This window comes from Suncus etruscus, chromosome 5 (genome assembly GCF_024139225.1).
Source record: "Suncus etruscus isolate mSunEtr1 chromosome 5, mSunEtr1.pri.cur, whole genome shotgun sequence".
Classification (NCBI taxonomy): Eukaryota; Metazoa; Chordata; class Mammalia; order Eulipotyphla; family Soricidae; genus Suncus; species Suncus etruscus.
Genome location: NC_064852.1, coordinates 72,586,800 through 72,658,888, shown reverse-complemented (window position 1 = coordinate 72,658,888; position 72,089 = coordinate 72,586,800). Strand labels below are relative to the sequence as shown.

General features: G+C 39.9%; 1 protein-coding gene across 1 annotated transcript; it reads left to right on the top strand.

The window, feature by feature from the left end:
- The first annotated feature begins 36,596 nt into the window (after nucleotides 1–36,596).
- Nucleotides 36,597–44,949, top strand: NR4A2 (nuclear receptor subfamily 4 group A member 2). Its single transcript, XM_049773113.1, has 8 exons — nucleotides 36,597–36,826; nucleotides 38,602–38,722; nucleotides 39,196–40,064; nucleotides 40,868–40,997; nucleotides 41,356–41,519; nucleotides 42,420–42,622; nucleotides 43,070–43,248; nucleotides 43,381–44,949. The coding sequence occupies exons 3-8, from the start codon at nucleotides 39,201–39,203 to the stop codon at nucleotides 43,635–43,637; spliced, it is 1,797 nt and encodes a 598-aa protein (XP_049629070.1). The 5' UTR covers nucleotides 36,597–36,826; nucleotides 38,602–38,722; nucleotides 39,196–39,200; the 3' UTR covers nucleotides 43,638–44,949.
- The last annotated feature ends 27,140 nt before the right edge of the window (nucleotides 44,950–72,089 follow it).

Below are 72,089 nucleotides of genomic sequence, written 5' to 3'. Positions count from 1 at the left end.
TCTTGGAGTCAACCTGACTAAAGATGTGAAGGATCTATACAAAGAAAACTACAAAACACTGCTCCAAGAAATAAGAGAGGACACGCGGAAATGGAAACACATACCATGCTCATGGATTGGCAGGATCAACATCATTAAAATGGCAATACTTCCAAAAGCATTGTACAGATTTAACGCGATTCCTCTAAAGATACCCATGACATTTTTCAAAGAAGTGGATCAAATACTTCTGAAATTCATCTGGAACAACAAACAACCTCGAATAGCTAAAGCACTCCTTGGGAAAAGGAATATGGGAGGCATTACTTTCCCCAATTTTAAGTTGTATTACAAAGCAACAGTTATAAAAACAGCATGGTATTGGAATAAAAACAGACCCTCAGATCAGTGGAATAGGCTTGAGTACTCAGAGAAGGTTCCTCAGACATATAACCACCTTGTTTTTGATAAAGGAGCAAGAAATCCTAAATGGAGCAGGGAAAGCCTATTCAACAAGTGGTGTTGGCACAACTGGTTAGCCACTTGCAAAAAAGCGAACTCAGACCCACAGCTAACACCATGTACAAAGGTAAAATCCAAATGGATTAAAGACCTTGATATCAGAACTGAAACTATAAGGTATATAGAACAACACGTAGGTGAAACACTCCAGGACATTGAGACTAAAGGCATCTTTAAGGAGGAGACAACACTTTCCAAGCAAGTGGAAGCAGAGATAAACAGATGGGACTATATTAAGCTGAAAAGCTTCTGCATCTCAAAGGAAATAGTGCCCAGAATACAAAGGCCACCCACTGAGTGGGAGAAATTATTCACCCAATACACATCAGATAAAGGGCTAATATCCAAAATTTACAAGGTACTGACAGAACTATACAAGAAAAAAACAACTAACCCCATCAAAAAATGGGGAGAAGTAATGAACAGACACTTTGAAAAAGAAGAAAGGCAAATGGCCAAAAGGCACATGAAAAGATGTTCAACATCACTAATCGTCAGGGAGATGCAAATCAAAACTACTATGAGGTACCACCTCACGCCACTGAGATTGGCACACATCACAAAAAAGGAAAACAAGCAGTGCTGGCGGGGATGTGGAGAGAAAGGAACTCTTTTTCACTGCTGGTGGGAATGCCGTCTAGTACAACCTTTATGGAAAGCGATATGGAGATTCCTTCACAAACTGGAAATTGAGCTTCCATACGATCCAGCTATACCACTCCTAGGAATATACCCAAGAAACACAAAAATACAATACAAAAATCCCTTCCTTACTCCGATATTCATTGCAGCGCTATTTACAATAGCCAGACTCTGGAAACAACCAAGATGCCCTTCAACAGATGAGTGGCTGAAGAAACTGTGGTACATATACACAATGGAATACTATGCAGCCATCAGGAGAGATGAAGTCATGAAATTTTCCAATACATGGATGTACATGGAATCTATTATGCTGAGTGAAGTAAGTCAGAGGGAGAGAGAAAGACGCAGAATGGTTTCACTCATCTATGGGCTTTAAGAAAAATGAAGGACATTTTTAACAGTATCTCAGAGACAAGAGAGATGAGGGCTGGTAGGTGCAGCTCAGGACATGCAGCTCATCACATAGAGTGATGAGTGCAGTTGCAGAGATGACTACACTGAAAACTATCATAGAATGTGAATGAATGAGGGAAGTGGAAAGCCTGTCTCGAGTACAGGTGTAGGGGGGTGGGGAGGAGGGAGATCTGGGAAATTGGTGGTGGGAATGTTGCACCGATGAGGGGGGGTGCTCTTTACATGACTGTAATCATACAACTATAATCATGTTTGTAATCACGGTGTTTAAATAAAGATTAAAAATAAATAAATAAAAAAAATTTTATATGCAGAGATCTGAGGAAACAAAGCCTTACATACATGTGCTTAATTGGGTATATATGTATATATAAACACATATGTTTATATGTGTTATTTTTGAGATTAAGAAATCTAAGCATTTAAAATACTTAAATTATGTAACAGTTATATGTCTTATAATAGCAGCTCAGATTTTTGAATCTTAAAATTATCCAACTCTATATTTATCATTTATATATATATTTTTTTATTTTTATTTTTATTTATTTCTCATAGCAAACTCATGAGGTGGATGTGGTATTCCATTTTGAAGATCAGTAAATATGAATAATAGTATATGGATGAGTTGGGTTTCAAAACTAGATACATTTGATTGCAAATCCCTTGCTTGATCTTAATCTCTATTTCATTATGGTTCTGAAACACACATTTTGAGCTGGGTAGAATTAGTTAGTATAAGTCAGCTATTGTAAGATATGGATTTTTGCCACTCCCAACAGACAGAAAGATATGACATTTCAACTGCTGCCAATAGGTCTTCAAGAATTTCTCTTAAAAATGCAAATCTATGCTCATAAAAAGAATACCATATTTTAAAAAGTAAACAGAACCAGAGTGAAAGTATAGTGGGTAGGGAACTGACCTTGCCTGCAACTGACCTGGGCATGATCCTCTGCATTACATATGTCCCCTGAGTCCCACCAGGAATGACCCTGAGCACAGCTGGGTATGACCCTAAAATAAAAACAAAGCAAAAAAAAAAAAAAAAAAAAACAACTTCCAAGCTCTTTGTACTCTTGTAGGATCTTAAATGGATAGGATAACAGACAAATAATTTAAGATTAAGTTTGTGGATTAATAAGGGAGTAAGTAACAAGACAGAACAGGGAGTGTTAGCAAGTGCTATATCTGTTAAGAGAAAGCTAAAAGAATTCAATATGTTGGTAGAAGGTCCTAAGTGTGGAACAAATAAAAGAACAGCTAAGACAAGATTTTATAGCTACATAAATTAAAATAAAGCCAATAAAAACATTTAATAGTATACCATCAGTAATAAAATTGATTTTATTCATTCAAGAAAGCGTAGTTGCTTCTAGCAATGACAGCTAAACTGTCTATTGTCAAAGCTTGAGACCAAGGAAATATTTATTTTTTGTTTCTGCATCTATTTGCTCCACTGTTCTTTATATAAAATTATAAATTTTCCCATGATCACTTGTAACATGATTCTGAATTAGTTTTAATCCTAAAACAGAGATGCTAATAGAATTGACTGTTAATTAGTTCTATTGCTCCTTTTCATTACAATCACTTTCGTAGGTTAGTATAAGACTTGTCGATATATGACTCATTCACAAATCTTAACTGCAATTTTAGTTAAATACTTAGTTACCACCATCATAAGGCTAATAATTATGAAGATGATGATGATTATGATAATAATATGCTGGAGTGGGTTTAGGGTTAGAAATGTGATTCTAAAAATTGTATCTTCATGATCTGCGTTTGTCCTACATCAATAATTTTACATCAGATTTGCTCAAGTTACAAATCAAAAATAGATTTTTCTGTCAGCAAAGATCAGCCTTGTATCTGAAAATCAAGCACAGCTTGTACATCATCATTAACCATAAAGGCTCTGAAATCAGAACTTAGCTGCCAATTTTGTTGATGATGCATAAGATGAAATCAAGTACAGCTGGCTCTTCTGTCCTATGCTAACTCTGCAGTACTGACATTAGTGAAAAATCTGTTTGTTTTTTGTTTCAGGAAATTAAATAGCTATGACTAAAATGAAGCAGAGGGAACAGATATATCTGGGTAATAAACAGGTGCCATCTTTATTTTTAAGTTTTTTTTCTTGCAAATTCACTTCCTTTACTGCAACCCTACTTTAAATTGATCAATCTCAATGCCCTCAAGAAAAGAAATAGATATCACTTCAAAAGACCACCTGTGATAGTTGTAGTTTTCTTTTCAAATAAATGGGGCAAATTAAAATTACCTACATTTAAAGTTTTTCATAAGTAAATGTAATTTTCTCAATGGTTATGTCTTCAAATAGTATCTTTATAAAATAGAATTATGGGCTGGAGTGATAGCAGAGCAGTAGGGCATTTGCCTTGAATATGGCTGACCCAGGACAGACCCAGGTTCAATCCCTGGCATCCCATATGCCCCTCCCCCCAACCCTGCCAGGAGCTATTTCTGAGCACATAGCCAGGAGTAACCCCTGAGTCCACTGGGTGTGACCCAACCCCCAAATAAATTTTTAAAAATAGACTTATTGAGGTCTGAGAAATAATGCGAGGGTTAAGATGCTTGGCTTGCAAAGCTATATGTATCTCTGGTTTGATCCCCTTTATTATATATGATCTCCCAGGAACCTTTCCTAAACACAGAGCCAGGATAGCCCTGAGCATCTCAGGTGTGACCTAAGATTCCCCCTTCTAAAAATCAATTTAGGGACCGGAGAGATAACACAGTGGTAGGGCATTTGCCTTGCATGCGGCCAACCCAGGAGGGGCCCGGTTCGATTCCGATCATCCTATATGGTCCCCAGCCTGCCAGGGGCGATTTCTGAGTGCAGAGTCTGGAGTAACCCCTGAGCGCCACTGCGTTTGGCCCAGAAACCTATCAATAAATCAATAAAATAAAGTTTAAAAAATCAATTTATTTGCTAATGTATCACTACATTTTTCAAGATGAATACTTTATATAATTTGGGGGGGGCACACAGAGGTTTCTCCTGGTTCTGCGCTCAGAAATTGCTCCTGGCAGATTTGGGCGACCATATGGGATGCCAGGGATTGAACCAGGGTCCCTCCTGTGTAGGCAGTATGCCAGACAAATGCCTACCACTGTGCTATCTCTCATGTCCCTAAATTGATTTTTAGAAGGGGGAATCTTAGGTCACACTTGAGATGCCTTACTGCTGTGCTACCACTTCAGCTCCAATTTATATGATTTTGATGCAAACTTTTTGGTGACAAATAAATGAATTGTGAATCGCTTTTTTATAAGGAAATAAAAATATTTTGATAAGTCAATATTAATGACATAAAATTAAGTTTCTAAATGTATTTGAAGTTTAGTGAATCCAGGAGATTCTATTTTTCTTTTTCAAACAAGCCTAAGTATGTTTTATCAATTTGGGGTTAATGTAAAAATTGAACACAGGGTCTGGAATGATAGGGTAAGGTGCTTGCTTGTCTGGCAAGAGGCCATCCCAGGTACTATCATCAGCACCTCTAAGCCAGGAGTGATTCCTGAGTGCAGAGCCAGCAGTAAACCCTGAGCACATTCAGATGTGGCTCCAAAATCAAAAACAAAAAGCAAAAGCAGAAACCAAAAAGAATCAAACACAGATCCATTAACTGTCAACACTTCATGAAATACTGTGAAATCAGCCTTAAAGGCAAATAATAGACACAAAGTAGAAATGAGGAGAAGTGATAAAAGCAATGAATTTTTGAAAGTTAGAAAGGATGTGGAAAAATATAATAGCTCATCACACTCCAGAGAGTGGAGTAATGGGAGAAGCTGAGTCGTAGTCCCTCTAAAAAACAGAATCCTCCAAAAAAATTATGAAATAGTAGCACTAGAAAAAATTTAAATTGAAAGTGATGGAAAAGACAATTAAGGTTGAAGGGAGAGTGAAAATAAGCTAAGTAGCAGTTATCTTCTGAGATCTCCTCCCCAAGTCCAAGTCAATGAGAGACTCTCCTCACTTTGGTTTATAGTTTTTGTGTAGGACTGACGTAGATTAGTTGATGATCAGGACACTGGCAGCCAGATCCTAACAGCCAACATGCATATATGATTATATAGTAATACATGTGTGTACATTTGTTCATATGCCTATGTCTGTATATATATACATATATATATATCAGTATACTACTTTCAGTCCCTATAATTAGTATCCTATAGTTTAAAAAAATAAGAAAATACTATACAAGTGAAACTTTAGAGACTTTTGAGAAATAAATATAAAGGTATAAATTTAAAATGTGATATACCTATACGATGTGTTTATTGCAGCATTATTTTCACTAGACAACATATAAAACCAACTCAAATATTCATTGAAGGAAGACTAGATAAGCAAGATATGGTATTTTATACAGTAGTCTATTATTTAGTCTTTAAAAGAAGTCTTCAACGAAAAGTCTTTAAATGAAACCTGACATATAAAGTGGCACAATAAATTTTGAGGGCACTGTATCCAATGTAAGAATCCAAATTCAAAAGGACAGTTAGAGCATAATGCCAATAATATCTGGTACCTATAATTACTAAAGTAGAATAAATAGAATATAGAGTAGTTGTTGCTGGGTACTTGGGGGGGGGGAAGGAGTAGGAATTAGTGCTAACTGAGTACAGGAATTCAGTTTGGGAACTTGAAAAATTTCTGTATATGACTGGTGGTGATTGCAGAGGAGTGGAATAAATTAAAATCACTAAAATGTAAATCTAAGATGAATTAAAATGGTTAATTGAAAAAACTACAGGAAAAATGGTTAATTGGATTTTGTCACCATAAATATAATTGCATTGAATAAAAGTAATATGGTTACATAATACAATATTGTTAATACTTATGACTTACAAAGTTATTATACCATCGCCACCACCAAAATGCCAAAGACTCTCCACCACTACCCCTATATCACTTTTTGTGCTCTCTGTCTTATGACCTTCTTCCTCACCGCTACTTGATAAAACTTCTGTAGTCCAAGTCCAAGTATTTGTTATTATCGGGCATTATTATCATTAGATTTGTGTAGGGCAAGCATATTACCCTTTGTATTTCATATCCAAGGCCATGTATTTGTTTTGCTGTTCTGCTTTTCAGAAAAAGGAGCTGGAGATATAATACCAATAGTAGGGCACTTACCTTGCATGCACTCAACTCCATTTCAATATCAGCATTATATATAATCCCCCAGTACCCCCAAGAGTAGTACCTGAAGCACTGATCCAGGAATAATACATGATCTCAGAGCCAATTGAAAGCCCTGAGCACCACCAGATGAAAGAAAGAAAAGGAAAAGAAAGAAGAAAGAAAACAAGAAAAAGAAAGGAAGGAAGGAAAAGAAATAAAGGAAGGAAGGATAGATGGAAGGAAGGAAGAAAAAGAAAGAAAGAAAGAAAGAAAGAAAGAAAGAAAGAAAGAAAGAAAGAAAGAAAGAAAGAAAGAAAGAAAGAAAGAAAGAAAGAAAGAAAAAGGAAAAAAGAAAGGAAAGGAAAGGAAAGAAAGAAATGGAAAGAAAGAAGGAAAGAATGGAAAAAAGGATGGAAGGAAAAGGAGGAACAGAAGGAAGGAAGGAAAGAAGGAAGGAGGAAAGAAAAGAAAAAGAAGAAAAGGAAGAAGAGAAAAAGAAGGGAATAAGGAAGGAAATCATTAGTAACATAACTTAATTTTCAAGTAAAAAGATCTTTCCACGTTTTTAATATAGTGATGGATGTATATAGTGTGATATAACACAATGGTATATCAGTGGTCAATTTTAGAATATTGGGAACAAAAAGAAAAAGATAACAATTTCAGAAAGGATAAAACTGGGCCAGAAATATGAGAGCTCAAAAATTTTTACCTAAAAGTCATTCTTGCTCAGACTGGGCTATTATAAGATATTTTTGAGAAAGAGAAAGCGAAAGAGACATATAGAGAATGGGAATAGGAGGAAGCAGGGGAATGGGAACATCGCTAAGTATAGAAGAATTACATTGGCAACTAGAAAAGGTCAGGTTGGGGGAGGGGTGTCAATAAAAAAGAAAGGGGCAGAAAATTCTGTATAAGTAAATCTTAGATAGGATTACTGGGCAGCTATTGTTAACCAGGCAAACAGGAAAAACTTGAGGTTGGATCTTCATAGACAGTTTTTGTCTGAGAAGAGTGCAACACTTTTTATTCATAGCCTTTCTCACTTCCATATAGACCTATGAGGGAAAATTCAGGGATAAGCACTTTAAATGATGATAGTGTGTGAGGAATAAGAATATATTCTATATTACTATGGTATAATTCAATACTTTCAGTCATTTTATCAAGACTCTTGATCCCTTTAGCCTGCTATAAGGAGGAAATACAAGTCTGTGCCATAAATTTAACTCTATAATGCATATTCTTGCAAATATGTGTGCATGTTTATAAAATACCTAAACTTATTTATAAGAAGTTGGAGTGTGTGTGTGTGTGTGTGTGTGTGTGTGTGTGTGTATGTGTGAAAGAAAGTGATTGTATGTTGAAAGTATAAGAATATAAGAGAGGCCAGAGAGATAGTATGGAGGTAAGGCGTTTGCCTTGCATGCAGAAGGATGGTGCTTTGAATCCTGGCATCCCATATAGTCCCCTGTGCCTGCCAGCAGCTATTTCTGAGCATAGAGCCAGGAGTAACCCCTAAGCGCTGCCGGGTGTGAAACCCCCCCCCCCAAAAAAAAAGAATATAAGATAGAATTATTTTTTTCAAAGTTGTCTTTTGGCTTACTTTGAAATTTTACATTTTGTTTGTTTTTGGGCCATACTCATGATGCTTAGGGGTTACTTCTTCTCTGTGCTTAGAAATTTCTCCTGACAGGCTCAGGAAAACAATGTGGGATTTTGGAGATTGAACCCAGGTCAAGCACTTGCAAGACAAATGCTTATCCACTATCTCTCCAGCCCTGAATTTTTAAATCTTAAAAAGTATTCTTTTTGTAAAGGAATACTTAATCATAAGCAAAATGATGGGAGGTGAGTAAAACCTTTGTGCTACTAAAATATTGGAAGCAATTTAAATGTTTATTTACTTAGTGCTAATGGAATAAATGGTACATAGTTCTGCTGTAAAAATATCTGCAATCAGAAAAATAACTAAAACCTATTTATACATGAATATAAAATTATTTTCTTTTTTTGGGGGGGCATACCCAAAAAGAAACGCTCAGAGGTTACTCCTGGCTATTTGCTCAGAAATCGCTCCTGGCTCAGGGAACCATATGGGGCATTGGAGGTTGAACTGTGGTCAGTCCTAAATCAGCCACGTGCAAAGCAAACACCCTATTGCTGTGCTAGTGCTCCAGCCCTAAAATTATTTCTTAAATTAATTGTTAAAGGAAAATGTATATGATATATATTTAAATAAGTGTGTTCACATTTCTTCATTTCTTTTCTGTTCATTTTTTAAGATATGTTTTTTAAGATTTTTTAAGATATGTAGATAATCTCTGGGAGAAAAATACAAGCATATTTTTACATTAGTTTAGCCTGGACAACAAATAGAGAACAACATGTGACAGAAATTATTCTCTGAATATGCTTTTATACTTTTTGAGTTTTGAGATATTTGAATATTAATTCTTCAAAAGTAGAATTATATTAGAAGCTATCCCACTTAAAAGGCGAGATATTTTTTAAGAGACTACATTATTTTCTTTTTTTCTCTATCATAGAGCCAGTATGAGACTTTTTATCTAATAATAACACTCTGGTTGTAGTTCTTCAATACTTAAGAAATAAAATCTGTTACTCCTGCTGGGATTAGAACAGTTGTCAGCATACGTGGGCAGCAGTGGATGAAGAAATTTTGAGTTTAAGGCATATTAACTAAATACTAAAATTGAATGTATTAAAACAACAATGCTAATATAAGAGAAATAATTAATGTATCAGTGATAAGTCTAAATACATCAGTGATGTACTTCTCTCTAATCCAGATGAGGATATGACTCTGTATGTCAGCTTTATGCCATATACCTCTATTAAAATAGGCCACAGACAGGAAAAGGGAGGGATATTATGAACTCCAGACTGGATTTCAAAGCCATATCTGCTTTATCTATCAATATTTAGACATACTAGAGTAGACAAAGATGTATTATCTGGGTTTTTCTTCTCTTCTTTATATTTATAATCCATTAGGCATATTATAGATTTTGGTATGGACATAACTTTCTCAAAATTTATAAAAACCCTTTTATTGTTTTGTTCATTTGTTTTGTTTTGTTTTTTGTTTTTTTTTTTTTTTTGGTTTTTGGTTTTTGGGCCACACCCGTTTGACACTCAGGGGTTACTCTCCTGGCTATGCGCTCAGAAGTCGCTCCTGGCTTGGGGGACCATATGGGACACCGGGGGATCGAACCGCGGTCCGTCCTAGGCTAGCGCTGGAAAGGCAGACACCTTACCTTCAGCGCCACCGCCCGGCCCCTTGTTTTGTTTTTTAACCATAATCCATGATACTTGGGTTAATCCTGGCTTTGTACTCAGAAATCCCTCCTGGGACCATTTGGGATGCCAGAGATTGAACTCAAGCCAGCCAAATGCAAGGCAAATGCTCTACCCATTGTGCTATTACTCTGGCCTCCAAATGTATAAAATTCTGTTAAAAAAAAATGGCTGGAGAAGCTGGATCAATAGTACAGTAGGTAGGGCTTCTTCTTGAATGTTGCTAACCTGAATTCTATTCCTGGCATCTCTTGAACCACTTAGCCCTTTGAGAGTGACCCTTGAGCACAGAGCTAGGTAAGCCCTGATCACTGCCAAGTGTTGCACCTTCACCCCCAAATCTAATGAGCAAGAAAGCTAGAACAGATATATGCTTGCCTTATATTTCACTGACCACATTTTGATTCCCAGAATCATATAGGGTCCCCTGAGCAGGAGTGTCAGGAGTGCTCCCTGAGAACAGAACCAGGAGTAAGCACTGTGCACTTCAAGTGTGAATAAAATCTAAACAAACAAACAAACAAACAAAAAAACAGAAAATAACTAGTAGCTACAGGGACTGGGAGATATCACAGTAGCTAAGGCACACACTTGGCATGTATTTGGCTTAGTTTCAACTCCTTGTACAACTTGTTCCCCCCTCATCATTAGGCCCAACCTTGAACCTCAATATCCTGCTCTAGCACCACTAGCTAGTCCCAGAATGGCTAGGTGGCTTGGGTATCTTTGGTATTGCAAGGCCTTCAGTATCATATCCTCAGTCTTGCTCTGAATTTGAATTGGTCAAGATTAGTTGTGGAGTCTCTGGATCTCCTGAGCATTGCTTGTTATATACATCTCACACACAAAACAAAAAAACAAAAACAACATATTTAGGTCTCTGTATGTAGTAAAGCCCCTGTTGTAACATACCAATGAAGATAGATATAAAGACTCTTCCCCAAGAAATAGCAATTTCTTTTCACACACACGACTTTTATCTATATATATTCCATATTACTTACTCTTTCCACCCAGATATATCTAAGACCAGAAATATTTTAGTATATGTGCTGCCGAAGCGAGCAGAAGACCAGAAATATTTGATGGAATTAAAAAGCTATTAAATACATTTATCCTACAAGTCTTCCAGTCACTATGTGAACATTTACTTTCCCAATTTTACAGATTTCCTAGGACAACACTGCTTCTGTCTCTGAGCTGCCATCTGTCTCAGATCTGAAAACCTGGGTAGTTTTAAATGGGAAAATGTTTAAGACAAATCCTCAAAGTCTGGCAAAATGACTTTAGTGGCACTTTTCAACGAAACAACAACTGATTTTAAGTATCCAGTGAAAACTGCAAATTTCTATATAAATTCCAGAGGACCATAAACAGACAGCATAGGAGGTATTAGTGGAGCCTGGAGAAGTTCATGGACTTGTGTTCTTTAGGATGATAACCAAGAATTATAGTGTGGAGTAGAATCACACCCAACAGGAAAAGCAATGCAGAATAGTATACAATATTGGTGGCTATTGTTCAAATTCTGGTGAAAATAATTTTTACTTTATTTTATCTTTTGGTTTTTGGGCCACACCCGGTGACACTCAGGGGTTACTCCTGGCTAGGTGCTAAGAAATTGCTCCTGGCTTGGGGGACCATATGGTACCTCGAGGATTAAACTGAGGTCCATGGTGGGCCAGCTGCGTGGAAAGCAAATGTCCTACCACTGTGCTATCATTCCATCTTTATTTAAGCACCTTGATTACAAACATGATTGTAGTGGGTTTCAGTCATACAAAGAACAATCGCCCTTCACCAGTCCAAAATTCCCATCAACAATGCCCCCAATCTCCCCCACTCCCCCCACCTAAATTCCAGACAGGCATTCTACTTCTCTTACTCATTGACATTGTCACCATAGTTGTCAGTGAAGTTATTTCTCTAACTGCACTCATTACTCTTTGTGGTGAGCATTCTATCATGAGCCAGTCCTTCTAGTCCTCATCTCTATTGTCTCTGGGCATTATAACAATAATGTCTTTTATTTTTTATTAAAACTCATAAATGAGTGAGACTATTCTGAGTCTATCTCTCTCCCTCTGACTTATTTCATGCAGCATAATAGATTACATGTACATGTATGTATAGGAAAATTTCATGACTTCATCTCTCCTGACAGCTGCATAATATTTCATCATGTACTGTACCACAGTTTCTTTAGCCATTCATCTTTTGAAGGGCATCTTTGTTGTTTCCAAAGTCTGGTTATTGTAAATAGTGCTGCAATAAATATAGGTGTGAGGAAAGAATATTTGAATTGTATTTTTGTATGCCTACGGTATATCCCAGGAGTGGTATAGCTGAATCATATGGGAGCTCAATTTTCAGTATTTTGAAGAATCTCCATATTGTTTTCCATAAAGGCTGGACTAGATGCAGTCCCACCAGCAGTGAATGAGAGTTCCTTTCTCTCCACATCCCTGCCAGCCACTGATTGTTGTTATTCTTTGTGATGTGTGCCAATCTCTGTGGCATGAGATAGTATCTCATAGTTGTTTTGATTTGCATCTCCCTGATGTTTAGTGATGTGGAGCATTTTTCATATGTCTTTTGGCCATTTGCATTTCTTCTTTAACAAAGGGTCTGTTCATTTCTTCTCCCCATATTTTTATGGGATTAGATTTTTTTCTTGTTAAGTTCTGTCAGTACCTTGTATATTTTCGATATTAGCCCCTATCTGATGGGTTTTGGGTGAATAATTCGCCCATTCTGTGGATAGCTTTTGTGTCCTAGGCAGTATTTCCTTTGAGGTGTAGCAGCTTCTCAGCTTAAATAGTTCCAACTGTTTATCTCTGCTTTCACTTTTTTGGAGAGTGTTGTTTTCTCCTTGAAGATGCCTTTTGTCTCAATGTCATGGAGTCTTTTACCTACATGTTGTTTTATATACCTTATGGTTTGGGGTCTGATATCAAGGTTTTTAATCCATTTGGATTTGACCTTTGTGCTTGGTGTTAGATGGAGGTCTGAGTTCACTTTTTTTGCAAGTGGCTGACAAGTTGTACCAACACTACCTATTGAAGAGGCTTTCCTTGCTCTATTTTGCATTTCTTGCCCATGTAAAATCATTAAAAAAATAAAGAAGAAAAAATTGCCAGTATTTTGGGGCATGCACATCTGTCATGCTCAGGAATTTCTCCTAGATCTGCAGTCAAAAATTAATCTTGCTGGTGTTCAGAGAACCATATAAAATACTAGGGATGAAATGTGGGTGGAAAGTGTGCAAGAAAGTGGCCTACCAGCTGTACTATTGATCTGGTCCCAAGTTAGCAAGTATTTTGGGGGAGGGGAAAAGGAAAGAAATGAGGATGTAATGTTTTACGTTAGAAGGAACAAAGAACGGACAAAGATTTCTTCTAATCCACGACTGTTCCTGAGTCATCTGCTAATCCGTAAACTTTCAGGAACCTTGATTCCTTTTAACTCCTTTCTTCACAGGCTACTACTTGTTTCCTTGCTACTTACCAGAAGTGGCGACCACAACAACATGGACCATGGGAGGCACAAAGAACTAAACATAAAACTTCCCCCATATGGTTTTTTTTTTTATTATCCAATACCCTCCCTCATAATCATATCTGTTAATAACAACTGCAGATTAGAAACAGAGGACGAAAATTAGAACATAAAGGACAGGGACTGGAGAGATAGCACAGTGATAGGGCATTTGCCTTGCATGCAGCTGACCTAGCACAGATCACTGTTTGATCTCCGGTGTCCCATATGGTCCCCTGAGCCAGGAGTGATTTCTGAGTGCATAGCCAGGTACGGCCCCAAAACAAAAACAAAAACAAAAACAAAAAAGAACATAAAGTAATTCAAAGAATTTGAAAACTTTAGCCTTTTTTTTACAGAGCTTAATTTAACCATATTTATTCCAATTCATATTTTGATGACTAGAGAGTATTTGACTCAAGTTCCCAGTCAGAAATTACACCATTGTTTACCTTTCTCCAAGAAAGCAGTTTTGCTCACATTTCAGGAACAAATCCCTTTACGACCTTATTCCCAAACCCTGGTAGCTTTATCTCATGGAATCTTGCATTCTTTTGAGAAAGAGGTTCCATTATCCTTTTTAGCACAATCTGAATGATATTATTTGAAGAAATACTTTTCCCAAAGTCTGAATAAGGCAGTTTAAAAGATTATTGTGGAACTTGAGTGATAGCACAACAGTAAGACATTTGCCTTGCATGTAGACCATCCGGGACAGACCTGGGTTCGATCCATGGCATCAAATGGTCTCCTGAGCCAGCCAGAGCAATTTCTGAGTGCAGAGCTAGAAGTAACCCCTAAGTACTACTGGGTATGGCCCCAAAATAAAAACAGCCCCCCTCAAAAATAAAAGAATATTGCACAAGGTTACTAATAGCACAGGCCCTGTAGAACTTACATTTCTTTTTGCATAAAAGTAGGTATGATTTGCTAACTCATTCTTCTTGTCCAACCATTGGCTCCTATATATAGATATCTCTCAAGGGCAAATAATTATCAAACACAATTCACATTAAGGAAAAGAAATATTTTTGCTGCTATAAATAACACCATCTGTGCCAAGTCTACCCTAAATGGAGATAACTGACTACATTTTAATGCAAAGTTATGTGGATCCCACTTTGTTCATTCTACTGCTTCTCATCATGCCCTTATTCCTATAGCTATATAAGAAACAGGATGCATTACAGTAACCTTTTCAAATGACAGCAACTCCCTTCCTACACAGAGATGTTAGACTCATGGAATTATTAAAGAGTATGGATATGAATGTCTATGTGTGTGTGTTTATATAAAGTGGGCGGAGGGTAGTTTTTCCAGTTATAATTAGATTGGTTCTTTAAGTATCTGAATTAATTTGCTATTTGAACCATTTTGCCTCTTGACTATTATAAAATACTGTGATTACACATATCATGTTGGAAAAAGGACAGACACAGAAATAAAATACTTAAAGTAGAATATAAAGAAAGCTTTACATTAAAAGAGGAAAAATAATAGTCAAATGGAAAGGAGAATTCTTAAACTATTTAATATATTGTAAGCTTATTTTAGGAGAGAAAACCCCAAGAATGAGAGTGTGTAAATATTGAAAGTTTTACATTTTATACTTAGAATTTATTTACAATATTATGGCTTTTGTGATAAAACTGTTATCACAAGGATTAGATGAACTCTAAAGTCCCAGCTATAAAATGGCTTACTTTCTGCTACCACATTCATTTACTCCACAGATTCAATCATTTTCACTACTCATAAATAGTTCTAGATACCTCAATATTCCACTTCCTGAAAGTCTAGTCCGGGAACTTATTATAAAAGAAGAGCTAGAGAAATAAACCAGAGAAGGATGTATAGAGTGTGACATAGGTGACCATTTTGAGAGTATGTTGGTAGAATACGAGGAACTAAACATTGCCTGTGTCAGGTAAACATTGTCAGATTCTAGTACCTGTGGCTTTTTTAAACCAACCTCTTTCCCTTTTTATTGTGGTTGTGTGATAAGGGGTTACACACATAACTAAATGCGACACTCAAGCATTTAATCAAAGTATACTCCTTCAGTTATGATACCTCACATGTATTTCATGGTGTTGCATTTCTTGGAGGTCATTGTCTCTCTAAGGCACTTGTGTTCTGCTCATAGCTCTCTCTCACTGGGTGGGAGAATAACTGTAATATACTTCCCAGGGGTCACTTTTCCTAGTCCTGGTGCACAACATCATTTGTTGCTGTTTGCAATGGTCAGAAATGGGTGCATTATTTTATGATACAAACAACTAACTGTTCTTGATGTGGCCAGACAATGTAAGTGGTATCTCTCTATACTTGTAGCAACTCTCATTACCTGCATTCTGTATCACTTCACTATCATTTCAGGCCCTCATCTGTATCTTGGATGGTAGAGAATATCATAAATTCATTTTAGCCTCAGTAAAAAAAAAAAGTGGAAAGGTACAAATACATGAAATATCATTAACAGCTTGGGGAAGTTAAAGTGTGCTGTAATAAAGAGATGGAGTGCTGGAGAGATAACCCATAGGGCTGAATTCATGATTCTCATGCAGGAGACATGAGGTTGATTCCCGACACCATATGAACTCTTAAAAACCACGAGTGAGGGGCTGGAGAGATAGCATGGAGGTAAGGCGTTTGCCTCTCATGCAAAAGGTCATCGGTTCGAATCCCGGCGTCCCATATGGTCCCCCGTGCTCGCCAGGAGCGACTTCTGAGCATGGAGCCAGGAGTAACTCCTGAGCACTGCCGGGTGAGACCCAAAAACCAAAAAAAAAAAAAAAAAAAAAAAAAAAAAAAAAACCACGAGTGACCTCTGAGTCCAGAACCAAGTCATGTGCAAGATGTATTATTTGAAACCAAAGGCTGCTTTATTTCATATTTCTGTGATGACTAAATTCTGTTGAAGTGATAGAAAGAAGGGTTTGGTATCTCCATGGCAAGAAATCTCATCCTCCCTTTGGATTTGACCACAAATAGCTACTTCCATTTGTTGTTGACCGACTGCTCCTTATACTGTCCAGTGTCAGTAGCATAATAAACTTGTATTACATGAATATGTATCAGGGCTGTCATCAATTAAACACTGAATTTAACAAATCCTGTCCTGGTGTTAAGCTCTTACATATATATGAGTATCAGCTAAATGATTTATTCATATCACTTGAGAATCTAGTGATAAGATCCTAGAATTGTTTCATTCAGACCCAAATTGTTGGATCCCCCTTTTGATGCTGTTCCTGATTGCCTGGCAGATGGAATCCCCCATAGAACCACTGCTCCAGGGATGCTTCTTTTTTTTTTTTTCCAAGACCAGACATTTAAATTTTTCTCCAAAGCTCCTTCCTGATCTTTTATAGTTCCAACTGGTGGAATTTTCAGGTTTTATTTACATTTTAAATTTTTTAATTTTATTGAAACAATTGTGATCTGCTGAGTCCTTCATAGTTGAATTTCAGATATATAATGATTAAGGGCCCTTAGTCCCACCGCCAGTGTCAACCTCCCTCCACCAATAGATGCAGAGTGCATCCTATCCAACCATTCTTTGCCCCCTAGCCTGCCAATATAGCAGGACCCTTTAAATTTAGATTGTTAAAGTTTTAGGTTCCTTGGTTCTATAATCATCGACTTTGGCTTGAATATTTAATTCTGTTCTTATTTATTTCCCTGCCAATGCATCTGAGACCACTTGGCCTCTGGCCCCCAGCGTTCTTTATTCCTTTCCTCATAGTTTTATAGAAAAATGTGGGAATATGTAGTAAAATAAAGTAATCCGTGTCTCAAGGTTCTGTGAAAAAGGCAGGAGCCCCTATTTAAAAGATAAAAGATAAATAAAATTACAATAAATGAAAGGTGTGTGTGGCAGTTTTTTTGTTTTATTTTGCTTTTTTGTTTTTGTTTTGCATATGCACAGCAAAATATGAAAAAAATAGAAATAAAAAACCTTTGGCCTAAAAACAGGGGAGACCCTAACCATGAAGTATTCTGGCATAAGACCAATTACAGACTCTGGGCATACTAAGTTGTCTAACCTCAAAGGTTTTCTCTGTGGTCCAAGTAAAAACTCTTCACAATCACAGTTGTTGTAGTCAGGTTTCTGTAGTTAAAGATCCTGAATTTTGTATAGATCCTATGTCGAAGTCATGGTGACATGGAGGATCTTCTGGTTTCATCTCACCAGCAGGTGGTAATGCAGAGAACCCTGTACTGAAAGCAGGTTGTTGCTGTTCCCAAGTTATCAGGATATCATATGAACCCACTGTGGAGTAAGTCGATGCCATGGCAGCATTAGGGCCTTCCCTGGTAGAAGTCCATATCTGATGGTGGTGTAGAAAGCCGTTCTGGCCCATAGATGGGATCCAAGGTTCAGGGGTGAATGGACAATATCCAATCTTCTGAAGCCTAAGCCAAGTCACTATGACAAGTGTTTAGGGAGTAAGGCTCCACTGGAATATAAAATTTATGTGTTCCCATAAGATAAGAACTTTTTTGCACATGTAAGATTTCCCCATTTTAATCTGCCTATAAAAAAGGAATAATTCCACATGGTTCTACTGTGCATATGGGGGTAAAAATAGCAAGATAGGGCCTGGCGGTGGCGCTAAAGGTAAGGTGCCTGCCTTGCCTGCGCTAACCTTGGACGGACCGCGGTTCGATCCCCCGGTGTCCCATATGGTCCCCCAAGCCAGGAGCAACTTCTGAGCACATAGCCAGGAGTAACCCCTGAGCATTCCTGGGTGTGGCCCAAAAACCAAAAAAAAAAAAAAAAAAAAAATAGCAAGATAAATAATCCCAATAATTTGGTTCTAACATGAACTCAGAACACTAGAGAAACTTATCTACTAGAATTTCTTACTCAATATATCCAAAAAGAGGAATGGGGAAAATGGCTGGAAACACAATTAAAAAAATATTCGAAGGAGATATACATGTCCTCTTTAAATCTTTTGAAATAGTCCTGTGGGGTGGGGGGATAAAATCGGGAGCACAGCTTTAGTCTGCAACATGGTCTTGTGGAGTCTGAAAAATGGCTCCCAGAAGTCACATATCAGGAAATGTCCTTGAGCTGGGATTTCTCAGAAACCGAACCTGGTAGCGAGCAATAGTCCACAGTGAAGGAAAGTGGGGGATAAGAGGCCGCTGAGAGCAAAACAGCAACAGTGGCTGTGCCAGTTTCTTCTTGGACTGAGGCATTGTGGGTTGAGAATCTGTCTTTTCCCTTTTGGAGCTGGTTGGCAGCTGGCTGGGGTGGGGGTAATGTTCTGGTTCCTGAGGAGTTAAGAACTGAGGGTAAAAAGGGTTATATGGGGGGTTATAGATCAGGGGCGAGAGATTGAGGGGTTAGAAAAGGGTTTGTGAGGTAGTAAGCAGAATAGGAAAGGAGGGGTTATATATAACAAGAAACACTCAAGGCCAGAAGGCAGTGGTGGGATATAGTGACAAAACTCAATGAAATAAATACTTTTCGAAGGAAGAAGTTCTTATTGTCACTCTAAATTATATATTAAAGTAATTTCTAGAAGCTGGAGTACTTTTGACAAAAGCCGAGACTTTTGACTTGCATGATTCCAGGTTCAATTCCTGGCATCCTATACTGTCTCTGAGCCAGTCGGAATAATTTCTGAGTGCAGAGTCAAAGTAATTTCTGTGCACCATCAGGTGTGCCCCCAAAACAAGAGAAAACAATCTAGAAAATAAGATTAAATAATTAAGTGTTTTTTAAATGCCTATATTCCAATAAAGCTTTTTTTGTTTAAAAAAAAAAACCTTTACTTAAGCACGATGATTATAAACATGTTTATAGCTGGGTTTCAGTTGTAGAAAAGAATACTCCCCTTCACTAGTGCAACCGTCCCACTACCAATGCCCCCCCATCTCCCTTCTCCCCCCCCCACCTGTATTCCAGACAGACATTCTACTTCTCTCACTCACTACCATTGTTATGATAGTTGTAGTGTAGTTATTTCTCTAACTGCACTCACCACTCTTTGTGGTAAACTTCATATCATGGGCCGGTCATTTTAGCCCTTATCTCTATTGTCTATGTGTATCATTACAATAATGTCTTTTAGATTTCCTAAATCCCATTAATGAGAAACCCTTGGCTTCTCCCCCCCCCCCCACCCCCACGCATAAAAATGGCCTGGATTTTCCACCAAGCTTCATATCTATGGCATTCTCAGGAAGGGGAGGAAAGGAGAGGAGAGAAGGGGAGAGGAGGGAAGGGGAAGGGAGGGGTATTGGAGGGGAGGAGAAGGGGAGGAGGGAAGGGGAGCAGGGGATAGGGAAATGGGGAAGAGAGGAGGAGTGAGAGGGGAGGGGAGGGTTATAGGAGGGGAGGAGAAAAGATGGAGGAAAGGGGAGGAGGGGATAGGGAAATAGGGAGAGGGGAAAAGGGGAGAAGGAAAGAGGGGAGAGGGGAGGAGGGGAGAGGGATAGAGGGGAAATGGGAGAAGGGGAGAAAGAAAGAGGGGAGAGGGGAGGAGGGGAGAGGGATAGAGGGGAGATGGGAGGAGGGGAGAAGGAAAGAGGGGAGAGGGGAGGAAGCTAAAGGGAAAGAAAAGAGGGGAAGTGAAGAGGGGAGAGGGGAGAAAGGAGGGAAGGGGGAAGAAGGGAGAGGGGGGAGGGGAGGAGAGGAGAGGGGAGGAGGGTAGAGGAGAAGAGAGAGGAGGAGGGGAGGGGAGGAGGAGAGGGGAGAGGAGAGGGAAGGGGAGAAGAGGAGATATGAGAGGAGGGGAGGGAGACAGAAAGAGGGAGAGGGAGAGGGGAGGGAGGGAGGGAGAGAGAGAGAGAGAGAGAGAGAGAGAGAGAGAGAGAGAGAGAGAGAGAACTTCAGCAACCCAACACCACACCCTACACACTCCAAATGAAACAGTCCAGCTCCCAGACTTAATCTTATCAAACTGCCAAACCAACAAGTTTGTTTCAGATTTATAAATCCTGAACTGCATGGCCTAAAGAATCACAACATTTCACAGTAATGTTGGCCCAGTAGTATTATAAGAAATCTTATGGGAAAATTACATAGTAATCTACCAAGCTCAGTGAGCCTAAACAGTAACACAGAAGATTCAACTAGCACCAATCACTGGCCAGTAAATCCTTAGATATGGACTTTATTAACACCATGGAGAAATAGAACAATAATTTCAATTTGACCCTTGTAGATCTAAGTTTTGATCATTCCATTTGCCTTTATGTTGTAAAAAGCAATGTGAAGTAAATTTATTTGTATCTTCATGGAGATAGGCTATTGTGGTGAGTGGGAGATTGTGACACTGGTGAGGGGGAACATCACTGGTGGTAGCATTGGTGTTTGAACTTTTATTGCCTGAAATGATTCTATTATGAACTTGGTAAATGATAGGGTTATAATATAATTAGATGGGAAAGAAGAAAACACTCTGGCCTTTTTAATATACTAGTTCTTCAATTTCTTGCTCGTAATTTTCTTGTATCAAACCTAACAAAGGCAGAGCCAGAGAAATAGCATGGAGGTAGGGCATTTACCTTGCATGCAGAAGGACAGTGGTTTGAATCCCGGCATCCCATAAGGTCCCCCCGAGCCTACCAGGAGTGATTTCTGAGCATAGAGCCAGGAGTAACTCCTGAGTGCTACCGGGTGTGACTTCCAAAACAAAAACAAGCAAGCAAACAAACAAACAAACAAACAAAAAAGTCACAAAGGTAAGAAAGTTTACAGAATCAACTCCCCAAAGAAATAGGCTAGAGAACTGGAAGAAGCAGCAGCAATGAATTAAAGCAGTATTTCTCAACCAGGCATCATATAGCAACTTATGGGCCCCAGACATTATAAAGGGGCTAGAGTTAAAATTATGTAAATGAAGAAGTTATAAAATGAGACTAGTGGACAATCAGTTTGACTCTTAGTAGATTCACTGTTAGTACAATCTGGTTTCATATTACAATTTATACTGAAGAGCAAAACTGTAATTACCAAAATCAAAATCTGTGTAATTTGAGAATGAACCATTATAATTGGGGACAAATGATTAAAGTCAGGAACACCTGACTTTGATATGATTAGGTTTATATTTGTAAACAGATAAGTGTATGTTTCATGTTCATATACATTACATATATATAGTTGTTTAAATTTTTTTAGGCTATTCCTTGTGCTCAGTGCTTACTTTTAGCTCTTTGTTCATGGATTACTCCTGACAGTGTTTGGGGGGACCAAATGGATGCATAGGCCTCATGCAAAACCAATGCCCTGGGGCCGGGCAGTGGCGCAAGAGGTAAGGTGCCTGCCTTGCCTGCGCTAGCCTTGGACGGACCGCGGTTTGATCCCCCGGTGTCCCATATGGTCCCCCAAGCCAGGAGCAACTTCTGAGCGCATAGCCAGGAGTAACCCCTGAGCGTCAACAGGTGTGGCTCAAAAACCAAAAAAAAAAAAAAAAAAAAAACCCCAAAAAACCCAATGCCCTATCTGCTATATATATCTCAGCAGTCCTTGGCTATTAATATTTTGAAATGAAGTTGGAAGTCTCATTAATTTTTCTTTTAATTAACCTTATTTTTTAAGAACATTGCCTGCCTTAATTTCTTGTCCTCTTAAGTGCAGAAAAAGCCCCTAGCTCTACAATCTGGACCCCGATCTTTTCCTTACATTTGGGATATTAAGAATTCGGTTTTTTTGTTTGTTTGTTTAGTTTTTGGTGAGTCTTATACTGATCCACTGGAAGGTGAATAAAATTTTATTATACTATAATTTCAAAAATATTTTCCAAAATGAATTTATCACCAAAACTATAGAACACAGGGCCTGGCAAATATTTATGCTCTTTCCTTAGAAGCCTCAACCTGGCTAGCCCCTCTCTAAATACAGATTGGCATTAAATGAGTAATAAGGCAGGAGTGCACAGTAGTTTCTTTAATAAATTTTTCAATACTCTGTCTGTAGAAGAATCTTCAAAGGATTTAACCTCAGGTGGACAGAAACTTTGGAAATATTGAAAAATGTCTCATTCTAAAATAATAACTATATTTGAAAATTTATAACAAGCTTTATGCTATCACAAAGATCTAAATAAAAGATTTTCCATATTTTTGTAACCTATTTGCATCTTTCAGTAAATTGCTTTGTCTTTTTCCTTCAGTTCTGAGGGAAATGGTTGTTTCACTTAAAAATGTTATTATTGAAGTAACATTCTATATTTTTTTCTTTTTAACTTTTTTTTTGGGGGGGGTCACACCTAGCAGTGCTCAGGCATTATTTCTGGCTCTACGCTCAGAAATTGTTCATAGCAGGCTCAGGGGACCAAATTGGATGCCGGGATTCAAACTACAGTTCTTCTGCATGCAAGGCAAATGCCCTACCTCCCTGCTATCTCTACAGCCCCACATTCTATATTTTTTAAAGGTATTAGGGATAAACATTCTACATGAAATTGGTTACAGAATGTATACAAGCTTATTTTGTTACAACTACTAGGGTAGGGATAAGGAAGGATGGAACTGATCACACTCAAATGCAAGCAAATCAAATACAGCAAGGAAGATCTTATTTTAAGGTATGTGAGAAGATGGAAGTGACAAGAAATTTGAAATAAAATGCCTCTTTATAAGCTTCAGAAGAAGTTTAAGAGGAGATTAAATTAGAGATACCAAACATTTCATTGGAAAGAGAGACAGATGTGCTTTGGGAACCGGGAAAACACTGGTTAACTTTTAGTTGTGATCACACTTCGGTGGTGTCTAAGTGAAGCAAATGTTTTGGCTCTAAATTTGTTTCTGCTGCTTTTATGTTTTCTGTCTTCACCAACCTGGACTAGAGAATATAGAGATTCTAACTTTAAGGCAGGGATCAATCAGACCGTTGCCAGTCCCAGAAACCATTTAGTGTCTTTTATTTTTTATTTGGGAGCCACACCTGAAGATGCTCTGGAATCACTCTCTGACAGTGGACAGGGCACCATATGAAATGACAAGACATTGAACACGGGTCAGCCACATGAAAGGCAAACACCCTACTCACTGCAACCACTCAGGTCCCACAATTTAGTGTCTTGCAACAGAAAAAACACCATACTAAGGACCACACAAAAATTGGGGGCAAGGGCCCGGAGAGATAGCACAGTGGTGTTTGCCTTGCAAGCAGCCAATCCAGGACCTAAGGTGGTTGGTTCAAATCCCCATGTCCCATATGGTCCCCTGTGCCTGTCAGGCGCTATTTCTGAGCAGACAGCCAGGAGTAACCCCTGAGCACCACCGGGTGTGGCCCAAAAACAAAAACAAAAACAAAAAAAAAATTGTTTCAATGGTGTGATGGGATTTATTATTTCACTAAAATGGTACAAATATATTTTCTTTTTTAAAGAACTGCAAAATAAAAATAAAACATTATAAAAAAAAACATTATTAGGAGAGCTATTCTACATTGTACCCAGGAGACACTTCTTTATTTATTTTCTTTTTGTTTGTTTTTATGTCACACCTGTTGGTGTTCAACACTTATTCCTGGCTCTGTGTTCAGAAACTACTCCTGGCAGGCCTCAGGGGACCATATGGGATACTAGGGATTGAATCTGTATGCAAGGCAAACTCCTATCAGCTGTACTATCTCTCTGAGGGTCATTTTATTTTTTTTTAATAATATCTTTAAGCACCATGATTACATGTTTGTAGCTGGGTCTCACTTGTAATAAAGAACACCCCACATCAACAGTGCAACATTCCCACCACCAATGCCCCCATCTTATTCCTCCCCACCCCCTGCCTGCATTCCAGACAGGCATTCTACTTCTCTCACTCACTACTATTATCATGAAAGTTATTAGTGTAGTTATTTCTCTAACTGCACTCACTCCTCTTAGTGGTAAGCGTCATTTATATTGTGGGCAGGTCCTTCCAGCCCTCATCTGTCTCTATTGTCTCTGGGTATTATTACAATAATGTCTTTTTTTTTTAATCCCATAGATGAGTGAGACTATTCTGTGTCTATCTCTCTCCTGACTTATTTCACTCAGCATAATAGTTTCCATGTTCATCCATGTATAGGAAAATTTCATGATTTCATTTTTCCTGATGGCTGCATAGTATTCCAGTTTCTTTAGCCATTCATCTGTGAGACACTTCTATCTGAACATAGAATGTTCTTCAACATCCTAGAATATTAGTGACAATAGTATATCAGAAACCATCACTTCCTTATTTTGAAGGTGAGACAAAGAGTCTGTCAATGCTGTATGGTGGCACATACAATGAACACCATTAGAACCCAACTTTCTTAACTCCACTTCATTACACCATTGTGTCTTATGATCCAAGAAACATATCTTCAGTCCCTTTAACACATTCATTTTGTCAGTTCACCACTTTACTTACCATGTCCAGAAATCACAAATTCACATATCAGTAAACTTGAGAGCTCAAGTATTTGGAGACTGTTTTTTCCAAATACTCTCTACCTGTCCACTAACCAAAAGAGGGTCTAGAAAGGGGTCTCAAACTCAATTTACCTGGGGGCCGCAGGAGGCAAAGTCGGGGTGATCCTTGAGTGCAAAGTCAATAGTAAGCCTTGAACATTGCGGGGTGTGACCCAAACAACTAAAACAAAACAAACAAAAAAAGATTCCTCTGGGGCAGGGCCACAAAATGTTGTACGGAGGGCCGTTTGCGGCCCGCGGGCCCCGAATTTGAGACCCCTAAGAGAGTTGGTGAAATGTGGAAACTTAGTTCAAAAAGTTTAACACACCTTTTTATTTTTACCTCTAGAAAAGGTTTCTTTTATACCATCCTGAAGAAAAAAGTCCATCAGGAACACCGAAAGATGGTAGGCCAGGCTAATTTTAATGTGCAGGGGGTCTAGATGTTAAGGGGGAGTTGGTGAACTATGGAAACTTAGTGCAAAAAAAGTTTCCACACAGATTTTTCTTTTAACCTCTAGAAAAGATTTCTTTTACACCATCTTGAAGGGAAAGTCCATCGGGAACACTGAAAGATGGTACACCAGGCTACTTTTAATGTGCTACGGCCAAGGGGGTGATGCTGTCTTTGTCAACACCAGGGATGCCCTGAACTCTGTGGAGTTGAGAATAACGGTCTTGGGCCTCCCCCCTCATCCCAAGCTATGATTACTTTCTTTGCACAAGTTTAGTTTTCTGTGACCCCTCCCTCCAAAAAAATCTAAAGAACGTAGTAGCACTGAAAAAAAAGAAATGTAGGTCCCAAGTGAGCTTAAGCGCTTCGCCACGGGCCAGTTCCACGCCCGGACCCTGAGGATGGGAGTTTGGGGCTTTGTTTGGCCTTGAGGACTTCCTAGCGCGAGCATTAGGAACCCGGGGCCCTGGAGCGAGGCTGCGGGCGGGCGTCGAAGTGAGGCTGCAGAAGTGCCTGCCTAGGCAACCCCAGCCGGGGTTGGGGGGCCCCTACGAGGCATTCCGGGCGCCAGGCCCCGCCCCCTTCCGCCGCGTCCGTTCGGGCGGGATCCGAGCGAGGGGCTCCCCGAGGGAGGGCGGGACGGAGGGCGCCCTGGCCCCGGGGCCGGGAGACGCGGGCTGGCGGGCTCGGCCGAGCCGGGGCTTCCAGGAGCGCTCGGAGCCGGGGAGCGAGGCCCGGGCGGTCCCATTGTTCCCGGGGCCCCCGCCCGGCAGCGTCCCTGGGCAGCGGCCCTCGGGCCCGCGGCGAGGCGGGTCGGGTTATTTATAGAGCGGGCGGCGCGCGTCACGGAGCGCCCGGCCCGGCTGACGCGCTTGGCCGCGGGGCCGAGTCCGCAGGCCGGGGCTGCGCGCGTCGGCGACAATGGGCTTCTGTGTGCGTTGCAGCTGCCGCCGCCGCCGCCGCCGCCGCTGGGGGCCCCGGGGAGGGGGTCCGGGGAGGGCGGCCCGCCGACCCCCCGGGACGATCACCAGCCTCGCTGGCCCACCCCGGCCCCTTCCCGCCTCCTTTTTGCATTGTTGAAGATGTTGTCCCTTAAGTTCCTCCGGCCTCCCACCATCCCCCTTCCAGCGCGCCCTCCTGCGGGAGCTAAATTAAGGGGGGGGGGGCGAACACTTTGTTTATGTTTTGTTTTGTTATTGTTTTGACGCGCCCCCCACCCCGGGAAGCGGGATCCGCACCAGGCGCGCCCAGCCGGGTTCGAGGTGACGGAGCAGGGGCCGGGAGCGCCGGGCAGGTAACGTACTAACTCAGGAGCCCAGAGCTGTGGGGGGGGGGTGGAGGGTGGGAGTGGGCTTTGTTTGGGGGACCCGAGGTGAAGGGCTGAAGCGGGCGGGCGGGCTGGACTGCACAGCCCAGCCCATCCGGGGACTCGGGCACACACAGCCCCTTCCTCACCCCTACACCCCGCCTTCAGCTCAGTCTGCGCGCTGGAAGCCAATCTGGGGGTGCAGCGCCAAGAGCGAAAGAGAAACTTCTTCTCCTTGACGGACTGATTGACGGACTGGCTGAGGCTCCTCCCCCAGGCCCCAGAGAATAGCCCCTCCCCCTTTTGTCCCTCCCTCCTTTCCCCCCCACTCCATCCCAGGGTCTCCCCACTTTTTCCTCAGACTTTTAAAGTCCTTCCTTCCAGCCTCCCAGCCCACCCCACTTCACCCCACCTCACCTCACCTCACCCGGGTCTGTCCTCCTCTTGCTCCCCCTGTTTAGTAGGAGGAGGGGCTGGAGAGTATCAGGGCCTTTCCTGGGTTCAGCTCTGAGCCACCCCCATTCTGCTGTGTCCCCCCCCCCCCCCCCCCAGATCTCGGGATGCTCTGCTCCTGGGCCCCTCGCAGTTAGTTGTCAAGTGGCAGGCCAAGCTTGAGAACTTGCTGCACCTTCTAGGAAATGGCAATCGATTTGTACGGGCTGCAGTTTCGCTAATTGGGAGTTCAAGATTAAACTTTAATAAAGCATTTGTGTCGTCTCGTCTAATTGTGAAAGCTGCTTCCATCCGTCCTGGTAGATTAGCGAGAGACTTCCAAGTCGGAAGTTAATGGCGCTAAACTAGATTTTTTTTTTTTCTTCTTCCCCTCCAAGTAACAATTCCGTCAGCCCGTCGTCGGCGCAGCTGGATTTCCGTGAGGTACAGATGTTGCTAATGGCAGCTTAAGCACGGATGGGCAGATAGCATACGGAATGCAACATGTTGCCATATGGTTCCTTTAGCCTTTCACCTCCAGGGATATCAATCACATATATTCTGGGAGGAACTTAATGACTCTCTGAACGGGCAAAATGAATTACCTGGTACAATTTATATCCCTTGACCCTGATACGTTCTAACAACAGGAAGATAACGTCCTCGTTTCTGTGGTATAAAATGAACTACATTTCCGATTCCATTATAGCAATTTGTAGTTTGAGGGGGTCTGTCAAATTATTTTGAATATGAGATCTTCCGGCTTTGCGGAATTTCCCCCAAACCTCCAACATCCTTTGGATGATTCAAACTTTGTTCAAAGTTTAGCAGAACTATTTATTGTCTTGGGTATTGCCATCAGCAGACCAAAGGCAAATCGATGAAGGTTTTTAGAAATGGAAAGTATGATGTTCAGATTTACTTAAGAGCAATCTTCAGGATCACCATACTTTTGAAACCCAGAACACTAAAGTATTTGAAGGAAAAACTCTTCTGCCATAGTGCCAGTAATGCTTCTAATTTCATGTAGTAGCCTGAAAGTCTGTTTTGTTTTGAAATTTGTTATTCTTTAAGGTCAAGAAAGTACCTGTAGTAAGCAATATATACTAATTTATAGTATAAGGAGAACTACCTCAGCAAATCAATTTCTGTACTCTCTTTAACTTGAATCCTGCGTGTGGTAGTATTGGTGGTTGGTTTTCTTTCTATAAGTGTCAGTGACCGAATACTGAAGTCACTGTTTAGGCCCTAGTGGAATGATTCTGTAATATTTCTCAAGTCCTATTTTTAAATATCCTGGTGAGTAATAAAATGTTTAATTGCCTCTAATTTGAGTTTATAAACATGGTTGTCTTTTACTGTATCCTTTCTTTTCCTCAATAACGTAGAGAGGCAATACTGAAAAACAAGACATAAGGACTTATATGATATTTTACTCGTTGATATCTGAAAGCTATAGGTATACAAAGAAAATAGTTTTCACGGATATGTAAACTATATTAATACACGTGAGTTGATAGTCCAGCAAAACACAAAAAAATTTTTAAAAGTTTTTACTGTCAAGTTTCCAAAAGCTAACATTTGATTGCTCATGTGCTTTCAAAATCATTTTGAAATTCTAAGATGTTTTTCTTTTGCCTTTTGTAATGGCTATGATTTTTTATTTACCTAGTGTTTAGGTTGGCTGGTGTGATAATTATATAAGATCTGCTGTGTATGTATACAGCAAAGAAAGAATCTTTCAGAGAACAAATTAACTTATCTGATATGGCATCCTTTTTTGAAGGGTTGTATTTAGCCATCTCTTAATGGCTGAGATTTCATTTCTCTCTTTTCATTTCTCTCTAGAAAATGTACTCAATGAGTTTTAACCTTGATCAGTAGTGAGCTCGTCAATAATCGCTCCATCTCCTTAACTTCTGAATTGGCAGTGAGTGTACTCTTTAATCAGTCACACAGAACTGGCCTTATAAAGCTGTTATTGTCATGGACAGATATTACAGCCTTTTGTTAGGCCTCACGATTATTAACGTGTTCCTCCTTCAAAAGCCGGGCCAAAAGGCCTGCTGTGCCTCAATTCAGAATTCAAGCCCATTAGTAAATAAAATTCTAAGCAGCACACTTGGCTTTTATTCCTTAAGTTAGAGCATAACATATTTCATGAATAATTTACAGCCCTTTTGTTAGAAACTATATTTTGGGTTTATATATACACATAGATGTATATGATAACAAAACTAAGACATGCATCTTGCATCATGACTTTTATTTTAAGAGAAGATTTGATGGATGCTCATTGTTACTCTGAATGAGGTGGCTGGCTGCCAAGGAGATCCCTATGGTAGAAAAGTACTAGCATTGTTATTGTCTGCTAGGGAATCACTTTCTATTTTTCTAGCCCTCAACTGCACTTTCCACTTTTAATAATGCTCTTCCATATTGCTACTCTGAGAATTTAGTGTGGTTATGAAAACTTTAGAAAATGTGTTTGTATTGGCCAAGATGATTTTTACCAGTGTTTCTGATTTCCTGCTGGTTTATAGGTTTTATTTTGAGCTGACATGTATTATTTTAACTGAAAGTGAGGAAATACTGCTAGGAAAACATACTTTCCCTGTTTCCCATGTCATTTTAATTCTGATGTAATCCTGGTTCCTTTCCTTTTTTAAACTCATGAACGTATTTTGAAATATTTGAGATAGAGCAGAGTTAGGTGTTTCTGAAGGTAATAATGGGGGCAAGTTATGGATAGTCACTAGGCCTCTACTAGAACAACTCATTCCAGTGAGTGGGGGTAGGGAGGAGAGCCAGCAGAAAAGAGAAGTTCCCTCTGCATTGCCCTATTTGCTTTTCAAATTTAAAATCTACATTGCTGTATTGGAAACTTGGTTCTCTCTTTTATAGCATTTCCTTTTTAAAGAATTTTTTAAAAACTGTCGATTTGTAAATATTTAACCAGCCAAGTAGGAAACAGCCTTTTATTCTCAGCTATATGCAGCTTTGTTTTTATCTGGGTTAGCATGAGTGCCATGTAAATACCACATAAAAATTTGACTTAGTTTTTCTTACTTTGACTGAAGATTGACAGGGGTTTCTTTAATTAATCTTGTTCTCTTTCATGTCTGTATTCAGATATTGAAACACAGTATTTTTATACATTTATAAGATTGTGTTTGCATTTATTTAATTTATGTTTCTTTTTTTAAAGCTTGTAGCCTTGAATGTTTGTTCTACTTTTTTTCTCACATCATTACTCTGGTACTGCTTGATGTAACTTGATTAGCTCCCTCCCCAGTCATGATTGGTAATTAAAATAGGCATTAAAATTAGTCACTTAGCAATTTTGCTGTTCAATTGGCAATTAAATTACTTAATTGCAATTAAAGTCCTAATTTTAATTGGCAAAATGATAGATGTAGATTTAAGATAATATGTATAAATACTTTAATAAGTGTCTATATAAGGATTACTTAATTACTCAACTTCAAGTTTATGCTGTTAAGTTTAGAACTTTTAAGTGAGCAATGAAATTTATATTACATCTATTCAAAGGATATGGTAATTAGATTTATTACTTATCACTGTAAGGGCCCTTGCAATAAGTTACTTTTGTCGTGTTAAAATTATAGTTTTGATAATTGCAGAATTATAATGGAGAAAAGGACGTATTTTTGGTATAATGTATTAATACACATCTTTATTTGAAAAATTGAATTGTGAGATTGCTATTCATTAGCTAGTCTGAAGGGAAAAAGTGGTTTTATCTTTTTAGTCATGGGAAAAAGTGTGTGTGTGTGTGTGTGTGTGTGTGTGTGTACATACCTCTGTATTATGACAAATACCAGATAAGGCATTTTATCTACTTTTAAAATGTATTTAAATTTTATGATTATTAGTTACATTTAGGTTTTCTTGTGTCTGATATTTTCTTGGCATAGAACAACTTTCAGAATCTTCAAAATGCTTTTTAAGACTGTATATTTTAAATGACTCTCATCAATTGAATTTAGCAATACAATCTAAAGTCAGACGTTCCCTTCTTACTTTAATTAAAAGAAATTCTTACATATGAATATATTAGTGCCTATCAGGAATGAGAGGAGGGGCATTTGGAGAGTTATTGTTTAATGGGAATAGAGTTTTAGTTTTCTAAATAAAGAGCTAAAATGTAGTGGAAATGAACACAGCTCACTGTGTGATTGTATTTAACACTGTTGAACTGCACACTTATAAATGATTAAGATGGGAAATTGGTGGGAAATTAAGATGGGAAATGTATTTTACCACAATAAAAATTTATTGGTTAGTTTGAAAGCAAATATTTTGGAGTTTAGTTACTCAGAGTCAGGACTAAAGAAAAGATGAGGGATTTTTATTATGCAGTGTACTTTTTGAGTGGCATGAGGTTTTACCATATGTTCAGTTTTATAATTTTAATTTACATGTAGCTGTTTCTAGAAAAAATATTGTGCCATTTTCTTCTGCGTATCTTACACATTTCTAGAATTGAGTTTTGAATTGAAATAATCTTGAAAGTCTTTATGTGAAGTGACTTGAGTGAAAACTTGACTGAGTAACAATAAGTAAAAACCAACTCTATCTACAGTGTGTATTATGAGCTAAGTGTTTTTTCTTCTCTAAGTCTCCTATAAAAAATAACTGACTGATTAATATACTAGTAATGCAAATGACTTGGAAAAGCAAAACAGGAAATCCCTCAATATGAAAACATCACTTTGTATTTTTAGAAATAGATTTGTTCTCAAAGTGAAAATTTCTTTCTTCTATCATTATTGTAAAACTTCCTGCTGAAGGGGGAAAAAAATGCCATAAGTGTAAATTTATCCATTTGTAATTTTATATATAAAACTATATACTTAGTTTTCTGTTATATAATTTTATTTTGAAATATTTTTACGTTACCTTGACCCTTAAAGAATGTCAGATGTCTCTTCACAATCTGTTTTGTAAGGACTGCTCTGAGTTCATTTTGGGAGAATAGAGAAATAAATTCCTAACGGCCCTTTTTCCATGCATTAAGGTAGAAAATCCTATGGGATTACACTCATGTTTGCCTTCTATATTATACCAAAAGCTCAATTTTATTAAGTATGATCTGCTTAGCCATGCATAAAATAAAATATTTTAGATGTTGAGTTTGTTATTTATATTGTTTTTATAAAAAATGTTTTTATTCTATTCTGTGTGATGTTAATATTAGAGATGACTTATGAACACTACTATTCCTAAGTATTTTTTCTAATAGTATATAGAGATAATAATAATTTTGTCTCTCTCTTTTTTTTTTGGTTTCAGTAGGAACTACTTATGGATAGCACCAATTTTTATTACCATTTATTTTAAGTTATTAAGAAAACGGACCTTCCTTTTGGGACAACTTTAAACATTTATATTTAATTTAAAGTTATAGCTCATTGGGTGCCCAAAAATTATTTCATTTTAATTGAGTTACAAAATAGTTTATTTGATCTATTTATGTTCAAGAATCTTGAAAGAAGGTGTGCAGTCATATAAATACAAAATTTTGGTTTCTTTTAGCCTAAAGCATCTTTTTAACGTGTTCTAAAAGGTTGTTCAATTCTTCATTTTGATTCCATTATATGTGTAATTAAACCTCTGTGCACACAAGCATTCTTTTATGTACTAGCAAATATACCCACAGGAATCCTCTTCTAAACTATAATTTATTTAAACATGTAATCATAGGATTTTAAAACATGCTTTCATTTTTCCAAACTATATGCCAATTGAACTGCTTCGTGATAAAATGAGAGATTTTATTACCATTTTGATCCCTCCCCGTGACCTAATAGTTAAGCACGGGTGGGAGAAAATTTAAAAAAAAATATGGTGAACCTAATTCCAGTTCTGATGGCTCCCTTCACTGGAGAAGTAAATGAACCAAATATTTGTGGTTATTTATCAATTCCTGTATAATACGAATATTTGGGCCTGTATTCCGCTCTCTTGAGTTTTAATAAATAGGTGTGTGTGTGTGTGTGTGTGTGTGTGTGTGTGTGTGTGTGTGTGTGTATGGTGTTGTGGTGTGTATTGTGGGCTCAGAGTGTGTGTTTGCCTATTGAACCTTGTGGAGTCAGGCCCCCTACTGACAGGATTAGTCAATTACAGACCTTAGTTCTCAGAATTCCTTCCTTCAGAACCCCTAGATTTTAAACCATTGTCCTTCTAGACACTTCCCGACACCATTACTGATTCCTGTTCACACTGAGCACTTCCGAACCCTTAACAGAACACAAAACCAAGGAGTAGTCGATTCAATAATTAGTATGAATGCGTTTGTGAGTTTTGCATACTGTCTGATGCAAGATTCCTTGGAGTTTGAAGAAAACTCTTACAGATTTCGGAGATAAGCGGGGAGGAGAGAAGCCCGCCTTTTTCTCATTTAAATGCTATATTTAAGCAAACTAATTGCAAGTAATTATTATCATTAGCTACTGTAAAAACTGCCTCTCGATCTTGGTTCAAGATCAAGACTCAGGCAAAGGTTCAGTTATCTTCCAAGAAGCCAGGCTCGACAGGTTGCTGTTGGTAGCATCACGCACCGCGTTAGAATGCCTTCCCTTCGCGCTTACTTTAAGAACTCCAGGACACTTTTTTTTTCTTGCACATTTCGTGAGCATTCTCAGTCGCCCCGACTCAATCCAGTATGTGTGCATTTTCTCTTAATGGCTTGAAAGGAAAGAGAAGCGTGCGGAGGGAGGGTTGATGGTGCCAACCTTAAAAGTTCTCTCAGCTCTATGCTTTCCTAGGAATAGATTAAAAAAAATAATAACTGCCACCCAGCGTGGCTGTTGCCCGAGTTTCCGACTGCCTGAAAATAGCAGCTGGGAGCCCGGCTCACCGCTGGGATCAAGCAAAGTTCCCCTTTTGGCCGCGCCCTGCTCCCTGGCGGAAGGGGAAGGGAACCCGGGAGGGCGCCACCGAGCAAAGAGCTGTTGCTATTTTGGGGACCTGCCGGGCGGGTGCGTCAATGCCTGCGCCCCTGCGTCACCGCCACCCCCACCCCTTTCCTTCTCCCCGGCTCTCTCTCTCAACTCTCACTTTTTCCCTTTCGTTCGCGTGGAACCGCTTCTGCCCACAGCTCACTGACGCTACAAGAGCTCATGCTAATAAACTGTGCTGCTCCTTCCAGCCCTCTTCCTCCTACTCACACACCCTTCTCCGCCCCCAGTGTTCCCCCACGACGTATCTCCACCCGCCCACCCACCGCATCGCTCGCGCTCGCCCCTCCGGTCTTTCTTTTCCAGTTGGTTTTTGTTTGCTTTTTCTTTGCGCCCTCTTTGGCACCGGGGAGCCCATGCCGCCGCAGTAGTCAGAACGTCTGGGGGGAACTTAGGGTGGTCGCGTAGGTCTTCCCGGAGGCTACGGCTTTCCCCCGGGCAGCTGCAGGGCACCCGGTGGCTGCCTTGGGGTCTGCCTGGAAGCTGGGGTGATCGGGCCCAGACGCGGGTGCAGACTACTTGCAGGCTGCTCCGGGGAGCAGGCGGAGAGTCCTCAGGCGCTTTCCGCCGAGATCGGGGACGCCAGCCTGGGGGAGGGGCTGCCAGGGGGGCCCCCCTGCAGCTTGAAAGCGAGCCAGGCCGCGGGAGGAGGGGCGGCGAGGGAGCCGCCTGCCAAACTTGCTCATCACGGACTGGCCCGCCCCGAACTGGGCCGGAGAACTGGCAAGGGGGCTCGCTCCCGTGAGCAGCGGAGTTTCCTTTGCTCGAAAGCGCCTCGCGTGCTAGGCTGGGTGGGAGCCTCGCCTCGCCTCGCCTAGACTCGCCTCGAGGAGCTGAGTGGCAGGAGAGCGGACCCCAGTGGTGGTGGAGGGCCGGTGGCTCGGGCCCCCGTCTCCTGGGGAAGGCTCCCCCCCCCCCCAACCACCCCGCCTTTTATCTCTTGCCAACTCCGCTCTTTTCCTTCCTTCGTGACTCTCGGACGGAAGCTCTTCCAGCCCTGGTTTCCTGGAGGGTCGGCGTGCTTCCCTAACAACTCGTGGAAGGGCGCGATGACTCGAGTGAGCTCGGGCAAGTGTCGAAAGAAAGTGTTGGAGTTGACCGAAGGGGCAATCTGAGCACCTTCTGCAGAAAGGCTCACCTGTTGCCTGCTGTTCCCACTGCACTCTCTGCCAACAGGATGACAGAATGACGCCTCGCCTCGCCTCATTCTGACTTTTGGGGCTCCCCAAGGGCAGATTACTGTCCCCTCCGACACCCCCCCCCCGGTCTTTCTAAGCACGTGGGCTCTACCAGGAAAGAAGGGATCGCAGAGAAGTGGCCATATTCCCGCTCTATTCCTTCTTGGGGGGGGGGGGAGACAGAAAGACAGAGACAGGGACAGAGACAGATGGACAGAGATGGATGGAGAGAGGGAAAGAGAGACAGTCAGATAGAGACAGGCAGAGAGAGACAGGGACAGAGACAGATGGACAGAGAATATTTGGATGAAGAGAGGGAGAGACAGACAGAGACACAGAGACAGACACACAGAGAGAATATCTGCATGGAGAGAGGGAGAGAGAGACAGACAGGGACAGAGACACAGAGACAAACACAGAGAGACAGACGGACAGAGTATCTGGATGGAGAGAGAGGGAGAAAGAGACAGAGAGAGACAGGGACAGAGACACTGACACGCAGAGAGACAGACAGACAGAGAATATCTGGATGGAGAGAGGGAGAGAAACAGAGACAGACTAAGGCAGGGACAGAGATAGAGACAGACGGACAGAGACAATAGCTGGAGGGAGTGAGAGAGACATATATATACATATATATATATATATATATATATATATATATAGAGAGAGAGAGAGAGAGAGAGAGAGAGAGAGAGAGAGAGAGAGAGAGAGAGCATCTTGTCAGGGGACACTCGTAAGCAATTCCGATCGAGGGGGTGACCCTGGTGTGGGTTGGGTTGAGGTCAGGGCGCTGCAAGACACACGCCACCCGAGAGATCTCAGGTGCCGGGTGCTACCTGGCCCACGCCAGCTCCTCTCTCCTCGGCGCTTTTGTGGCACCCTCCCCCACGTGAGAGCCGCCGCGGGGGCGCGGGGACTTGGGGAACGGGGAGGCGGGGTGAGAGGTCGCGTCGCCGCGGGCTGCGCAGACCTGAGTGGAGAGGTCACACCTCTTTCGGAAAAACAAAAAAAAACACACACCCCAAACCCAAGGCGGCTCCCAAGGTGAACCCAGAAAGGTTCCCACCTTAAAATCGGCCTGGCTCGTGACGTCAAGTCGGAAATATACCAAAGCGAGAGGCGGCCAGGAGTCCAGGGAGCGCGGCGGCGCGGCGATTGGGCGCCGGGCCGCTGACGCGCGCTGACGCGCGGAGACTTTAGGTGCATGTTGGCAGCGGCAAGCGCGAGCCACATAAACAAAGGCACATTGGCGGCCAGGCCAGTCCGCCCGGCGGCTCGCGCTCGCTCGGCTCTGCGATCCCGCTCGCCTAGCTCAGCCGGCCCGCCGCTCCAGCTCTTCCCCTCCCGCCCGCTCCCGGCGTCCGGGCTCCCGGCGCCCCCGGTCTCCCACCCCTCCCCGACCCTGCACCCGGACTCCCAGGGGAAACTACTCTTCCGCCGAGTTGAATGAATGAAGACCGACGCCCGCAACTCCTAAGTGAGTAGGTGCAGCCGGCTGTGCAAGTCGCCTTCTTTTCTTCTTCTTTATGCGCGTCTTTTCTTTCCACGTGTGCCATACAGGTTCTCTTGCAAGTGGACGCCGCGCGCGCTGAGTGCGAGTGGGGTCGGAGGATGGGCAGCGGGAGCCCGCTTGGGTCCGAACCCCGTCGGCGGGGCACTCGGGGATTGGGTGGTGGCGTTGGTGGTGCTGGCGGTGCTGGTGGTATTGGTGGGGTGATCCTTGACTGCCAGCGAAGGCTTCCAGACTCTTAACTGGTAGATCTGGGAAGGGAGAGTTGCCTAGTTTGGGGGAGCTGCGAACTTGTCCCGGGAAATGTGCCTAAAGTTTTGCTCTTAGTGCGGGATTGATTGTCATCTTTGGACGAGGCGACCCCGAGTCCTGCGGATTGGAGCGTCCCGAACGCTTGTCCACAAAGTGACAAGGAGAAAGTTCTTTAGTTTTAAGTGTTGATTGAGAACTATGTCAGCCCAACGGGCCCGTGCGCCTGTGTTTCCCGGGTATTGTTAAGGAAGGATGTTGGTAAAGTGTCCTGTTATTCAGTTACCTGAGATTTCTGGTTTGACATATGCTGCACTGGCGTGTGCGAGTATATAAGGGACAGATTGTGTTGGGTACAGTTAAGAAGCAGCAAAATTAACATTTCAAAGTCAGGCGTGCGTCTTGAAGGCTGGGGTGAAGTGGTAGTGGTGGGGGTAATGGTCAAGAGATTTTCTGTGTCTTTCAACTTTTCTGGTTATTTTTCTCTTCTTCCTAAAGTAAGATTATGGAGCAGAGACTAAGAGCAGAAGGAGTTGGTGTTTGCCTTTCTTTTTAACTAGTAATAAAATTATCTGTGCTCTAGGAATGCCTTCCAAGTGGGAACATCTGAATTTTAGTAGGGCACAAGAATGCCTTGTTCCAGTAAGCAGGCAGATTGTGGAGGCAATAGAGGATGGTGTTCAGCTTGCTGTGCTAGGAATTGCTTCTTCCACTGGTCCCAATACCGAAAAAAGCAGTATTTTTCTTCTTCTAAAATGCTCTTGGAAAAGTAGAGCCCCCTCTTCCCAGACCATGACTATTAATGATGTTGAAGACAAGTTTCGGGGAAAAAGTGAATCAGGGCTCACCTGTACCTTCAATTCTATTCTGTCAGAAGCACGTAAGGGATCCATATGCTTGCATTCAGATTGCCTTGGAGTCTGCCCAGGCCTTGCAAACATTTTTTTTTTTTTTTGGTCATTCTTCGGAGTAGAGAGAGAGGGTTTTTAAATTTTATATACTTGATGCTACTCCATCCATCTACCCATATAGACCAGTTTACCATAGAAAAAAAAATAAGAAAGGGTTTCAATGATGTGTTTTATCAAGTTCCAGTCTTCTTGTTGGGATCTGAATTAAACTAAAATGCAAAACTCACACACGCGCGCGCGCGCGCGCGCGCGCGCACACACACACACACACACACACACACACACACACACACACTTTGAGTAAAGGGAAGAATTTAAATTTTTCATAAGTATTTGTAACATGTTTTCACCTCAGAGTCTACAAAAAAACTGCAAAAGATGTGCAATGCAATGGGTGGCAATCTTTGTTATCTCCAGTCATTCTTCTAGACATGCATTTGAGCTATTTAGTTTGGAAGGCAACACATTAATTTCCAATGAAACCATCAAGGAGGGAATAAAAGGGCCTGCCTGGTGAGTCTGCAGATGCCCAGCAAAATCTATCCAGAAAGCCACTCTGAAGCTTCTGTGTCTGTATTTCAGGGAGGAGATCTGACAGGCTGGACTCCCCATTGCTTTTCTAAAAATCTTGAGAACTTTGTCCTCCACTGAATTACGACACTGTCCACTTTTAATTTCCTCGAAAACTCCTGTAAGGCTGAAGGTTAGTGCAACTTCATTTCTTTCTTTCTTTCATTCCTCCCTGGAATTCCCTACGCATCAAGAAACGGGGCCACTCCAGCTTCTTCAGCGTACCCCTTCAGGTTTTCTAACCCATCACCTTCCGGGAAAACTTTCTCATTGTACAATTCAACTTCGTTTTCTAGACTGAGCTCACTGAGCTCCTAAAGAGGCTCACTTGAGTGGGATTGTCCTTGGAGGGGGTTAACGGGGAAAACGGGGAAAGTGTTTGGAACTCTCTGGGAATGGAACCCCTCAAGAATTGGTTTTTCCCTTGGATCTGCCGCCCCCAAGCCTAGCACTGACTTTGCTTTGCGGCATTAGCGCTCTCCCTTCCTTTCGCGCCCCTCCATGCTCTCTGCCTCGGGCTGCCCGTGTAGCTCCAGGTGTAGCCGAGCCCGGGCGAAAGTGTTGAGTTGACCAGGCTGAGTGTATATTACCCTGTTTCATTTCCAGCAGCCATGCCTTGTGTACAGGCGCAGTATGGGTCCTCGCCTCAAGGAGCCAGCCCCGCTTCTCAGAGCTACAGTTACCACTCTTCGGGAGAATACAGCTCCGATTTCTTAACTCCAGAGTTTGTCAAGTTTAGCATGGACCTCACCAACACTGAAATCACTGCCACCACTTCTCTCCCCAGCTTCAGTACCTTTATGGACAACTACAGCACAGGCTACGACGTCAAGCCACCTTGCTTGTACCAAATGCCCCTGTCCGGACAGCAGTCCTCCATTAAGGTAGAAGACATTCAGATGCACAACTACCAGCAGCACAGCCACCTGCCCCCTCAGTCCGAGGAGATGATGCCGCACTCCGGGTCGGTTTACTACAAGCCCTCCTCGCCCCCGACGCCCACCACCCCGGGCTTCCAGGTGCAGCACAGCCCCATGTGGGACGACCCAGGCTCCCTCCACAACTTCCACCAGAACTACGTGGCCACCACGCATATGATCGAGCAGAGGAAAACGCCCGTCTCCCGCCTCTCCCTCTTCTCCTTTAAGCAGTCGCCCCCTGGTACCCCCGTGTCCAGCTGCCAGATGCGTTTCGACGGGCCCCTGCACGTCCCCATGAACCCAGAGCCGGCGGGCAGCCACCACGTGGTGGACGGGCAGACCTTCGCGGTGCCCAACCCCATCCGGAAGCCTGCATCGATGGGCTTTCCAGGCCTGCAGATAGGCCACGCATCGCAGCTGCTCGACACGCAGGTGCCCTCGCCTCCGTCGCGGGGCTCGCCCTCCAACGAGGGGCTGTGCGCTGTGTGCGGTGACAACGCAGCCTGCCAGCACTATGGCGTGCGCACCTGTGAGGGCTGCAAAGGTTTCTTTAAGGTGAGCAAGCACGATGGGTCCGGGAGGCTGGAAGGATTCCCTAGTGCCAGTGGAGAGCTCTCTTGGAGGCCAGGAAGCCAGAACCCCAGTCCCAGCTGTTTCTGGACATTCCCGCTCCCAGGGCCCACCAAGGCAGCGGGTTGCTGTGACTGGGTGCCTGAGCTGTGGCGGGGCTTTCTGGGTCCCCTAGTTGTGGCAAGTAGGAGGACCTGGAGAACCAGTGTCTTATTCCCCTCACCCCAAACAAGCTGTCCACTGTTGGCCCTGCCCCGCCCGAAGTTGCCGGAGCCCTAGTTGGAAGAGGTCATTTGCATGTGCTAGGAGCTGTCTTCTCTGTTCAGATTGAAATTGGTTAGGACAGAGAACCGTGTCTGAGCTAACCAAGTGGAACAGAATTCCCTATGGTCAAATTAAGTGATCTCTTTATTTCGCCATCCTGATTGAATAATCTTATCATTTTAAATAGAGAAGGTCTCCAAGGAATGTAAATAATATGAATGCCCACGGATTTGTATTTACTGAGCGTCTCCTTCTCCTTCTCTTGGCATATAAAACACAGCAAGGAGCGGCAAGGTTAGCTCAGATGTTAACGCTATCCATTTTCTTTTGTCCCAGTGCCCCCCCTCGGGGAGGAAAAGAAAGATAAAAGAAAAGAACAAAAATTAAAAGGAGTCCTGTGTGTGTTTGTGGGGAGACAATGTAGAATCCCAGACTTTCAGACTTCTTTACTAGATTCCTTGAGTAGTTGGAATTTTAAGAGAAAAGTAATGTAAAATTTTGGCCCATATTGTTTCCTCTTGCAGCGCACAGTGCAAAAAAATGCGAAATATGTGTGTTTAGCAAATAAAAACTGCCCCGTGGACAAGCGGCGCCGGAATCGCTGTCAGTACTGCAGATTTCAGAAGTGCTTGGCTGTGGGGATGGTCAAAGAAGGTAGGTTGAGTCAAGGAGAGACTCAGCAGATTGCATCTTGATAAATCACTGCTCTCATCCCTAGTTCCACTTTCTCCTTCCCCAAACTCGGCATGTTCCAAATCCCCCACCTGTCTGGACTCCTTCCACAACCAGAACTTGCTTGCCCAAATTATTCCTCAGGTCCTGTTTACCTTTAATGATGTGACCCGTTTGTAAAAAAGTCATTGATCTCTCTGTGTAAATGCCTTCCCAACTGTGGGGCCCTGCTTGGTACCCAGCCGGGTTTGACCACTATGGCCTTCCCAGGGGAGGGATGGAGCCAGCAGCTGGGTCCCTTCTGGGGAGGGATGATGCTAACCCAGCTATTCCTCTGCAGTGGTTCGCACAGATAGTTTAAAAGGTCGGAGAGGTCGTTTGCCCTCAAAACCGAAGAGCCCACAGGAGCCCTCTCCCCCCTCGCCCCCGGTGAGCCTCATCAGCGCCCTGGTCAGGGCCCATGTCGACTCCAACCCAGCTATGACCAGTCTGGACTATTCCAGGGTAAGGACCTGTCGGGTTTATCATGTGGACAAACTAACAGATGGGCCCCTCTCCCCCACAGCCTTCAGCAAACCCCAAACAAAAAGTGATTAAATGTTTCTGGTCAGGCTATATCTTCTCTGCTCTGGTCAGGTTCCCAGAAAACAGACAGATGGGCAGACTAATGTGGTTTTTTTTGAGATGTTCATGAAGACATGACAGGGGAAGAGGAGAGGAGAGGCCACACTGGCCATTCTCTGTTAGCCTCATCTCCCACTATCTCCATTCATATACATAGTCAAACACAAGAACCAGAGTCTGTAGGAGAAGGTTCCCTCCAGTATTCTATCTGCAGTTCTCCTCAGAGAGATGCTTTAATCCTCTTCCTTTTGGAGACTTCAGGATGAGAGATGCCTGTTGGGGGTGGGAATGGGGGCAGGGAAGGGAAAGGTGAGAAGAAAGGAAAGGTAGGATCTTGGGTTCTTGTGGTCAGATTCACTTTTTCACTGGAGCTTGAGAAATGTGTGGACTTTAATTGGAGGAAGTATGTCAGACAAATCTAGCGGTCTCTGCAATTTTATTAAGATTTGCAAAGGGCGTCCCCGCTGGAGACCCACTCTGGGACTTGCATGAATACTAACATGTCAATTGTTTTGTGGAGATAAGAATGAATGTTTCCCTGGGCTGGATGGCACTGTATTTAGTCTGTATGGAAATGGTAATTTACATATTTAAAGCTGCGACCTCATAGCACCATCCCTAATTGAATTAATTGCCCCGGAACATCTAATTTCCTTACTGGTCAGAGAGAGGTTTAATTGTTATAAAAACCTGGCACCCCTACTAGAAACGGGGTTAGCAATTTCACGGGTTATATATTTTAGAGAACCTCATTAAGTGCTTTTTAAAATGAAATTCCAGTTCCAGGCGAACCCAGACTATCAGATGAGTGGAGATGACACCCAGCATATCCAGCAATTCTATGATCTCCTGACTGGCTCCATGGAGATCATCAGGGGATGGGCAGAAAAGATCCCGGGTTTCGCCGACCTGCCTAAAGCTGATCAAGACCTGCTTTTTGAGTCGGCTTTCTTAGAACTTTTTGTTCTGCGATTAGCATACAGGTAATAAAGGAGGGAGGGAGTACTCCAGAAGACAGGTAAAGGAGGATCAGGGATGATTCAAGAAAGAGAAAGAAAGGAAATAAAGTGAGAAAGATCCAATAAAAAGTGGAAGGAAAGAAGGAAGGAAGGAAGGAAGGAAGGAAGGAAGGAAGGAAGGAAGGAAGGAAGGAAGGAAGGAAGGAAGGAAGGAAGGATAGCAGACAGAAGTAAGAAGAGGAAGGGGCTCTCAGTAGCCACTGCTAAGTGTAATAGAGGTGGGATGTGGGGTGGGGGGCATTCTTGATTGTTATGAAATTAAACCCTTTCAAGGTCCACTGGTCTACATTTTATTAACTCTTCGGTAATTAGGTACCTCTTAAATCCCTCATTTATTGCTCTTCAAGTAATTAGTTGTTTAGCTTTTCTCTCTCTCTTTTCTCCCCCCTCTCTCTTTGGTATTAATTGCAGGTCCAACCCAGTGGAGGGTAAACTCATCTTTTGCAATGGGGTGGTCTTGCACAGGTTGCAATGCGTTCGTGGCTTTGGGGAATGGATTGATTCCATTGTTGAATTCTCCTCCAACTTGCAGAATATGAACATCGACATTTCTGCCTTCTCCTGCATTGCTGCCCTGGCTATGATCACAGGTCAGTACCTCAGGTACAGGACAGTTTTCTAATGGGAAGTGTCCCGGTTTTCCCTTGCCATCAGTCTTCCCTTGTCCAGCCAGTTAGCTAACTCATTTTGTGCAATCCTCTTGTTTTTGATTGTTTCTGCAGAGAGACATGGGCTCAAGGAACCCAAAAGAGTGGAAGAGCTGCAGAACAAGATTGTAAATTGTCTCAAAGATCACGTGACTTTCAATAATGGGGGATTGAACCGCCCCAACTATTTGTCCAAACTCTTGGGGAAGCTCCCAGAACTCCGTACCCTTTGCACACAGGGGCTACAGCGCATTTTCTACCTGAAACTGGAAGATTTGGTACCACCACCAGCAATAATTGACAAACTTTTCCTGGACACTTTACCTTTCTAAGACCTCTTCCCATGCACTTGAAAGGAACTGGAAAGAACCCTAAAACTATTCAAAGGGGGCAAATCATAAGGGCAGAGATATCCATCCCTGAGCTGCTTCAGCTCTAGTTGGCCCCACCCTTTCCATAAAATCCCCAGCCCCTCAAACCTAAGAAAACAAACAAACAAAAAACAAAACAAAAAAAACATCAACAACTGTTGCTATTTCCTAACCTGCAGGCAGAACCTAAAGGGCATTTGGCTCCGGGGCATCCTGGATTTAGAACTTGGACTACATACAATACAGTGGTATAAACTTTTTATTATGGTTTAAAAATCAGTTTATTGTTCCAAAGGAAAGTTCTTAATGTGTGATGGAAAATGTTTGGCCATATTTGGTTTGGTTTTTGCAGTTAAGACAAATATAATAAACACACACATATGCATCTTAAGGGGTCATACAAATATTACCCTTAAAAAGATCTCAAAAGTTTTCTGCTGTAAAGAAAGCTGTAATATATAGTAAAACTAAATGTTGCGTGGGTGGCATGAGTTGAAGAAGGCAAAGGCTTGTAAATTTATCCAATGCAGTTTGGCTTTTTAAATTATTTTGTGCCTATTTATGAATAAATATTAAAAATTCTAAAAGATAAGTGTGTTTGCAAAAAATATAAATACACAAAAAGGGACAAGCATGTTGATTCTAGGTTGAAAATGTTATAGGCACTTGCTACTTCAGTAATGTCTATATTATATAAATAGTATTTCAGACACTATGTAGTCTGTTAGATTTTATAAAGATTGGTAGTTATCTGAGCTTAAACATTTTCTCAATTGTAAAATAGGTGGACACAAGTATTAAACATCAGAAAATCCTGACAAAAGGGACACATAGTGTTTGTAACACCGTTCAACATTCCTTGTTTGTAAGTGTTGTATGTACCGTTGATGTTGATAAAAGAAAGTTTATATCTTGATTATTTTGTTGTCTAAAACTAAAATGAATTTGCATGCAGCAGCTTTTGACTGTTTCCAGAGTGCTTATAATATACATAACTCCCTGGAAATTACTGAGCACTTTGAAATTTTTTTGTTTTTGTTTTTTTAATGTCTAAAATTGTCAGTTAACATTATTTTGTTTGAGTAAGAATTTTAATATTGCCATATTCTGTAGTATTTTTCTTTGTATATTTCCAGTATGGCACATGATGAGTCACTGCCTTTTTTTCTATGGTGTATGACAGTTAGAGACTGATTTTTTTTCCTGATAAATTCTTTCTTTGAGAAAGACAATTTTAATGTTTACAACAATAAACTATGTAAATGAACAGAAATTTGTCTTCTTTCTGGGTCAGGAAAAATGATGACTAAACAGCAGTCCTTGTACAATAGAGATGGAGATTGATTTGGTCACTCATTCAACATCTGAGTTTCAAAAGGATCCTCTATATCTAGAAGTCTGGGAACTTAGTCAAGAGAATTCAGTACAATATTTTTCCTTAACAAGGCTTTTCCAGTGTGGCAATCTACATTTTAAAGATTCAGTTGGGTAAATCTCATCTCTTCTGCTAACTTTTCTAAGAGCAGCTTTCTGAAGAGAAAGAAGTTCAGGAGACAGAGTTTTTGAACTCGTGTAAGGTCTGAAACCTGTCAGCTTTTCTTTTCTTTTCTTTTTTTTTCTCTTGCATAATGTTTAGGAAGTCAACATGGCTTTTGAAGCATGTTGTATGAAATCTCTGCCAATATTCAATTCCTCTACTTATAAATGTTGTGAAGTGTTTTGGTGCAAGGCAATCATTTCTGGCATTTTGGACCTATGACTGGTCTTTTGGCATAGAGCAGAACTCTATAGAGGTCTTCTGTTTTTCTCTTTCAGTGGAGGGTGATGAGGTTCAATGTGTCTATTTGAAAGTATATTTTTGCCTTAAACCCAGTAAACACTTAAATAGCCATTCATCAGATCCTGGGTCTGGTAACAACGACAACAAAACCCCACAAATTGTTAGTAAACTTAGCTTCTAGGATTCCACCCAGCACCATGCTTTAGCAAAGAAAGTAGAGTAGTTTAAGGTCTGCTCAGCGCCCCTGATTTGGGGTTCTGGAAATCCAGCAAATGCTGCCTCAGGCCAGTTGTGAATTCCTGTTAAATGCAAGTTTAGTGTGGTCTTTCCTAACCTTGGTGAATTACAGAGGGCTTCTGGGGAACTGAGATTTACCAGAGGGACTGTTACTGTCTTTAAAATACATAGTTAAAACAGTACATTGCCCGGAGAATTCTTTGTGGGTTCTCCTTTAAATATAGTTTATTTGTTTATTTATTTCTAAAGAGCAAGCGGTCTCCTTGGCAACTTACCTTTACTTTCTCTGCAGGGGCAAAAGTAGATGGGCAGGTAAGAAAAAGAATAACAAGCAAAGTGTTATTACTGGCCTCACAGTAATAAGCAGAAAGAGAAAGCCCTTTAAAGATGCGGGGAGTCGCTCCCCCTTTCCCAGGTGTCTGCAACACGCCTACAGTTACATTCCTTCTCAGAATCCCGGAAAAGTTGAGCCCAGAAATGAACTTTCAAAGGAAACCGCTCGCTTTATACCAGGCCCATGTGGGTGTTCAGTTTGCCTCCAGAGACTTTGGGGCAAAAGTGGGCGGGATGCTCCCTTTACCTGGAGCTAACTGATCACTTATGATTTCTCATTTTCTCGCGCACACCGTTTGTAATTTCAAAATTGCAGCGTGCCTTTCCTACGGAGCAGCTTTCCAACTCTAAGTTGCGCACTCGGAGTGCGTTTGGGTAAGAAACTCTAAAAGCAAGCCTGCAGCTTCTGCATCTTCAGAAATCCGCTCTGTAAGAGAACTTTTCCTTATCAAGTCTGTCTTTGAGTAAAGCCCAGAAAAAGCCACAGTCGCAGAGCTTGGCAAAAACCAAGAAATTGCAAGGAACTTTTTATAGAGACGAAAACTTTGTAATGAATTCACTTTGGTCTTCTCTTTGACCCTTGGAGAATTTTTATTTATTATGTATTGTTTCAGCAGTGGAACGATACATAATGATTGATTTGGAGATTGTCTCTACACTTCTCATGCTTGAGAGAGGAGATCTTATTTTAAGTTTACACCACCGCAAGATTTCTTTCGGTTGTCAGCTCGTCCCGATTTTAGGATATACGCACTTGATTCAGACTGGGTAGACAGCGGTACCACCCGACACAAGCTTTGGGTTTCTTTCTTTGGGGTGACTCTCAAGTTGCACCGGTTAAGGTCCACGCTATTTTAGATTGGGGATGTGGCGGGATGGGGGTGGTGAGGGGCAAGACGCCTGCGTGGGAGCTGGGAGAGTTTGAATCGGGTCCCTACTGGAAGGCCCGGGTTTGTTGATTGTATTCTTCAGGGACCGACGCATCCGACATTATCTTGAGTTCTTTTTTCCCTTGGGAGTTTGACTCCCATCCCTAGAGTGCGGGTGGCCCCTAAACATACCGCGCAAGTTTATGGGACCCTGATTTTTAGCGTGCAGAGGTCAAAGGCAGATGTGAAGAAAAATGTTCTAGCTAATGAAGAAGATATCACTTGAAGGCTCAATTGTACCTTGCCTTGGGAAGCGCTTGGTTTTGTCGATGTCATTGTCAAGGCTACTTATTTCTCTCAGTATCCGTTAAACCTAGGTGTCAGTACAAGAAAGCAAAGAGATTCACGAGGGAAAACTTTGCTCTAAGTTTCATATGTTGACTCCCGCCTTTCTAAAACAGGATGCGGCGTTACTCTCCCACCCTGAACCCCAGAAGGCTACGGCGCCGCGCGCCCAGGGCGCCCCGCTGCTCTCCGCCCAAGCCCTTGCTCAGTCCGTTGCTTTTTTTTTTTTCTTTATCTGCCGCTTAGTAGCGCCAAGGTGATAGTTTCCATCCCTGGCCTCTCTGGGTAAGGAAGGCGTCTGTCCGGGGGTGCAGGTCCTCAGCCACCTCAAACTTGGAACTAGCTTTCTTCGAGGCTGGAGGGAGAAATGAGGTCATCTAGCCCCTGGCATGTCAAAACTTTTCCAGTTTTATTGTGACAGCTGAACAGAGAGGTTTGGGAGTGTCTCAGAGACATCTTCCATCGTTGAAGAAGCCCTTCTTCACCTGCTCGCTGGGGATGAAAGACTCTGGTGGCGTTTTCGGGAATTCCCCAGGCACCCTACGGACCCGGACGTGACTCAATTATAGAATCCCTTGGAGAGGGGTTGGGGTGGGGGGTTGACTGGCTCGTGGCATCCCTACTCCCCCTAGGTCACGGTCACCACTCAGACTCAGAAAGCGTCCGCCAGCAGCAGTTTTTGGAAATGGTCCTGACATCCGTGCACCTGAACTCAAACTGAAGTGATCACATTTCGCAGTTTTCCTTTTCTTTTTTGGTTGGCTCGACCTCGGCTGGCTTTACTGGTAAAGCCAAAAGGTACATTCTACAGCGGGTCATCATTTTTTTTAGGAATTCGTTGTCCGTCATAAATAAGCGCGAGAGCCCGCTTCTCGTTCTTTCTTCTTTTATTTTATTTTTTTCCATTTCATTAGGACCCGCCAACGAGAATTGGCTAGGCTGTCACTTAAAGCCATCTCTCTCTCCGTGAATTCCCCCCGAGCGCCGCTGGAAACGACCGCTGGGATGGCGAGGTCTTTCCGTAGACTTGGACTTAGTCTTTCCCTAGGGCAAGTCCCGCTTTTGTCGGAGCGTACCTCCAGGAACGGTCTGGAAGTACACGATGTGCTGCCCCAACCCACGGGGAGGTGGGGGGAAGATGATTCTTACAGCCCCCCCACCTGTCATCGGCCCTCCCAGCCCCCCGTTCCCACCCAGGACTCGGAGCCTGGCTTCTGCTCCAGACCCCACAACTAGAGGGGCGAGAACCAGAGAGCGCCGGCCGATCGTCATCCCACCCCTTCCCACAAGTCTACCCTCACCTCCTCCGCCCTAGGATGATCGGATTTTCAGGCCCCACGGGTCTGGAGAAGGCGTAAATCTGCTTGAGGCTCGACTGGGGGGCGAGCGTGGGAGACTTGAGCCCATTGCGCTTTGGAGACTTGGAGTTAGTCTGACTTTGCTGGTTGCGCCAGAGACTTCGCAGAGGGAGCCCTGGAGCAAATAAGAAGAATGCGCTCCGGTTAACTCTCCGGTTTCCTCCGTGAAGTCCTGGTCCTCCCCAGTTGCTCCTTTATTCTTTTCCAGCAGTTCTTAGTCCCTTAGTGCCTGGGGCTGCAACAGGTTCCCGTAGCGGGGCGGCGGAGACTAGTTGAAGCACGTGCGGCCGAGCGCGCACAGCTCAGCGGTCTGTGCTCCGTTCATCAGTGCCAACACCGGGGGCGGGGGGGGGGGAACTTATTTTCTATTCTAGTGGGGGTCAGGCCTAGACACGTGTGGGAGTCGCATCAGCTTTCCGGGAAACACCGGGAGAGGGGCACACACCCTGGCGCTGTCAAGTCCCCAATATTCCCCTCCTCCAATCCCAGGATGGTCAGAGTTGCGACCGAGCGCTTCCAGGTCCTGCTTTGCGACGCGCCTTCGGAAACCCGCAGCTCTAGAGCAAAGGTAGCGGCTCTAAGGTAGCCAAAGGCGTGCAGTGCAGCTCCGGGTGGCGCCCGGCCTCTTTCCCTCAATGCTCTCCCTTATCCGCTGGCCTTTTCTTGGTTAGCAAAGCTCAGTTAGTCATGCTCCGGTAAACTGAACTGAGCAATGAAGTGGGGCCAGAGTCGTCGGAGCGAACAACTTTTTGGCTTCCCTATGCGTTCTCCCTCCCCTACAACCCTCCGCCTCCAAGTGATCGCCCCTTCTCCCTATTTATTTGCGCTTCTATATTAACTTGTGTGTTGGAAAAATTAGAGTTTCTAGGATGCGCGCCACCTGTTCTCAAGGGTTACCACACTTGAGGTTCCTTAGAGATGTCTCTTGAACAGCACGTTGGGGCTGTGTCCTAAAAGGTCATCCAGGAAAACGGAACTAAGGCGTTCGGTTTCTGGAGTCTTGCAGACTGGACCGTGTGAATTTATTTTAAGTTGGAGTTTGGAAAAAAAAATGTATGGGAAAAATAAAAAGACGATTAGCCTTTTAGTCCAAACACCTATGTTTTTTCAAAGTGAGGGACCTGACTCAAGAGCGGTTTGTAAAATTTCTAGTCTGGTTTGCAATTGGAATTCTTTAAAAATAACAGAATAGAAGCCATGACTATCTTGCATAGAATAACGTTTTAAAAAGAATCTAAGCATAATTATAATGCCAGAGTATGATTACATCAATATATGGGTTATATACTTAAATATATATATATATATTATAATATATATATATATATATATATATATATACAGACACATAAAATAGTGAAAGAGACAGACAGACAAACAGGGAGATGTGTAGATCAGAGCCACAAAGTTTGAGGACCACTGTTAGTTGACAGGAAGGTGTCACAAGTGAAGATAAGGGGCACTTGTACTGAGAGTTGCTGATGAAAGACTCTTAGTCGTGTTGCTTTATAATTAATGTCTTTCAGGTTTGGGGCACCTGTTGGGAAGTGGGGTCTAAAGTAATTTCTTCCCTCCTCATATAAGACTCTCATAGGATTCCATATATTTTTAGTCTCTGATTTGTTATGTATTTGAACTCTGCTGGCCATCCTGGCTAAAAAAATGTAAAAAAGCTAATCCCTCCTAACAATCTAGCACTTGAAAAGTCAGCATATATGATGGTTTACAAGGATGGCTAGATAGTAGGTACAAGATGATCTGCACGGCTTTTTCATTTACATGCCATAAAAAAACACAAAGAGGGCTGGAGAGATAACATGGAGGTAGGGTGTTTGCCTTGCATCAGAAAGACAGTGGTTCAAGTCCCGTCATCCCATATGGTCCCCCAAGCCTGCCAGGAGCAACTTCTGAGTGTAGAACCAGCAGTAGGTGCTGGGTGTGACCCAAAAACCAAAAGCCAAAACAAAACAAAACAAAACAGAACAAACAAAAAACAAACAAAAAACAGAAACAAAAATAAAACCAAAAAACCCAAAGATGTAAAACTTAGTGATAGGATAGCATAATGATCTGCAGTTGAGAATGATCAAATGAAAAAGAATGAGGAGGAAGAGGAGGAGGAAACTCTAGGATTTACTCAATCAGTACTAGAGTAGAAAACCAACAGAGACAGGAAGAAGACTAACATAATCTATAAAAGCAGGATTCCAGAGCTCCAGGAATAATGGGATTTAGTGACTAGGATTAAAATACAAAATGAGATAAATGAGAATAAATGAAAATGGCACAAGGGAATGATGTAGATGAATGTTGGTAGTGGAGGCCATGGTAGAGGGGTTGTGTAAGGGGAAAGGGTTTTTACCTGCAGGTAATGTTGGCTAGTGGGGTCATATAGAAGTTTTAAATGTCATAAAAATGAAAATAAATAAAACAGTTGCTATGGAAAGATGCATTTCTTTGTCACCCTATTCTAGTAGAAGAGCTCTGCAAGCAGTCTTATTTCTTAAGGTTCTGCACTCGAGGATAGGGTGATAGGAACTTCTTGGAAAGACCAGGTGAGGAGTGTGAGAAGTAGAAACATCTTCCATTCCTATTGAGGTTTCTTTATTATTGCAATAATCCCTCTCATCACATGTTTTGAAGCTAAATTTTATACCATGTGACCTGAAATTCAACCTGTGAGGGCTGGAGCTTGAGTTATGCATTATGGAAGTATGGATCAATGGATTATTGATTCCATTTTACAAACGAGATGAGCCCCCCCCCCCCGCCAAGATTTTGTTACATATTTTGACTAATAGTTACTCCAGAGAGCTGGACTTTGAGCTCAAAACCTGGGCATGCAATTCCAACAGTTTAGCTTTTGTGATTTTTGATCCAGAAGGTCTGTATGTTTCTGCACAATCTCTGCAGAAATGGACCCTTAATATCTGCAAGAGCCTGAGATACTGTTTCAAGTTTGCTCAGATTTCAAGAGGGGAACATTGGCATGAAAATCTAAGTAGGATGGAGATAATAGTATATTACTCTTCTTTATTATTTGAAAGGATTATTCTTTCAGAAGGATTCTTTTGACTGCTTTCTGTAGTTAATGTGTGATCGAGTTTTGAATCACTTGCATGCCTGCCCCAGAACAGAATGGGAGCAATTGCTTAATGTGTTTATGTCACTGAGAAAGTCATATTAAAGGTAGTAAAGAGGAAAAATGTTTTTCCTCCTCAAGCTGTTTGAATTTCCATACATTAATCATTTGATTTTTAGCCAGCTTCTAGTTCCCTATCAGGAAAACCAAATTTTACATTAATAAGTTCACTTTAGTCACAGCCTGGAGCAGAGCATTTTGTAAAAACGGGCTGTGCACGTACAAGTCATTTACTCTTTCTTCTGCTTTTCCTGTTTTTTTGGTCTATAATGTTTAACTGTTATTAACATTTTCTTAAAAGCTGCTCTCACAGCGTACTAAATGATATGAATACATTTTTGTTGGAGTGTCAAACAGAAAGTAATATTTCTTCAGAAGACTACATGCATCTAACTTGGCATGGTCAAAGGGTTGCAAAAATACTCATATTACAAAATTTATTAGAATATACACACTTGACAAACAAAATATGGTGGATTTAGGTCAGCTGTTTGCTTATACAATAGATTTTGTTCATCTCTGACATTTAATTTAAGCTTCACTTATCTGTGGTCCAGGAATAGGATAAGGATGTTCTGCATGTATTATGCTTCTTATTTTATAAAATGCACTTGTCTGTAGCTCTCCGGAAATAATTCACAATCAATGGCTTAGGGACAAGGAAGCTTTGTGACATGTTTTCAAAGTGCCTTTCTGAATTGAAGTCCTAAAAACTTGAATTATGGAGACCCTATAGGGATTTTCATTATTGAGGAATGAACCCGGCTACATTTGCTTACTTGATTTTGCTTAATTATCCTCCCTGCATCATGATTAGATCCAAGCTTTCAGAAACAAACTTCTAGAAATCCATAATGAATCTACTTGATAGTTGGAATCTGTATTAGTGTAACTAACTGTCCTGCTTCCAGCAGAGCTGAGCAGAATATATTTGAGCTACATGTGTGGAAACATCAAAAACATTTGACACAGTGAATTATTTTTAATATATCTGAAAAAAAATAAAGTTTGCTCCTGTAAAATCTTCACTTGCAGATGTGTTAGCCCTAAATAACCTTTTTAAAATTGGTCTTGGTGCATAGTGGGAGATGTTGGTATTCATGAGTATTTTGACATGTTTGACATTTTATGTATGGTGTATTGCTCTGTCTGTCTTGCATTCCCCCCCCCCCCAAATTGTGCATGTTTTTTTGTTTTGTTTTGTTTTGTCTTTTACTAAAATGCAGCTTTTGGTGTTTATATTTGGGGTCTCTAAGTCTGCATATTAGGTGAATGTTTTGTGGTGGCAAATACTTTCTACTGAATTTGAATGCTTTGTGATGGCAAATACTTCCTACTGAATTTTGCTAGAACTGCCTTTTCATGTTATGTCCATACAATGAGTGTGTACAAAGAATACAGAGAAAGTTTGACTTTGAATTTTAAAGAAAAATATATGATAAAACATTTGATACATGTCAAATATTTCAAATTTGCTACTTTTTTTGATTAGCAAATAAGGACATTAATTCTATGGAATGATTGTGCTCTCATATTGCCAGTATCTGGTGTAATGAATAGAGGTTTTGAAATAAGTCTGAGCAGCATTTAAAACTGTCTTTCACTTATTTATTTTTGGAAGAAGTGAAAAAATTCCTAGTAGAAAATTGACAATTGGACTGAAATTCAAGTGACCTTGAGGTAAGCATATTATATCTAAAAATATATAAAGCAAAACATTTAATTACATTCTCTGAATAAGACAAGGCTTAATAATATGGTCATTTCCCCTCTGTGCTATCTTTTACATTAGTTCTCCAGGAAGAGCTCAGTAAATGAATATAAAAGATTTAGCTAATCTCTGGTGAGGAAAATTTGAAATTGATGAACACTATGGTGCTCAAATACGTATTTGCCTTTTGCATATTGGAAAAGGCAACAACTTTGAATGAAAAGCTTTTGCTACTATTTTTATCCTTGGTGATAAATACAAGTGCTATGTAAAGTCCATTCTATGTCTATTCAGAGTTGTCTGAGGCTAGATCTGGCTGAAGGGTTTGTAATTCAGAACTAATAAGTTGCTAATTACCTTTTCCCTCTATAAAGTCAATGTTGCTAATAATGTGACTTTCCCTTTTTAAACTGTATCTGATCCTAAGGCTTTGACATTCCCTCCTCCCTGTCCTAGATCTTTCTCCCGTTTTTTAATCTCCTCCTGTTATCACATGCTAGGACAGCATTGTACCTTCAGGTGGGAGGTCAAAGGGGGCAACTTTCTCTGTCTAGGGTGTCAGGACTGCTTTTCCTCTGGAGTGGATGCTTTATGTGAACTTTCTTTTGCATTTTCTCCCTGGAGACTAATATATCACCTACATGACATATACAGAAAATGAGGCCTTGGTTTGATGAGAATAGCATAAGTTTATTTTCAGTTAGCAGAAGGAAGTATTTAATGTCACATCTTGCAATTCAAATGGCATCAAGAGATCAACTTGCAGGCACAAAATGCAAGCATCCTCTTCAGTTTTTCTTTTGAATATAGACTTAGGTGTTCAACATTCTTTTGAGGATATTCTTGAGCAAAATTTTCATTCAACAGAAAAAAAAAACACCAGAAAACTTAAACTTTGGAGGGGCAGTACTATTGTTATAAAAAGGCTGCTTTGATTTGTAGAGCAATGTGAATGATTATAGTCTGACACTAACAAGACTGTGAATCTCATTTTCAGTGTTATGAGTTAAGAAAAAAAAGACAAGAGTTTTCTTGAATGTGCAGTGTTTTGTATGCTTAACATTGCTTTCATCAAAATATGTACTGTTGATTCATTCATTACGTTTCTTGTATGTACTTAACTGAAAAGCAAGAAAAAGAAAATCAAGTGCTTGTCTTTCCTTGAGTTAATTTCCTTTAACATGTATTCAAAATAAGCATTCCAAGGTAGCATAATATAAATAGTTATGAAACTTGATGATTGTAGGAAAGTTGATGCGGGTGAGAAATGCATCATTCATTAGATTGCAGCTAGCAATATATGATACAGGAAAGGCAAAATACTATAAACAAGCTATAAATAAACACTTTTTTCCTTTTCTATAACTAGAATAGAAATACTTGCATTCTGTAGATATATTATAAATTTTGATGGTAACTTAGTGAAACAGTACCATAAATATAGAAACTAGACCTATATAAAATGTACGTTTTTTTTGTTTTTTGTTTTTTGTTTGTTTGTATGTTTTTTGGGCCACACCCGGCAGTGTTCAGGGGTTACTCCTGGCTGTCTGCTCAGAAATAGCTCCTGGCAGGCACGGGAGGACCATAAGAGACACCAGGATTCGAACCAACCACCTTTGGTCCTGGATCGACTGCTTGCAAGGCAAATGCCGCTGTGCTATCTCTCCGGGCCCAAAATGTACGTGATTTTACAATGAATTTTTAATAGTCTTAAAAGTAAGTCTATGCTCCTATGGCTTTCATTTAATAAAATCAGTTTTTACAATCATGAATAGACTAATGTATTCTCCACCCACCCCCGCTAATAGTAGTAACTTACAAATTGGAAGATTGAACATAGCTGTCAAACTTAAAAACCTTTTGGTTAAATTACTAAACTGGTGACTAAGAACATAAATTGGTGATATAGTTTCACAAAATTTTACTTAGTTTGACTTGAGCGGTATCATATGTGCCAAAATTGGTTGAAATATAATAGATAAAACATCCTATTATATATGGCAATGAGATGATGGTTAATGTGGACTGATTCAGTGTGAGTGCTAGTAACAAACTTCTTTGACTTTATTATTAATAGTATTTATAATATGCAATGCACCTATTAATTATACTCAGAAGTGGTAGTAAGTTGAGAACTTGATGAAATTGGAAAAATAAATTGGGGAAATAACAGTGGAACAGAGAGAGGTCAGGCATATCCAGAAGAAATAATACTTCTCACCTGAAAATGATGAAAAAATATGTTCAACATATTTAAACATATTAAACATGTTTCATCGTAACAAAATTGAAAGTACAAATGTAAGTAAATATTTATACAATATTAGTGTTTAGAGTAAAATCTAGATTGCTGTTGAAAATAGTATAGGGGATCTTAAAAAACAAATTAGTGGCTAGAGAAATAGTACAGCAAGTATTGCATTTCATAGCATGAAATCAACCCAGGTTCAATTCTTTATCTCCATATAGTTTCCCAAGATTCCCACCTGGTGTGATTCCTGAATGCAGAGGCAGGAGTAAGCCCAGAACACTATTTGATGTGGCCCCTAAACAAAACAGAGCAAAACAACAAAAACCAATACAACATGAAATGGAATGGTAGTCAGCCAGAGAAGTATCCTATCATTTGCAACAGTAAGGACTGATCTTGTAGGACTTTTGTAAGAGATGAGAGAGTGAAAGAAATATGATCTCACCTGTTTGTACTTTTGTTTATTTTTCTGATTTTATTTTTTGGCCATATCCAGTAGGTCTTAGGGCTTACTGCTGGCTTTATGTTCAAGAGAGTCCCCTAATTGCTCAGAGGATCATATGCAGTGCCAATGATTAAATGAAGGTTGGTTGTATACAATGCAAGAATCCTACCCACTGTACTATCATTCAGCCTCTTATTTGTGCATTAAATATTAAATTAAAGTAAATTAGAACCTTCAAATCCACAGAAAAAGACTGCATATTAGTGGCAAGTTTAGGAAGAGGATAGAACATGGTAGATGAAAAGGAAGTGAAATAGGGTGATACACGTGTTCAAGTATATAATATATAAGAACTATATATAAAGTGTCATATAAAGTGATGACTATGAAAAAATGCTGCCTAATATTTAGGAACACTGTTAAAAAAGCATTCTTAAAAGATAGCATTTTGCTTATTGCCTTTCTCTTCGTTGTATCCACATGGGAAGATGGATGTTAGCTAAACCTTCTGTGGTAATCATTTCACATATCAAGTCATCATGCTGTATGCCCTATCTGATCATGTGTATGCATTTTTCTCAATAAAAGTGGGAAAATAAGGAAATTTTGTATAAATAGTAGCAAAAGCCATTTAGATGACTTTGACAGCTGCATGTCCAGGGACATCTCACTATCAAAACAAGAGAGGTGATGATGTTAATCCCTTTCCATAGAAAACATCAGTAAAGCAGTGCCAGAATCCTCCTGCAGTCTTGAACTTCTTAGTAGCAGAGAGATGTTGACAAATTGGACAGATTTCAGAGAACCACAACAAAAATGATTAAGGGGCTGGAGCAATTGACTTATGAGGAAAGATTAGAAGAACCAATTATGTATTGCTTACCGAAACAAGACAAGCAGTAGAGTGGGGAGGAGAGACAAGAAAACCATGTATGATTATTTGAGGAGTGTAAATATCAACACAAGAGATGAATTGTTTAGATTGGTTCAAGTTGGCATTCACTATGAAGTAAGAGGGAGAAAAATAGGGATATTTGGTAAATTATCAGAAAAAATTACAGTAAGGTTATTAATAACCTCATGTAAAATAATGAAGGCAGTTTTGAGGAATTAGTAAACTATAGCTTTATTTTTTAAAAAACACAGAAAGACTGCTTGTTCATTACTAGGATAACTTTTAGATGAGAAAAATCAATAGTTTACTTCAATTCAGAGTATGAATAGCTTTTATAAATAATTAAAATAAATATGAAACATTTACATAAAGGTCAGTGAATTTTAAATGAAACATTCCTGAAAGACAGAACCAATTCTACGTATAGTTGTCTTCTTAGCATTGAATTCTCTCTTGACTGTTGTTAGGTAATATTACCTTCAGCAATGTAGTAATGTGTTCTTTTTAAATTTTTTCTTCTTTTAGTTTTTGAAATCACATCTAGTATTGTTTAGGATTTGACACCAGAATTATTCTTTTTTTTTGGGGGGGGGTCACACCCAGCGGTGCTCAGAGAATATTTCTGACTCTGTGCTCCAAAATCCCCTTTGGCGGGCTTAAGGGATCATATGAGATGCTGGGAATCAAACCCAGGTCCTTCCTGGGTTGGCTACATGCAAGGCTAACACCTTACCACTGTGCTATCTCTCCAGCCCCAACACATGGGTCATTCTTGATGGAGCTCAGCAGACACGTGGTATGGGGGATCAAACCTGAAACTCCAGCTTGCCAAGCAAGCACTCCAGCATATATGAGCTATATCTCTTGGCCTCTGCATTTCTTTCTTTTTAATACAAGATTCTTCTCATGGATTCGTTCTCCTAGTATAAAAGTAATATAGATAGAAATCAATCCAATATTCTATTTATAGAGGAAATAAGAAGCATTTTAATTTATTTATCTTAGCAATTTTTTTTTCAGGCATGTTCCTATGAAACTTGGTTCAATTTGGAAGGAAAAAGTACAAATAGGATAAAAAGATCACTTTAAATCATAAACATAAAAGAGAAGAAAGGGATATTACAAAGCTAATTAAATGATCTGAAGGCTTAGAAGATCTCCTGCTTTCTCTGTTATGGTAGAAAATGATTTTCCTGAACTCGAAGATGCAGTATGTGAGGTTGAGAGATGCAGAAGGAGAATCTCATTAACATGAGCACTCCACTCCCCATGCACTTTGAAACTGCCTGCTGTCAGGCTGCTGAGAAGCCAACATATGCAGGCTTTCATGGCGTGCATGATGCAGAAGGCTGCGTGTAATTATTTCTGGATAGGATCCGATCCTATGTATGATTCTATGATAATACTGGTCTATCTTTATTTGAATGAATATTTCCTATATATTATTTATGCATTTTGGGGGCGGGGAACACCAGATTTTTCTTAAATTATGTAGGAAATGTTGATACCTAAACTCTGGCAAATTTACTGTGCTGATTAGAAGGAAAGGGAAAAAACATAAGCAACATTTGTTTTTACTTGTTTTGGGGGATGCTGTTTATAGGCAGTACACAGGAGCTTTTGTCAATTATAGCCAATTGGTTCTATTTAGAATATCTTTAACTTTTGAATAGGTGTTTCACATAAAAATTACTCACATAATTTTGGCTTTAAGATGTCACATAAGGTCTATGACACCCTCTTACTCCACTGCAGGAAATCTGCAGTTTTTTCTTTCTTAAAATTACTATTTGTTAAGAACAATGCTTTTTAAAAATGATTATAAATAAAACTATTGAACTATATTTACCAGACAGTTTTATTAAATGAAGATGATGCAATATTTTAGTAGATTTTTGTAAATGGATATAGTTTGCTTTTATTTTAGCAAACGTCTCAGCCCAGAGATTCAATTTAATCATTATGGCCTTAAAAGATGATACAGAAGCGATTACTCAGGTAGACTTTGCTGTAAGCAAACATTTATAATTGCTAAACTGCTTTACTTTTGTTACTGTACTAATTATTTAGTAGAAAAATGATCTTATTTTTGCACAAGAAATTAATTAAAGTAAACAAAACTGCTGTCATTGACTTTTTCCTGTAAATCTAATGATAAACTTTTCTAACAAGAAAGATTTCTGCTATAATTGTTTGGGTATTTAAAAATACCAATGTGGATAAGGAAGAGGGGGAGGCTTTTGTTTTTTGTTTTGGATTCTTTTATGTCATTCTTCATTCTTCTGATAAATTAAAAGAAAACTAAGTTTTGGATGATTTCATCCAGTGTTCATACCTAGGCTTTAAGACTTTCTTTGGCAAATCTTTTTATTATGCCAATTTATTCAACAACAAGGAATTTATTATAAATTATATTCAGTACTTTTTGAAAAATAATTTCTTTTTAGTCTTTCCATGGCTTCACTCTGGAGTCATTCTTAACTTTTCAATTTGCATGTTAAGTGTTTTACTCGGTTTAATATTTACATTATTTGGAACACAAATAAGTTTTGACTACATTTTCTGATGCGCTTATGCAGCTTTTTTTTTTTTTTTTTTTTTGGTTTTTGGGCCACACCCGTTTGACGCTCAGGGGTTACTCCTGGCTATGCGCTCAGAAGTTGCTCCTGGCTTGGGGGACCATATGGGACACCGGGGGATCGAACCGCGGTCCGTCCTAGGCTAGTGCTGGCAAGGCAGGCAGCTTATGCAGCTTTTTTCCTTTCTGTGATGTGTGGTTCTTTTCTGTTTGTATTTTGAAAGCAAAGGGCAATTTCAACTAGAGTGGAAGGGCCAATGTAGGGAAACTGAGAGCTCCTTTGCCTCATCACACAACTTGTAAATGTCTTTTGGGTATATTAACATTATTAACTACTGTGTAATCGGCATATAGTGTCTATAATAACTACTACTTTGGGAATTATTTGTATATGATGCTATATTATACACAAGTAACATTTATATATTATGCACACATTACAAATAATATATAAATATATATGCCTCACATATAAATATATACCCCATATATGAAAATATATCCATATAAATATATGGTTATATATGATATATTTAAATATATAAATATTTATGTATATATGCATATATGTGTACAATATATATTTATATATATTTGATTTTGGGTCATATCCAGTGATGTATAGAGGTTATTCCTGGCTCTGTGCTCAGGAATCACTCCTAGTGTTGCTTGGGTGACCATTATACATGATGTTGGGGATTGAGCCCAAATCAGTCACATGCAGGACAATTGCCTTTCTGGACCCAAGAATTAGATTGGGTAAACAAGATAAACACTTGTTTTTTAATTGGTTGTAAAATAATAAAGCTTAATATGATTTAACAAATACTAATATCATCTTTCTTTCTCTTGACTTGCTTTGCCTGGCTTCTCTTCCGTGTGAAAGAAAAAGCCTCAGTTTATCACCAACTACACAAAGGGTTACATGTCATATAGTAGGAACTTAAGAAAGATTAGGCACTTAAATATTTAGATGCTATCTTCTTTGAATATGTCATTAAAAGAAATGAAAATTTTATCGTTTGATAAATTTCTAGATCCTAAAGAAAATATTTAGGCACTAAAATGTTTTACCCTTAGCACATTAACATATTTGTACTGAAGATAAACATCTCAGAAATGACTGTTTTTAGGCCCACTTTAGGGAGGGCATATTTTACATATAAAATATTATGATATAGCGACAGAATATTATAGCATTTAGTGAATGATTTAGTGAATATTCTCCCAAGTGTTTTCAGGATGCCAAGTATAACTAAATTACATTATGTACATTTGGCTTACTTACACCAAATATACTTATTTATAGAAAAAGTAATTCTATGAGGAAATCCTTTAACATATGTGAATAACTTCCATTGATCTTTTTCCAATGAATAAGAGGTTTTTGAGTTTGTATGAATGAGTTTTTGACAATGGTGAACTTTATTGCTTAGTACTTTATGAATTTATAAATAATGACTTATGATCTATAGATATGAACAATGTAGAGGAAATACTTGAGGTATGTTATAGCATACAATGTTAAATTTCTTTGACACTAATTAGAGCATAATTAATTATATACCTAATGAAAAGCAAGCAAAACATTTGTTTAGTAAATAAAATAAAAAATTTTGAAGGTTTAAGGTTTGTTTAAAATAAGTTAGGTCATATAGGTAAAAAGCATTATTGCTTACACAGTACCCAGTTTTCCATCATTCTGAGTAATTGAACTCAGTGAGAATCTAGGTTTGGGGAGCATATAGGGACAGATTGAACATGTATTAACACTTTCTGTAGGGTGAACTTCTGTTTTATAATCTTTTTATTTTTTATAGGTCTATCCAAGGGTTCAGATCAACAGTTGTTTTCCTTGTAATTTTACGTTTGAAAATTTTAAAGAAGAGTTAATGGAGTTTTTTGCTGATGTCAAGATTCCTTGAAAAATTAGATGAGTTTCATCATTCAAAGCTATAGAGTTCAGAAAAACAAAGGGAAGGGGCCGGAGAGAGCACAGTGGTAGGGCATTTTCCTTGCATGCTGCCAACCCAGGACATTGGCAATTAAAGTAAGACTGGTGATAACATTTGGATTTTTCAAAGACATATAAAGTTGCACTTTATTTTTTAATCAATAAATATAAGGGAATTATGAGTATATTTATAACTGGGAAGTAAAATTGTGTGTTTAAGATTTGAGGGATGTTGGGCTATACTTGGCTGTACTCAGGGCTTATTCTTGGTTCTGTTCTCAGAGACCACTCCTAGTGGCGCTTAGGGGACTATATGTGGTGCTGGAGATAAAACCTAGGTTGGTCCATTTAAGTCAAGTGCCTATCTATTGTACTATCTCTGTGGTCCTGCTTTCATTTTTGTAAAAATTACTCTAGTTATACATGGATGATAAATTAATGGTGAGGAGCTATTTTTTTAAATAGGGAGACTACCTAAACTATGTATATTCTAGATAAAATTGAGTTATCTAAATTAAGAAGATATTGGTAGTGAGCTTATAGGCCAGGGGAATGAATCTGAAAGATATTTTATAGATTTTATGGAAATAGTAATAAAATGACTACCTGTAGGTAATAATAATGAAGGACAATAGAAATGAAGGCCAGGAAGATAAGTCAATGGGTAGAAGCAGTCCAGCAAACCATTGAATATAGTTAGGACAGAGAAGGGACCAAGATGATAATAATATCTGGAAATGATCACTCTGGACAAGAATTAGGTATGCATGAGATTCCTTTGTAACAATTTTGCAAATCACAGTGACTAAAATAAAAAGAGAGAATGTATAAGAGGGAGAGAGAGAGAAGAGAAGAAAAATGTCTTCAGTAGAGGAGTAGGGGAGAGAAATTGAAGACACTGGTATAGGTGGTGGGAAATATGCACTGGTGAAGGGATGGGTGTTGGGACATTGTATGATTAAAACTCATTTTGAGTAATTATGTAATTGTGTGTCTCATGATAATTCAATTAAAATTTATTAAAAAGTAAAATAAAAATTTATCCCCCCCAAATGGAACACGTGTGAGTTATAAAGAGACGTAGGTTAATACAATTTTATTCTTGAGTTTTAGGGTTGATTTTTTGGGTGGTGACAGTAGATGCTACTTTAGAAGAATAACATTTGGTCTGGAAGTTTATTCCAGGCAAACTATTTTTAAGTTTTAGGATAAAGTGACATTATTAAAGATTTAAAGTCATGGAAAATTGACCTCTCCTTGACTATTATGTTTTACGTTATGGGAAAGTATGTCATAAGAGGAGAGAGTGATATCAAGACAGAGAAAAGCATGAGATTAAGGGAGCAGATAAATGTGGCAAACCTTGAGATTTAGGCATCAGCAGGCAGTGTAAAATTAATCTAGAGTAGAAATTATGGAAGATTTGGAACACAAATTTTATTTGGTGTGTTGTGTAGGGAATTTAATTAGAGTTTAGGGTTATGAAAAACCTTTTAGAAAAATGTCCAATACAGGGTAGTTGTTAGAAACTGTAAATACTGGGACTGGAGAGATAGTACAGAGGATAGGGTGTTTGACTTGCATGTGGTTAACCTGGGTTCTATCCTTTGTCATCCCATATGGTCCCCTGAACACCACCAGGAGTGATTCCTGAGTGTGGAGCTAGAAATAAATCTTGAGCACCACTGGGTGTAGCTAAAAAACTGAACAATCCTCCACCCCAGGCCCCCAAACTAAATTCACCATACCAACTTTTTAAATTTAATTTTTATTTTTCTCCACCCCATACCAATTTTTAATCTGTGAATTATACCAGTTAATGTAGAAACTCTTTTCCACCCCCATCTTACAAATATATAATTTTTAAGGAGCCAAACCCAGTTATGCTCAAGGCTTACTACTGATTCTGTTTAATCACTCGGCTCAAGGAACCATATGGAGTGTTAGGAATTGTACCCAGGTCCATTATATTCAAACTAGTGAGTGCCTTAAACCCTCTATAGTTTTTTCAGCCTCATTAATTAAAAATTTTGTTGAAATGATATAGGTTCATATGAACTGATACATAGAGTACTAAGGTTTTCCATTATACTTTAACCACATTATCCCAGAGGTTACATTTTGCAATTTTAGAGTATATCACAATGAATATATTAGTATGGTATAATCCTCTTTTTTTTAGGTTATACTAGCTTTATTTGTACTCGTTTGCACATTTCTGTTTTTTTTGTTTGTTTGTTTGTTTTTGGCCACACCCAGCGTTGCTCAGGGTTACTCCTGGCTGTCTGCTCAGAAATAGCTCCTGGCAGGCACGGGGGACCATATGGGACACCGGGATTCGAACCAACCACCTTTGGTCCTGGATCAGCTGCTTGCAAGGCAAACACCACTGTGCTATCTCTCCGGGTCCTCATTTGCACATTTCTATCTCAACAATTTAATTTGTATTTTATTGAAGAAACATTGATTTACAAGACTGTACATATCTATATTTTAAGACAAATATTTGTTTTATTTATGTTTATGTATTACACTTACCATCGAGGAGTCAATATTCTTTTTTTTGGGGGGGTGTGCTCAGGGGTTACTCTTGGCTCTACGCTCAGAAATCGTCCCTGGCAGGCTCAGAGGACCATATGGGATGCTAGGATTCAAACCACCATCCTTCTGCATGAAAGGCAAATGCCTCATCTCCATGCTATCTCTCCATCCCCAAGTCAATATTCTTCTACTAAAATAATTTAGACCCTCTTAACCCACTTCCACAAGAGTTTGTTTTCATTACACATTGTCTCTTCCCTTGGTTTGTTTCATATCCTACTGTTAGCATTTAAATCATTTAGTATTTATCTCCTTACACCTTGTTTTATTTTATTTAGCACTCTATTCTACCCATGTTGATATAAAGTGTAAGATTCTATCTTTTCTAATATGAGTAGTATTCTATTATATATTTATATATCTTATTTGAAAATGTTTAAGCTATATTAAAAGTTTAACTCAAAAAATTAAATATCCTTTTTCTCCCAGGAATTTCGAAAAAGATAACAAAGACCATAGATAAGACAAGCAAAGAAATAAATTGTTATATTTCTCCCCCCTCAAAATAAAACCAGAATTATCATTAAAGAGCCCTTTAAAAACACAGTGTAGTAAAATGAATACCAAAAGCTCATATCATAGCTAGGATAATACATTTTATAATAATAAAGTTAAAAAGAATGTCCTATTATCTTCCACAAGTGAGGCTTTACCAAAAAGGTTATAAGAACAGCACTTAACTCTTTGTTTGTTTGTTTGTTTTGGCCACAACCGGTGACACTCAGGTGTTACTCCTGGCTATTCGATCAGAAAGTGCTCCTGGCTTGGGGGACCATATGGGATGCTGGGGGATCGAACTGCGGTCACTCCTAGGCTAGCGCAAGCAAAGCAGATGCCTTACCACTCCGCGCCACCAGTCTGACCCCGGCACTTAACTTCTTAATACGAACATATGCAAAAGAAAACTGCAACCATGGCTTCAATAAAAATATATTTTAGCTTAGAATTCTATATATAACTAGCCAGACTATCAAACAAATGTTAGTATAGATCTGATTTTGATTTAATAAACATACATCAAAATAGCAATGAGATATTACTAAAGGTATATGATGACTTAAATGGAAAAGATCAAAACATACAGTATGGGAGGAGGAACCAACTTTCACAGACTATTAGTGAGAATATAAACTGGTTCAGTCTCTGTGGAAAAGTATGGAGATACTTCAAAATATTAAAAAAATAGAATACATTCTTAATATAGTCTAAATAGGACTCAGTGACTGAAGTACCTGCTTTGCAGGTCCGGGCTAGTGAGCTGGGTTCAGCCCCCTGCATTGTCCCACATGCCCAAGTGGAATACCAATATAATGGCTCTTCAGTGTTCCAGAACCACAACAATATTGCTAAAAAAAAAAAAAAAAAAAACCCCAGCATACTCCAAAACAAAAGGGTGGATCAAAAAATCAACAACAGGGGCCAGAGAGATAGCACAGCGGTAAGGTGTTTGCCTTGCATGCGGAAGGTCGCTGGTTTGAATCCCAGCATCCCATATGGTCCCCCGAGCCTGCCGGGGGTGATTTCTGAGCATAGAGCCAGGAATAACCCCTGAGCATTGCCAGGTGTGACTCAAAACACAAAAAACAAAACAATAACAACAACAACAAAAAAACAACAACAAAAAGAATGGAAAGTATTAAAATGTTAGAAATCAATTATTAATTAAATAAATAAAGATCTATTAAATGCCTACCTATTCAAAGATCACCAAAATATGATTTCACAGTTCATATTTTAGGTGAGTTATTAAATAAACTATGATCTCTTTAAACAATAGCCAGACCTGAAAAAAATATACAGTGTAAGATATATGAACCTGGTTACTGTAATTCTATTTATATTACTAATAGTAGTGTGGCATATAAACTCTGATCATAATATGCATTTGTAGATGAGACCTTTATATATATGTGTGTTATATATAAATGCTTGCATGTACACTTGATGAAATGTTACATAGCAGTCATTAAGAGTGACTACTTTTGGAAAAGGGTAGAAAACTGGGAGAGGATAAAAATTCTATTTTATTATGTACATTTTCACATTGATCTTTTTTTTTTTTTACAATCTTTATACTAATTATAAAGCTTAAAAGTTAAGAACGTGTGGCCGGAGAGATAGCATGGAGGTAAGGCGTTTGCCTTTCATGCAGGAGGTCATCGGTTCGAATCCCGGCTTCCCATACGGTCCCCGTGCCTGCCAGGAGCAATTTCTGAGCCTGGAGCCAGGAATAACCCCTGAGCACTGCCGGGTGTGACCCAAAAATCACACACACACACACACACACACACACACACACACACACACACACAAAGTTAAGAACGCAATATTTTTACAATCAGATGAAAGTAACCAAGACAATCATCTTTCATTTAAATCCTGAAGACTTAAGATATTCATTGTAGTTTGAACCTTGAAAATTATGTCTATTTTAATTTGAGAAATAGTTTTATAGTCAAACAAGTTAACTTTTTACTGGCTTATTTTTATTTGCTTGTTTTTGGGTCACACTCAGTGATGCTTAGGAGTTATCCTGGTTCTGCCTGCAGGAATTGCTCCTGGCAGTGTCCAGGGAACTATATGGTATGCCAGAGATGAAACCAGAATTAGTATCATGCAATGCAAGTGTTGTATCTGCTGTACTATTTGTCTGACCTTAAAGTAACCTTTTATTTCTGTTTATAATTTTTAAATCTCATACATAATTGTGTCTTACTATTTTCTAACATTCTTTGCTTTTCTTGAAGGTTGAATAAAATACAAAGGACAATGAAAATTTTCTAACCAGAATTGGCTCAATGGAGCCAATAATCAATTTTGACTGAGAAGAGAGAAATAGAAAAAAATAAATCAACTACTACAATGTTTCAACCTTGGTTCAAAAATTTAATTATTTTTATGTGAGTGACTTAATTTTCATTGCATTTTATGCCACTGTAGAAGAATAAATAGTATGCAAATATTTCAAATTCGGAATATCCTTGGTAATCTGTAAAAACTGAAAATGTGCATTAAAGAGAAATTGAGTATTTAAACTAAAAATATATCATAGGAACTTGAGAAATACTACTGGTGGTAGGGCACTTGTCTTACATGTTGCTAACCTGAGTTTGATCTCTGGCATCATTTATGGTTCCTCCTGGTTCACCAGGCGTACAGAACAAGGAATAAGCCCTGTATACAGCTGGGGGTAGCCTTAAACCAAAAACTATCAAACCAAACCAAAATATGCCAAGATACAAATAATGCAAGTTTGTTTAATAATGGGTCATGGAAAAAATACTTGCTCTTGATTACTACATGTATTGAGAAACAAAGGTGAATTTTTTCAACAGTTAAAAGAGGTCCCCCCCCCCCCCCGGACAGTCTATGGTTAAATACTATCAATGATGAACTACTCTGCTGTGTCTCTGAAGCACAGCATCCATCTTGGGCCTTCTCTCTACTTGCTTCGGCCTGGGAACTTTGATCTTCTCTGGCATCCTTCCCTGAGAGCGTGCCTTCTCCTGAGGTAAGTCGTTTCACCCACAAAGGATAGAGCCAGAGGAGCATGGTCGCTCCATTTCAATTCGTGGCCAACAAGCATGACAATGGAGAAATAACGCAGACCAACACCAGGCATAGAGAATAAAGATGACAACTCTGATGACCCGAAATGGCCAACCACCTAGTTAGTCTCTCAGATATGGAGTTTAGAGAAGAAATATGGAGGATGTTCACAGAACTCAAAGAAAGCATAGATTGAGTTGAACAGAATACTAATAGGAATCAAGAGAGTATGAAGATAGAAATCAGAAAACTCCAAACTGAAATAACAGGTCTGAAAAACTCAGTAGACGAATTGAAAAACTCATTGGAAAGCCTCTCCTATAGGGTAACAGCAGCCGAGGATAGAATGAGTGAGATGGAAGATGAGATGCATAACAACTCTATACAGCAGAAGAGATTGGAAAAAAGCCTTAAAGGAAATAATCAGACAATGAAAAAATGACTCAAAAAATGTGAACAGATGAAAATAGAAGTCTTTGATAAGCTCAACCAAAACAACTTAAGAATCATTGGAGACCCAGAGATCCAGGAAGAAAATCTTCAGGAAGAATCAACAGTTAAGAACATTATCACAGAGAAACTACAAGAGTTAAAGAATACATGCTACCAAATCCTGCATGCCCGAAGAGTACCAGCTAACAGGGACCCCAGGAAAAACACCCCAAGACACATCATAGTCACAATGACAAATCCTACAGATAGAGATAGAATACTGAAAGCAGCAAGATCAAAAAGGGAAATTACATTCAAGGGAGCATCCTTGAGATTTACAGCAGACCTGCCACAAGAAACACTCAAGGCCAGAAGGCATTGGTGTGACATAGTGACAAAACTCAATGAAATAAATGCTTTGCCTAGAATACTGCACCCAGCAAAACTTACTTCCAGGTTTGAAGGAAGTACACATAGCTTCACAGATAAGCAATAGCTCACAAACTTTACAGACTCAAAACCAGCCTTAAAAGAAAAACTGAAAGAACTACTTTAAGACAAGACTGACCAACATAAACACCAAACTTCTACACAAAGATGGCAATAAATTTCATAACAATTATCTCTCTCAATGTCAGTGGACTAAATGCATCCATTAAGAGGCACAGAGTGGCTAAATGGATCAAAAACGGAATCCAACCTTCTGCTGCCTACAAGAAACACACTAAATAATCAGAACAAACATAGACTCAAAATAAAAGGCTGGGGGAAAATCATCCAAGCAAACAACACCCTTAAAAAAGCTGAAGTGTCATACTAATATCAGATGACACCAACTTTACACTCAGAAAAGTTGTAAAAGACAAAGATGGACATTTTGTACTAATCAAGGGATATGTACAGCAGGAAGAAATCACTCTCCTAAACATATATGAACCCAATGAGAGACCAGAAAATATTTAATACTATTGTTGACAAATCTGAAAAAGGATATTAATAACAACACAAGAATTGTGGGAGACCTCAACACAGCGCTGTCAACACTTGATAGGTCAACCAGATTGAAACCCAACAAAAATATACTAGACCTGAACAAAAAAATAGAAGAAAGAGGTCTAGTAGCCACCCCCAGAAATCTGGCTACACATTCTTCTCCAATGTACATGTGTCATTCTCCAGGATATATCACATGCTCGCACATAAAACATACCTCCATAAAATCAAGAGGATAGAAATTTTGCAGACTACCTTCACTGACCACAAGGCTCTGAAATTAGATGTGAACTACAAAGGGACACAGAAGAAAAACTTTAACACCTGGAAAATAAACAGCCTACTATTGAACAACCAGTGAGTCAGAGATGAAATCAAAGAAGAAATCAAAACTTTCCTGGAAACAAATGATGATGAAGACACAAACTATTGGAACTTATGGGACATAGCAAAAGTGGTACTGAGAGGAAAATTTATAGCTTTGCAAGCACACATCAGAAAGGAAGAAGGGACATACCTGAACAACTTAATGAAGCAGCTTATAGAATTAGAAAATACTATTAATGATGATTTTTCATACAAATAATTCCATCATCACATACATCACCAAGCACTTTTTCTGTTTTGTTTTGTTTTGTTTTGTTTTGCAGCCACACCCAGTGGCGCTCAGGGGTTACTCCTGACTCTGCCTTCAGAATTTGCTCCTTGCAGGCTCGGGGGACTATATGGGATGCAGGGATTGAACCTGAGTCTGCCACTGCAAGGCAAGCATCCTATCTATGTGCTATCACTCTGGACTCCATGTAAAGGCATTTAAAATATTCAAGGCAGCATGATTTACAGTATTGTTAATTATAGGGTTTCATTCATCCAATGATTTCAGCACCACATCTTTCACTAGAGTGTCCATTTCCCTCGAATTTTTTTCCTCGGTAGACTCAGTTCAATAAGTTTTTAATTTTCTGTTGCCTTTGGTCATTTTTTATTCCCTACTATATTTTTTAACTTCTCACATATGAGAGTTATCTTTCTGTATCTGTTCTTCTTCTTCTTCTAACTTTACTCAGCTTCATAATCTCCAGATTCATCCATGTAGCATTTTATCTTTTCTTAAAGTCTACTAGTGTTCCATTATGTATATCTGTCATCATTTATTTTTCCCAGTCATCTATTCTTGAACACCTTGGTTGATCTCAGATTTTGGATAATATGAATGGTGCTAATTGCATATAGGAATACATAGAAGTGGGTCATATGAAATTTTATGAATCATATGAAATGGTGGGTCATATGAAAGTTCAGTTCTTAGTTTTTTTTAATCTTTTATTTTTTATCACAATATCATGATTTACAAAGTTGTTTATAATAGAGCCATTTCAGGCATTAAATATTCAAACACCAACTTTACCACCAGAGTGACCTTCCTCCTTCACCAGTATCCTAAACTTCTCATTCACCACCCTAGTCTACCTCCTTGTAGGCACAAATAAATTTACTTCATATACACAACAACAAATGGAATTGTCAAAACTTAGATCAACCAAGGGTCAATTTGAAATTATTGTTGTATCTCTCCATGGTGTTGAAGTCAATGTCTAAAGATTTACTGGGCTATAATTGGTGCTAGTTGAGTCTTCTATGTTACTGTTCAGTATAACTAAACTTGATAGATCATTATAAACTTTCCCATCTGATTTCCTCTTCTATTATCAGATAATACTACTATAAAATTTGAAGTTTCGCATATCCTGGCTGCTTCCAGGATACATTTTTGTATCAACTTTTGTAACATTTTTGTTGGCTTGGCAGTTTGATAAGAATAGATTGCAGAGCAAAGCTGTTTCAGTTGAAGAGCTTATGGTGTGGCACTGGGCTATTGTGGTTCATGCAAAAAGGTGATCTGCCTCTCTCCTTGCCTTCCACCTTCCCATTTCGGAGAGTTCGACGGAGGTATCAGCCCAGACCAGACTACCTATAAAATATTTGCAGTCATTATTTTCCTTTGGCTCAGTTTTTAGTTTTTTAAGTTTTAATGGATCTGCCTAGTCTTTTCTGTCATTTCAAATTGCTTATTTATATCAAGTCCTGATATTGTTAAATTTAAGAATAGACATTCAGCATATTTGTTTCATTTCTCAGGTTCATTCTGTTTAATTCAGAGGTAAGTTTGTCATACATATTGCTGTTTGTAAATTTTATGTTAAAATGAACATGGAAATGTAAAAAATACTATGCCTCTAATGTTTAAGGAGTTATGTAAGTTTTATGACTTTAGATTGCCTTGTGTGCTGTTAAGAAATATTATAATGTGTTACAATCTGGGGACTTGAGGGACAATGTAATTGTACATGGATTCTGTTTTATTTATCTTAATGTTCTTTGGCTGAAAGTTCTAAGTTAAGATATCAGCAAGGGGACTTCTGAGAATTATGTTATGGGTGATTGTCCTTCCACTGTAACTTTACCTTGTCCTCTTTCTTTACATCTTTGTTCTCATAATTCAAAATAAAAAAATTTAAAAAATTTTATGTTAAAAAATAAACCTTGAAACTACGTATTCTATTTTGTTTTTGGTCCACACCCAGTGGTGCTCAGGGTATATTTACTCTTGGCTCTGTGCTCAGTGATCACTGAGCAAACTAAGGGGACCAACCATATGGGGTCCTGGGAATTAAAAACAGGTTGGTTTGATTGCAGAGCTGTACTTTGTACAGTACAGTGCCTGCTGTACTTCACTTCAGCCCAGGCTTTTTTTTTTTTAATTTTTTTTGCCACACTGGGTGGTGCTCAGGGTGTTCAGAAATTATTCCTTGCAGGCTTAGGGACCATATGGAATGCAGGAGATCAAATTCAGGTCAGTCACATATAAGGCAGACAACCCTACTGCTGTGCTATCACTCTAGTTCCCAGGCTCTGATTTTATTTTTATTTTAAAAA

Coding starts and splice junctions, on each gene's coding strand:
- NR4A2 (XM_049773113.1), top strand. CDS start 39,201: ATGCCTTGTGTACAGGCGCAGTATGGGTCCTCGCCTCAAGGAGCCAGC. Junction 42,623..43,069: donor GTTCTGCGATTAGCATACAG/GTAATAAAGGAG, acceptor TATTAATTGCAG/GTCCAACCCAGTGGAGGGTA. Junction 43,249..43,380: donor TGCCCTGGCTATGATCACAG/GTCAGTACCTCA, acceptor TTGTTTCTGCAG/AGAGACATGGGCTCAAGGAA.